The sequence below is a fragment of the Hevea brasiliensis genome, chromosome 8 (genome assembly GCF_030052815.1).
Source record: "Hevea brasiliensis isolate MT/VB/25A 57/8 chromosome 8, ASM3005281v1, whole genome shotgun sequence".
Taxonomy (NCBI): Eukaryota; Viridiplantae; Streptophyta; class Magnoliopsida; order Malpighiales; family Euphorbiaceae; genus Hevea; species Hevea brasiliensis.
Genome location: NC_079500.1, coordinates 23,958,606 through 24,030,694, shown reverse-complemented (window position 1 = coordinate 24,030,694; position 72,089 = coordinate 23,958,606). Strand labels below are relative to the sequence as shown.

General features: G+C 30.4%; 3 protein-coding genes across 3 annotated transcripts; all 3 read left to right on the top strand.

Annotated features, from left to right (window-relative positions):
- The first annotated feature begins 40,149 nt into the window (after positions 1-40,149).
- Positions 40,150-41,889, top strand: LOC110648123 (uncharacterized protein At4g06744). The gene has a single exon (XM_058151495.1). The coding sequence runs from the start codon at positions 40,195-40,197 to the stop codon at positions 41,815-41,817; it is 1,623 nt and encodes a 540-aa protein (XP_058007478.1). The 5' UTR covers positions 40,150-40,194; the 3' UTR covers positions 41,818-41,889.
- A 13,419-nt stretch (positions 41,890-55,308) lies between these two features.
- Positions 55,309-56,870, top strand: LOC110641225 (uncharacterized protein At4g06744-like). The gene has a single exon (XM_021792867.2). It carries the CDS (start codon positions 55,435-55,437, stop codon positions 56,845-56,847), a length of 1,413 nt encoding a protein of 470 aa, XP_021648559.2. The 5' UTR covers positions 55,309-55,434; the 3' UTR covers positions 56,848-56,870.
- A 586-nt stretch (positions 56,871-57,456) lies between these two features.
- On the top strand, positions 57,457-59,144 carry LOC110641223 (uncharacterized protein At4g06744-like). Its single transcript, XM_021792865.2, has one exon. It carries the CDS (start codon positions 57,472-57,474, stop codon positions 58,870-58,872), a length of 1,401 nt encoding a protein of 466 aa, XP_021648557.2. The 5' UTR covers positions 57,457-57,471; the 3' UTR covers positions 58,873-59,144.
- The last annotated feature ends 12,945 nt before the right edge of the window (positions 59,145-72,089 follow it).

Genomic DNA, 72,089 nt, shown 5'->3' with positions numbered 1-72,089 from the left:
AAATCTATAACATAAAAACATTAAATTTATATGTTTAATAAATGTGTATTAGGCCTATGACGGACCCAATCTAAATAAAACAAAAAAATCCTATTGAAATATTATTTGTTAAATTATTTTCATAATTTAAATAAAAAGAACTTCTGAAATTCAAATTTAAAATGTCAAATTAGTAATTTCAAGAAGTATAAAATCATAATTCTTAAATGGTAAATAATCTATTAATTAAATTCCTTATCTTCCAAAAAAAAATATTAAATTCCTTATTTTAATCCTTAAGATATTAGTGAGAAAGTGTTTTGATTCGGAACAATTAATATTTTGATATGTATAATGCAAATGTAGGGTTATCCCTAAATTTTGGTGGGTGTTTCATGTTTGCCCATAAAATTTATTTTGTTAAAAAAAAATCCTTTAATTTTAATTTTATTTCAGAAACCGTCCCTTTCACTTCTAATAACAAATTTATAGGTAAAAAATAAATATATATAAATTACCATTTTACCTCTTTCTCTCTTTCTTCTTTGTCAACCTTACATGAAAATAGACTTTTTTATTATTTACTTATGAACCGATGTCTCTAGCCTTTCATTTAATTTCATTTAATAATTAACAAGTTCAATTAATTTAATAAAATTTAACTATAATGGTAAAAAAAATATAAAAATTAACTATATATAACAAATGGAAATAAATTAATAATAAATAGAAAATTTTAAAAAATTATATTACAAAATTTTGTTCATTTGGTTTTAAAGATGCAGAGACTACTTAGTTAATCTCACATACGATGCAAGTATGAGGCCAAAGGCATCATCAGGATCAATAACATTGATACTTATTTAGTAAGAAGTGGTCAAGAAGTGAAAGAAATAATGATATATCAAATATAATTGGAGGCTTATATATATAATTGTGTTTTTTAAATTATAAAAATTAAAACAAATTATATAGGCCATGACACAAAATTTCCAAACATGTCGTGTTGTACACCACGACAAGGTAAACACACCCCACTAATAGAAATCAATGAGAGAGGTGGCTAGCTAACTAATGAGTACTCATTCAAACTCACCTCTGACTGGCAAGTCAGGGAGGGAGGAAAGTGATCAAATATCAAACTCAACCCCACAAGTGGAGGAGGAACATAGTAAGGGACTGTCATGACAAGTGTGAATCAAAAATAATTTCAAAATCATATTATTCAACATTTCATGCAAAACATTAATCAATTTTTATTTCAAATTTCCATTTACAAAGTAAGCAACACAATATTTCTCAAGGCATTGTTTAGCATAAAATGCTCAAAAAATATATTCAAATAAATTTTCTAATAATAAATCGAAAGTGAAAAGTTATTGTGCACAAACCTGATGTGAGTCACCTCTAGGCCTTGATTCAGTTTGCCATATCCTTATCCAGGTCTTTTTCAGCTGAAACACGTAATTTATAGTGTTTCAGTATCTTATCTCACAATAAATCCAATAATTAATTCATATATACTTAATTCTAGCCCCAATATGCTTAAACTAACGTTCTTAGAAATTTTCATTTTGGGGTTACTATTCACAATACTATTCAAGTCAATTTGTTGACTTTCTTATGCTTAATAGGTATAGAGATTTCAATTTAACCCACATACCACATTTTGATTACCAATTTTGTTGGTTTTAGTTGCTCCTTAGATTTTTAGGTTTTATAGGCACAATTTCAAATTTTTCAGATTTAGTGTCTTGTATTTTACTGTTCCATTTGTCATGTTGCTGTCAGAATTTGGCAAAGTTTTCTTCATAGAAGTTGTTCTTTATTATCTTAACTTTAATTCCCTTTTTAAATCACTATATTTGGGGTTTTGTAGCTCAAGATATGACTATTTGAATGGGGCTGGCCGGATTTGGTATTATCCAAAATTTTGGGCATTTTCTGGATACTGACAGTTTTAGTATACTGACTGCATGTGACTTTTTAGATAGGTTATGGTCAAAATTTGGGTTTGTTTTCTTCATAAAAGTTGTAGGGCTATGTCTTAGCTTTCCATCGGTATAAGATTCAAGTCATTTAGACCTTTCTAAGCCAAGTTATGGTCATTTAAGTGACTACTGTTTATTTAGTCATTTTTGTACAGGGCATTGTGCCCAAATCTGGATTTGGCCTAATTGGTCACTATCCTAATGTCATTTTCTGGGCATAGTTCCTAAATAAAAAATGTGTCATTTTGTGTCTATTTTCATTTCCAATTAACCTCACACCAATTGGGTTGGTAAATTTTTACTTTTAGTCCCTGAAAGAGACCTAGGTCAAGCTGCCAGAATCTGTACACTAACCAATCTGAATTACAATTTGGTTCTATCAATTCACACATACCACAAATATTCTCAATTGACTATTTCTCAACCCAAGTAAGGTCAATTACATTAATTGATCAATTCTCAATTTTTTTTCCAATTTTTCACAGCTCAAGAACCCTAATTACATAAATTTCAAATCTAATGCAATCAAAGTATACATCTAATTCACCTCAAACAACCATTCAATTTTACCAATTTCATGCAATTCCAACTTCCCCTTTGTTTTCTTTGATTTTTAAGTTGATTTCTAGGTGGATTGAACTAAAAGCATAAGTATTAAACACAATTTTTAAATTAATTTGCTTACCTCAAACTTTGAACTTCAATTCTTCAATTTCACTCCTTGTTTCTTCTTTCTTTCTTGCTCAATCACCTTCTCAAGTGAGTTTATCAAGTTCTAATGGAGAAATTTGGGGGCAAGGTAGGGTTTAATGGGGATTTGCAAGCTTGAACTCAAGCTTCAATGGAGTAACAATGGTGGCTAAGAGAGAGAGGAGGGGCAGCCGAACTAGTTGGAGAAGAAGAGTGAATTATTTTTTCAATTTTATGTTTATTTTATGTCTTTTAGTCTTATTTGACTTGGTTAATTATGGTGGGGAAAATAAAGTTATATTTTGACATCATTCATGATGTCATCCAATGATGTAATAAACTTTTTCAATTTTCTTTTTCTTTTGCATTTATTTTTTCATTAGTTCTTTAATTTAATTCTCGATTCCCAAAGATTCGTTTCTCTAATTTTATTGGACAGTTAGGTCAGGAGTCACCTCTAGAGGTGAATTGACCAATTTGCCCCTCGCCGGTTTGATCCGATTTGCAAGTTATTCGATATTTCTTCCGGATCTTTGACCTAATTATTTGACCTGCTTAAAAATTCTTTTATGTGATTTTTCTCTTTTCCACTGTGTTTGTAATAGTTCTAAGGACCGCGGCGTCACATTTTCCCATTCAAAATTTGGGTTGGGACTGACTTTGCAATCACTTCCCGATAAGGTTACCCATCGCTGTGACTCTCGGCTCATTTAACTTTTTATGCTTTGTTTTTCTTATTTTTACTTTTTCATCTGGTAATCACTATTTATTTTCGATCAGGGCGTTTCTATATGCCTTAAATATAGTTCTAGTCCTCTTAATTGTCCCGATCGACACCGGTCATCGGAATAGTATAATTTATCTGGCTATGCAAATAGGGGTGTTACACCTTGATTAAATTAGAGTTAAGAGAATTAACATTATAAATAGGAGAATGGTACAAATTAATAATATTAAATATGAAGTTTTGGATCTAGTGATATATTAAATCATACTATATGGTAATTGGTAACGTTATACGATGATGTTAAATGAGTCATACATGACATTTATTTAAAGGGTATTTGGCTTAGATTAACGAAGCTAGCCTGAAGATGTATGAATGGTTGGTTAGCACCATATGCATTTAGGCTCTTGATTTTGACAGATTGCCCTTAAATTTCTAACTGGATTTGATTTTTGGACTCCCTCTTCCTTTTCATAGTTTTGATTTAAATTCTTGATTTTTTTTTTTTGGTTTTATTAGTTTTTATTAGTTTGCGCATTACTCGTCTATACATTTTTTTTTAAATTGCAATATAATCAAATTAATTTTATAAATATTATTTATAATTTAACTGAACGACTCATAAATTTATGATAATTTTAAATAATAGAATAAAATAAGAAAAATTTATGTATTATTATTTTTTTCTTAATAATTTAATTCTCATGCTACCGTATTTGAATTCTCCCATACATTGCATATGTTTTAATATATTTCTCTCTTTTAAGAAAAATAAAACAAGAGAAAAGGAGTTTTTTTTTTTCATTTTTATTTTCCATTATTTAAAAGAAAAATAGGTAAATTAAATAAACAATAGTAAAAAGAAAAGTTTTTTTAACTCACTTCCATTAAAAGCTTTCTCTTGTCTAATTTCGCCTTATATTGCTTCATCTTTTAACAATAACACCTCTTAAGCCATAATTTTTTTTTTTTTTTAAGGAGAGAGAATTAGGAGAATGGATACTCAAATATAGCTCTGCCATGTAAGTAATATGATTTCAAACGCTAGATTAATTCAGATTACACCTCATAATCTTTAATTAAGATTTTTTCAATAATGTGTTTAAATTTAATAATATTAAAATTATTTTAAAATCATAAATTTGAGTTTGATTAACTTTTTTTTTTGTCATAAAGAATAACAAATTTCAAAATTTAGAAACTTCTTTGATTAATTTCTATTTTTTATTTGTGCATCTGTCACTATCATTATCAGAGATTAAACTTTTTGTTTATAATAGAAAACTAGTTAATAAATTCATTCATCTTAATAAAAAACACGATCATATGAGTAATAGAATATTTTATACCAAATCTAAAAGTTATTTATAAAATTTTGATTTTTTTTATGTAAGTGAGCTTAATTCAAAAATAAAAAATGATAAAAAAAATTAATTAAATTTCTTAAAATATTTGTTATTTTTTAATTAATAATATTTTGTTATTATTTCATTCATCTTCAAATTAAAGTCTCTTTTGCCCTTTCACTTTGTATTCTTATATGTTCAACACCTTTGACAATAGTATATTGTGTGAGTATTAACTTAAATTTTTCATGAACATTAATAAATTTAATATTAAATAATTTCACTACGTCATTCCAGTATAGCAATAAATATTATGGCTAATATTTTTATTCTCTAAAAAATAAAATAAAATTTGATAAAATGAAATTATATAAATAAAGTTTTGAAATTATAAATTAAAAATATTATTACTTATTTCTTAGCTCATTATCAGTCCAAATTATTTTTATTTCAAGAAAATAAAAAAAAATTAAATGTTTTTGTCCTTAATGTTTTTAGGTCTTCAAAATTTATTCATGTTGTTATTTCTAAGGTGGACACAAAGATAATAAACAATTTAATGAAATTATAATAACTAATTATTTAATTTAATAGTAATACAGTAAAAATATGCAAAAATAAATTAAGATGATAGTCATTATTCAAATCAACTTATAGAAAGAGTATAATTACCCTCTAATAGTGTTGATCTTTGAAAATGAACTTTGAGAAACCATGCTATGGAGTATATTGTTGCTTTGAATCTTAATTTTTATGCTCTATTTATTTAAGAATAACAATGAAAATAATGAAAAAGAACTTATTTTTATATGCACATTCATTAAATCCCAATTAAATTAATATTAGAATTGATATTTAAATTTAAATTGAAATAAGATTTACTTTATTTAAATATTACTTTAATAAATTTTATTAATAGTAAAGTTTAACCTTTTTTCTAATAGAAGTTCCAATTGAATTAGAATTATATAACATCATCATCACCGAGTAAAATAAAATACAATGTATTATTATTATTATTATTATTATTATTATTATTATTATTATTATTATTATTATTATTATTATTATTATTATTATTATTATTATTATACTGAAATTTATATATTCAGCTTTGGTATTTCCGTGCAATCAAATCAGCTTTGTCCATGTGTAGAGAAACTAAGTGAAGTTAGTTTAATTATTTAGATAACTCCCACCTCAGAATTATTAATCCAATTAAGGACTTAATAGTAGAATTAACTAAGGTTATTCCTTCAAAAATAAGGAGACAACAATCATGTGTTTACACTAATTGCTTGTTTAATTATGGGTTGAAAGCTACAATTACATTTCTTTAATTTACTGCTTCATAGTTGAGAAAATTAAAAAAGAAAAATACAATGTGATTTCACCCGCTTTTCACTTTAGGGACTGTCATTTATTTTGATAAAGTGGTATCAAAAGTTTTTTAGAGTTATCAAAAAGCAATTTTCGGTTATTTACTGTTAAAATACTGCTAATATGGCTCCAAAATTTGCTGAAAGGGAATAAAAAACACACATGTTAGGAATTAAATGAAGTTACATCATCACCACCGCCTCTTTCATTTCCTCTTTAATAAGTATAGTCAGAGTCCAACTCATGCTAGCTTGTGTTGCTTGAAAATTATTAGCTAGATCCAAGAAATGCTAGTAAATAATTTGCTGATGAGTTGGCAAATTTGGGCTCAAATGTCACCACCTTTATTTTGCTATCTATAGGACCATGTGTTAAACGGATAAATTTTAATAACCGTCCCTGAACTTATTTAGTATAACATTATAGTCCTTCAATTTAAAAATGTAATATAAAATTCCTTCAACTTTCAAATTTTACACAGTAAAATCCCTCTAACTTCTAATTGTCAGTTTTTCAGTTAGACGCTGACCTGAACAGTTCTAGCGTGGAGCTTAATCAATATTTCTCTTTTCTCTCTCAAGTTATGTGTAAATTGAATCATTTTTCTCATTGTAAACAGAATGATTTTTCAGGAGCAGAGAGAATAATTTTACAATTTGAATAAAAGAGGAGAGAGAAATGTTGACTAAGAGCCATGCAGGAGCTGTTTACATTAGTTTTCAACTAAAAAAACAGTAATTGAAAGTTAGAGGGATTTTACTGTGCAAAATTTGAAAGTTTGGGAGGTTTTATGTTACGTTTTAAAGTTTAAGGACTATAATGTTATAACCATATAAGTTTATAGATAGTTATTGAAATTTACCCTGTGTTAAACATTTGTAACATAGGAAAATTTTGAGAGGATAGTTAATGAACTTAGCTCCAACGAGTTAAGTTAAAAAGCTCTTACGAGTTGAGTAAGTGAGAAGTGTTTTTACTATTTTTCAATCAATATAATTATTTGAGTGTTTGTGTGTGAATTAATTAAATTCATTTATTTAGGTAATTATTGCCTTTTAATTGCCAACATCTGGTATCAAAGCCAGTCACAACAAGATGGCTTTGAGTTCAAACTAAAGAGTACAATAAGTCCAACAGGTGCAGGTAATGATTTTCAAGTTCAATGGAAAAAATAATTTTGTGATGTGTAAGCATTTGAAGGAATTATTTTTTAAGAGCAATGGCTATGAGAAATTTTAGAGAAAGGCTTCGTCGAAAAAGAAAAACCATTAGATGAAGAAATACAATAACTGGTTCGTGATCATTCTCTCAATGAAAAAGCCTTGTTCTTGATCTGTCAGTATGTTGAGTTGATAGTCCTTGAAAAAATATTTCATGCCAAAACAACAAAGGAGCCATGGAGGATTTTACTCAAAACCTATTAAGGTGTAGATCCACTTAAACAAATCAGACCTAAAGTTTTGAAAAGACAATATGAGCTAATGGAGTAAGGCAAAGATGAAACTATTCGTGATTATTTTTCATGAGTGCAGAAGCTAATCAACGAAATGAGAGATAATGGTGTGACAGAGAAAAATGTAGTGGAAAAAGTTTTGCAAACACTGACAAATAAATTCAATTATGTGGCAACTGCTATTGAGGAGTCCAAAGATCTTGAGACTATGACTCTAAGTGATCTGCAAGCTTCATTGGAGGCACATTAGAGTGGATGAATGAAAGGCCACAAAACTCAATGGAGTAAGCATTAAAGGCAAGGTGAATTTAAGGAGTGAAAGGAGACTACTTCAAATAGAATAGAGCAGAATCAAAGGGGCCTAAACAATAGAGGTAGAAAAGGTAAAAATTTCATAAGCACTGGTAGACAAGGAGCAAGAGGCAATGAATCTTCTCAGGACAAATCTAATATTCAATGCTATAAATGTAAGGAGCATGGTCACTATTAATTTGATTCCAAGTCGCAAGTCGCATATCCAATGTCATAACTACAAAAAAATATGGCCATTATAGCAGAGAGTGTCATGCTTAAAGATCATAAAATAAAAAATATCATGCCAGAGTTACTGAGAATGATGTTTCAGAAACCTTATTGCTGGCTAGTCATAAAACTAGTAGCAGTAATGATAGCCAGTGGTTCCAAGACTTGGGTTGCAGTAATCACCTAAGTGGCAATAAAGAAGTTTTTACTGAGCTAGATGAGTTCTTTCACTCTTCAATGAAGCTTGGTGATAACTACAAAATTCCAGTATTAGGGAAAGGGAGGATTGCTATCAAAGTCAAGGATGGGTCCTCGAACTATATTTCTGTAGTGTACTATACTCTTAATATTTGTCAAAATCTATTGAGTGTGGGATAGCTAGCAGAAAAGGTTGTAACTTATGTTTCAATAAGCACAGGTGCATTATAAGTGATATAAAGAAAGGTGTGACATTGAAGACAAATATGACAACCAGCTGTCTATTTTCGACACACATCAATTATGATAATTCTTCTTACTATAATTCCATAATTGTTAATGATAATTGGCTATGGCATATGCGTCTTGGACACTTGAATTTTGGAAGCATCAAATTCCTTGCAAATAAGGAGTGGGTTTCAGGCTTGCCAACTATTCAAGTTCCAGACCAGATTTGTCAAACTTGTATTATGAGGAAGAAGCATAGAGATCCATTTCCTACAAGGCAAGCATGGAAAGCTAAAGGACCACTTGAGCTTGTGCATTCAGACTTATGCTATGTGGAGGTTCAATCTAATGGAGGTAACAAATATTTCATTACTTTCATTGATGATTTCAGTAGAAAGGCATGGGTTTATTTCTTAAAGCAAAAGTTTGATGCATGTGAAGTACTCAAGAATTTTATGATATATGTTGAAAAGCAAAGTGGTCATTCTATTAAAACTTTGAGAACTAATAGAGGCACTGAATATATTATTTATAATGATCACCTGAGAAAGCATGGAATTAAGCATCAGTTGATGGCTACGTATACTCCTCAACAAAATGGAGTGGCAGAAAGGAAAAACACAACTATCATGGATATGGTGGGAAGTATGTTACACTATAAGAAGTTGCCTAAAAGTTTCTAAGTAGAGGTCATGGCTTATGTTGTTTACATCCTGAACAAGAGCCCTGTTAAAAGTGTTCGTGATAAAACTCCACAAGAAGCATGGAGCAGACGAAAGCCTAATCTCGGTCATTTGAGGGTGTTTGGTTGCATTGCCTACTCATATGTTCCTGATGAGTTAAGAAAGAAGCTGGATGACAAAGCAGAAAAATGCATCTTCATTGGTTACAGTTTAGAAATAAAGGGATAGAAGCTGTACAATCTAAAGACTTAAAAGGTAATTATCTGTCGAGATGTTACTTTTGATGAAGATGGAGTATGGGATGGTCAGAAGAAGAAAAGAGATCATTACCAATATTATTGTTCATAAACAATGAAGTGGAAACTGTTAATCAGAGTGGTGAGCAGACTTCTCCTCCAGTTCTCGAATGTCATCTCCTTCTACACCTAGACGCTCACAATGTGAACGTCGTCCATCTGCTCATTTATAAGATTATGAAGTTGGTGATGATAAAGATCCTGATGGTGATAATGACGAGACAATGTTGCCAATTATGTTTTCTTTGTAGATTGTGATCTAGTAATGTTCGAGGAAGCAGTTAAAGATGATCATTAGATCAAAGTAATGAATTAAGAAATTCATGCCATTGAAAAGAACAATATATGGGAGTTAACTACACTACCAAATGGAAAGAAGCCAATTGGAGTCAAGTGGGTGTATAAGACAAAGTAAAAGCCCAATGGAGAGGTGGAAAGCTTTAAGGCGAGATTAGTGGCAAAAGGGTACAAACAGAAGCTAGGTATAGATTACTTTGAAGTATTTGCGCATATTGCAAGGTTAGATACTGTACATATGATCATTTCTCTTGCTGCTCAAAACCATTAGAAAATGTACCAAATGGATGTCAAGTCAGCATTCCTAAATGGTGTACTTGAAGAAGAAGTTTATATTGAACAACCACCAGGCTATGAAAAGGAGGGTGAAAAAGATAAAATTTATCTCTTGAAAAAAGCATTGTATGGTTTGAAACAAGCACCAAGGCATGGTATATTGACTCTTATTTTATTGATTATGGTTTTCATAAGTGCCTATTTGAGCATACTTTGTATGTCAAAACCAACAAGGATGGAGATACTGCCATTGTCTGTTTGTATGTGAATGACTTGATCTTCATTGGCAACTATTCAAAGTTACTGTCAAAATTTAGGGAGGCTATGATTGCTCAATTTTAGATGACAGATAAGGGCTTGATGTCTTACTTCTTGGTATTGAGGTGAAGCAAACAAATGGAGGCATATTTCTCTCACAAAGGAAATATGCACAAGATGTTTTGAAGCAGTTCAAGATCGAAGCATGCCAGCCAATTCTAACTCTAGTTAAAGAAAGATTGAAGCTTGTAAAAGATGGTAGTGGTGACTTGGTCGATGCAACAAATTTTAGAAGACTTGTTGGATGCTTGAGGTACCTAATAGCAACCAATCTATGAAATTGGAATTATAAGCAGATTTATGGATTTACCATGGCAATCTCATTGGCAAGCTGCAAAGCGGATTTTAAGATACATTGAAGGTACACTTGATGATGGCATATTTTATTGAAGTGCTAACAGTATAGAGCTTGTTGGTTATACAGACATTAATTGGGCTAGAGATATTGAGAAACTGAGAAGCACTTTAGGATATGTGCTTCAACTTGGTTCAGGAGCATTTTCATGGTCTTCAATGAAACAACAAGTAGCGGCTCTTTCAATAGCAGAAGCAGAGTATATTATGGCAACTAGTTGTGCTACTCAAGCAGTTTGTTTGCAAAGGATGCTTAGTGAATTACAACATCAATAAGATCATCCAACGACAATCTTTTGTGACAACAAGTCAACCATCGCACTAACGAAGAATCTAGTATTTCATGGATGCAGTAAGCACATCGATATTAAGCATCACTACATTCGAGACTTAGTGAAAGGTAAAGAGATCGTGGTTGAATACTGTGCATATGAAAATCAAGTTATAGACATTTTCACTAAATCACTCAAAGCCGATTTGTTCTTAAAATTAAAGAAAATGCTTGGAATGAAAACTTGATTTAAGAGAAGTAATGTTAGGAATTAAATCCTTCATTACTTTTTTATTAAATATAGTTAGAGTCCAACTCATGCTAGCTTATACTGCTAGAAAATTATTACCTAGATCCAAGAAATGCTAGTAAATTATTTATGGTGAATCGGCAAATTTGTGCTCAAATGTCACCACCTTTATTTTGCTATAAATAGGACCATGTGTTCAGCATTTGTAACATAAGAAAATTTTGAGTGGATAGTTAGTGAACTTTGCTCCAACGAGTTAAGTTAAAAAGCTCTTACAAGTTGAGTGGGTGAGAAGTGTTTTTACTGTTTTTCAATTAATAAAATTATTTGAGTATTTGTGTGTGGATTAATTATATCCTTTAGGAAATTGTTGTCTTTTAATTGCCAACATCATGACCACCTGAAAAAATAAAATTAAAATGAAAAAGAAAGATATCGATCGTTCATCATCTTCCTCTTGCGCCCTCCACTCTCAAGCTCCTGTACAGCGTATGCTGACATATAATCATTCTCCATTTAAGTGCCCTTTTGCTTTTGGATCTATTAGTCCTTTTGAAAATGCAAATTCAAAAGAAGATGACAACTTTAAAAGGAGTCAAAGTCAGTTTGACAGACTACCTAGCAAAGCCCGTGTAAAATTAGGCAAAGTTTTAAGTCTTTGAGAGAACCAAGAGCAAATCAGCTAAGGCAATATCAAAATATGTGTTGAAGAACAAAAGTTGAACACTAGCAAGCATACTTCTAACAGCTCAGTTTAACTTTTTGGTCACCCCAAGATTCTCAATTAAGGTAAAACCTTACAAGCTTGTAAGTTTCAATGTATTGTAAAAACTTTTCAGAACTCATGAATAGGAAAATGAAAGAGAATGATCTGAAAGATACACATCTCCTACTTATTCCTCGCTATATCATTGTTCAAAAACAATGGACTTACATGAAAAATATTTCAAGCATCGAAATATCTCTATTCCTTTAGTCACTTCAAATTGAAATACATCCATTGGTAGGATTCAAAATCCACCCTAAAAGAATAGAAAATCTCCTAAACGTAGACAATTAATTCCCTAAAATGCACTTAGACATGCATCCTCAACACTGATACACGCGCCCCAAAAACATAGCTCTAACGCACTCAGATTTAACAGTTTCTACCATGAACCTCTTCATAAGTAATCAAAACCATTAACATCCTGTCCAAAACTTAACAAAACTACCCTAAAAAGCGAAAAAAAGGGTCAAAGTCATTTTGACAATCCAGTTCCAGAAGCATTTAACCTCCAAATTCATCCCCTTTTATATTCATATATTCAACACTCTGCATGACTTTCCATCACTATTCAGGTCTAGCAGCTGTGGCTTTAATTAGTGAGGAGGAAGAAGGATGATAATGAGAGCCGCTGGGGTTTTGATAGGAGTAGAGGGGTTTAGCTGCTGTAGCTTTGATAGGAATAGAAGGTTCTCTTTTTTTTTTTTAATGTTAAATTATAAACAAAATAATTTTATATTTGTTATAAATTATATTTTAATGCCACATCAGCATAGTTAAGTGACATCTAACAGAGGGTCTGATTTGCTAACGGAGCATAACCTCAAGTAGGGTGTGCAAATGGTTCGGTTCGAACAGAACCGATAAAACTAAAAATCAAAAATTAAAAATTTTAAAAATCAAACTAAACCGATTAATAAGAGAAAATCGAATCAAACCAAATCGATAAATATCAATTCGATTTGGTTTTAAACCGACCAAATAGAAATTTATAAATTGAGCATTTGATTTCCAATTGGGTTCGGTTCAATTTTAAACTGATTAAATCTAAATCTTATGGTTCGGTTCGGTTTTCTTTGATTTCCTTGATATATATATTAATAATTTCAGTTTAGTTCGGTTTTTTTTTATTTTTTATGAAAATAACCGAACCAAACCGATTAACCAAAATTATCAAAATTATAAAACAACCGAACCAATTGAGTTTTAAAATCAAATCGATTGAACAGAATTAACTCGATTCGGTTCAATTTTTCATTTAAAACCGAAAACTGCTCTCCCCTAACCTCAGGTATCATTTTATTACGGACTTTAAAATGAAAATAAGTAAAACTAATATATTACGTTTTTGTAATTTTTCTTTCTCAGTTTCACTTACATATGTTTGATTAACAATTAAAAATTAATTTTTATTTTTTTATAAAAAAACTGCATTTATCTATATAATTTTCACTATTTGATTTAAAATTACAAAATAGTTTTCCATTAAAATTTATTAATGTTAATATAAAGCCTTAAGTCTATCCAAATTGTTTGCGCTTTTTATTATATAAATATATTTGTAATACTAAATTTAAAATTTCATTTAATTTTTATTTATAAACAAATTAATTTATTAATTAATATTTTATTAAAATATCTACCAACGCATGAGAAAAAAAATAGTTCATTCAATATTAATTCTATTTCAATTGTAGTTCATTAACATGTTCAATTTTCATGTTTTTCATATTATTATTATTATTATTATTATTATTATTATTATTATTATTATTATTATTATTATTATTATTATTATCTGGCACATTTATTAAATCCAAATTAAATTAGTATCATAATTATAATTAAATTTAAATTAAAATAATTTTTATTTTATTTAAATATTAATTTAATTGAATACAAAATAGAGTAAAAAATAATACTAAAGTTCAATCCTTATTCTAATACAAGTTGTAATTGAAGTTCCAATTAAGATTTCTAATACAAAATCATCTTCACCACGTAATAATAATAATAATAATAATAATAATAATAATAATAATAATAATAATAATAATAATAATAATAATAATAATAATAATAATATAAAAATAATTATAGATAGATTATAATTATAAATAGATAGATATAGATTATAGATAGATTATATTAATTTTAAGATTTATTAGTTAATTAGCATAATACCAACGCATGAGAAAAAAAATAGTTCATTCAATATTAATTCTATTTCAATTGTAGTTCATTAACATGTTCAATTTTCATGTTTTTCATATTATTATTATTATTATTATTATTATTATTATTATTATTATTATTATTATTATTATTATTATTATTATTATTATTATTATTATCTGGCACATTTATTAAATCCAAATTAAATTAGTATCATAATTATAATTAAATTTAAATTAAAATAATTTTTATTTTATTTAAATATTAATTTAATTGAATACAAAATAGAGTAAAAAATAATACTAAAGTTCAATCCTTATTCTAATACAAGTTGTAATTGAAGTTCCAATTAAGATTTCTAATACAAAATCATCTTCACCACGTAATAATAATAATAATAATAATAATAATAATAATAATAATAATAATAATAATAATAATAATAATAATAATAATAATAATAATATAAAAAAAATTATAGATAGATTATAATTATAAATAGATAGATATAGATTATAGATAGATTATATTAATTTTAAGATTTATTAGTTAATTAGCATAATAATTTTTTAAAAGTTACAAATAAGAAAAATTAAATATGTGTATGTATAATGAGTATAAATACCGTGTAACACACATAAAAGAAATACTTTTTAATATAAAAAATAAAAATTTATTTATCAATTTATATTTATTCACAAAATTAATTTTATACGAGACAAGATTATTCACATAATTAATTTTTTTATGCAACCCAATGTGACCTTTTTTTTTTTAAAAAAAAGGAAAACTATTTAACGTTGAAATATTAGATGATAACACCCCCTTTGCAGTTTTACTAAAATTAAAAAATAAATAAATATTGTGAATTAAAAAATATATAAATAAGAGAAATTAATAAATATAAAAATTTTAGTTTTAATTGCTCCTTCTTCAGGCTGTCTCTCCAAAGTCTCTCTCTTCTCTCTCTTCTTCTTCTTCTTCTTCTTCTTCTTCTTGTGAGTTCTTTGGGTTAGTTGCTAGTGAGTATTTTCATTAGTAGTTATCCTTTATCCTTTTTCTTTATTGAGTTTTTCTTATTTTTTTTATGTCTTTTTTGCGTTTTTCCCATAATCTCCATATTTGCATCCTTTTAGAACAAATTTATATTTATTCTCATAACTATTATTATTGATAAATTTTTAGTTTTTATCACCTCCTTCGTGTGAATTTATTGTCTCTTCCTTTGTGAGAATTTAGTATTTCATCCATTGTTATGATTTGTTATTTACTCTGTGAAAATTTATTTTTTCTTTCTATTTCATGGAGTTTTTAGGTATATGGTTTTGTTATTTATATAGAAGTACAATAATAGAAAATACAGATTTTCTCTCTAAGAGAGAATTAAAGTTTGATAATTTTTATATTAGGCTTCGTATAAAGACTCTAAGTCAAACTATGGTAAATCGCTACCGAGTATAACATACTTCCTACAGAATAACCAACTCAAATATTTTCTCAACATGATAAGGTTATTTAAATTAAAATAATTACTATTATATTTTATATAAGTGATTTAAATTAAATTTTTTTTACATAAAATTATACTAATATAGAATAAAATTTTGTACTTCAAATTTATATTCTATTTCCATTTAATGAAAATTCTTTTTAAAAAATAAATCTAAAATTATTTAAATGCATTGAATATTAAGAAACACAAGACTGATAAATCTTGATAAAATATCATATCAGATGGAATGTTTTAAATTTTATTTCCAACCCAGCTCCGCGAGTTAAGGAGCAAATGGCCAATCAAGTTAAAAATCATCTCCCCTCCTCTTTGCTGCGATGTCGCTAGTTTGTCATTTCATAAGAATTAATTTTGGGCCATAAAGTTTGCAGAGGGTGATTTGAACGAAACAAGCATTTGTCAAATCTTGTAGAAGAGGTTAGTATTTGAAAGCAGCGTTTGCACATGGCTGTATTTGACAATCGCTTGGACGACTTAAGCCCACAAATAAAATTTGGGAAAGAAAAATCTTGATATACAAATTTTAATTATTAATTTTGAAATTTTAAATTTTATTTAGTCAATACTCATATTTGGAAAGCACTTAATCTGTCAAATTCAATTATTTTGTGTGTAATTAGTTACTTTTTAATTATTTCAAATGATGAAGTTGAAGTAAATTATGTATTTTTTATAAAGAAAAGAAAAAGACAATGAGGTCAGATATGTTAAATAACAATAGTGAGTTGATAGAATGGAACACTCTCCTTTTGTCGATTGTTACTCTTTTAAAGTAATAAACTTCATAAAATAAATTTAGCCCATAGGTATATTAGTTTTGCAGAAAATAATTAATATGTAGAAATTTAAAAAAAAATTATATATAAATTATTTATTGTAAAATAAATAAAATTGTAATAAGATTGTCAAAGTTTAAAAAATAAAAAAAAATATCATTTTCTTTAAAAATGATTTAGTTTTCTCTTTATTTAGGAAAATATTTACTGTTGAATCATTTTCGTGAATGCCTTAAATGTTATAAAATGCGAAAAATATTTTTCGTGAAACGAACACAGCCCAAATGTCTAAAAAATTCAAATCTTAGTATGTTTTTCTAGTTTTAGCTAATTTTTTTTTAATTTTATCAATTTTATCTTCAAACTCTCACATTAAGTTCAATTTTAACAATTAGCATAATTGGATGACTTAATTAAAAAAAATAATTTAAATATTTTCCTACATTATCAATATTAGCCAAACTTTTTAATTATTTTTATCATCAATTTTATCAATTATTCTCAAATTGATAAAAATATCATTTTATTAAATCAAATAAAATTTTATTTTAATTATTATTTATACTTATTTTATATTTAAATTGTTGGGTTTTTTTCATTTGTTAAGCATTAAATTCGAGATAAAATGGCGAGAAATTTTGAAACTTAATATAATGATATTTGATGTATTGATTAATTATTAAATATCTTTCTATTAATATGAAGTCCACTAAAATTGATGAAAATATTAAAAATTATTGAACATATTAATAAAATTAAAAGGATGGGCTAACATTAATAATGAGCAAAAGATTTGAATTATTTGATGAATTCAACTATGAATCCTTAATAAGAATAAAATTAATATATATATACACACACTAATAAATTCTAATCTAAATAAAACTATAATTATATAGATGTTATAAAATAAAAAGTATAATTAATATAATAAGAACTAAAATATAAAAGAAAATTTAAGAGATAATAACTTTTAGAAAGAAAACAACATTAACTCCTTGCATCTCATGTTGAGACAGTAGATGTAGAATAGGCTTTGAGACGTGATTAATTATTATCTATAAGGTATTAATTGTCCTTACTAGATTGCTGCAAGATTATGGCAATTTATCTCCAGCATATAACAAAACCTGAAATTTGCATACAGCAACTCCTGAGGATTTCCCTTAGGAACTCTTTATACGAACTAAATCTAGAGAGACTAGAAGAGAATAATAATAATAATAATAATAATAATAATAATAAAAATAGTAGTATATTTGAATTGCAAACTCATCCATAGTTATAGAGAATGAAAAGTCATGACACTTTTTCTAGACAGACACATCTGTCCATTTCCAACAGATACAACTGTTTATTTTAAATCGACACATCTTCTAACATATGTGACTATATTCGTTTATTAATAGACACATCTGTTATGACACATCTCTCAATAGTCGTAAATATTTGTATGTAATAGATATGTCTGTTTATTAGCAGACACATCTACTTGTTAACAAGCACATCTATTTGTAATTTATTTACGAAAATTAAAATAAAATATTATTTTATTTTACATACATATGTGCCCATTATCATCATAAAATAATATATATTTATTTAAATATATATAATTATATATATATTTCATTCTTTCCGCTTCTTCTCTTTCTTGTATTTTAACAATGTGGGAATTCTTCTCTCTCTACTATCTAACATATAAGCTATTTATAACAATTCCTCACTTAGCTTGTATCGTTAGATCCCATTGTTTTATTCGTAATGAAAAGTATTTTTCAATTTAAACTTTTTCTTAATGTAAGTATTTTAAAGTTCTAAAAAAATCATGGTGGCCTTAGTTTAAACTTAGATTCTTATTACATAGAACCAGAAAATACTATACACATGAACCAATTAGTTCGAATTAAAAGTTCACCAAAATTTTAGCATGAATATGACCTTGTGCTATCTCCTGTTTTTATGAACATTTACAAAAAATTTATTCTCACTTTTTTGTTGAAGTGGCGTCACTTCCTATATTCATATAGGTGAAATTTCATTTGTAATAATATTAAACTTGATTAAGAGTGTAAATACTTATCCTCATTCCATTAACTTAGTACATTAAGTACTCAATTATAACATTTACTAATGACTTATTGTTATCCTTTAAACTTTATTATGTAATAATAATATAAAGTAGAGTTCCCTTCACTAGTAAATTTAGTAGAATATTCTTAATCCTAATCCAGTATATGTACTTGTGATCATAACTCTCAAGAGCCCTTTTGTTAAAGGATCTGCTAGATTATTTTAAGATTTAACATAAACAATGGTAATAACACCATCAGATACTAATTGTCTCACATTTTCATATCTATCACATCTTAATATTTGGTGATAAGTTTCTCAACCATTCTGCTTCTTTACTGACAATCACCAAAGCTATAAACTCGGATTCCATCATAGAATGAGTTATACAATTTGTTTCTTTGATGCCCAAGAAATAGTACCTCCACCTAAGTTGAACACCCAACCGAAGGTTGACTTACTATCCTTAGCACTAGTTATCTAATTGGCATTTGTATAACCCTAGGATCTCCACCATATTTATTTCACTAGTCTACCATATAATCATATGTTTATAACATGAATTACATAGATAATTTATAGTCTAGATATGTACCTTATTTGTAGAAACATATTGCTCCACAACTTGTTTAAAATGAGAACCTCTAAAAATTAAGAATCAAGCCAAATGCATACTCATTTGTCCTTTTGTCACTCCTTACAAATGATTTGTAAGACTCTTATATTTACTACTCAAAGTGTGCCAATCTTTTAGCCAACAAATTCATCTTTTTATGCATGTAACTACTAAGAAGAATTGCATCTCTTCATTCAGCTGTATCTTTTGGCCAATGGACACAACTCTTTTTATGGATACAACTCTTTATATGGTTTTAGCACAATCAAAAATTTATCATAGAATAATCTATAATTTATAGTTCCTTTTAAATATCCAAAAACCCTTGAAATTTCTTTTCAAGACTCAATACTAGGGTTGCTAGTATATCTTGATAATTTACATATTGCAAAATCAATATCAGGTGTAGTGCAATGCATAGCATACATTAAGCTTACCAATAGCACTAGCATACTCAATTTGAACAATTATTCTACTAAAATTTTTAGTCAATTTATAATAAATATCATATGGAGTATTTGCTTCCCTCAATATAATGAGATGGACAAAGAGTAAAACCCCCACTATGTATCTGCTGTGTAGTTTAAGCATATCCCTCTAGGATAATAGCCAAAATAGAATTCTGATGGCAATTTTAGAATTCTCACAAGAATGAATTAAAGAATAATAATGTTGATTGTAAGTAGAAATGAAGAAAAGAGATAAAAGATAAAAGTTAATAGATTTTTATTCCAAACTATTATTTATGACTAATTATTAGATACACCAGAAGCACTAAAAAATAGTGCTCATAAGTGTCTAATTTACATAACAAAATGAAAGTCTAATTACAAAATACAAAATTTCCTGATGAAGCCTAGTGGTCCTACCACAATACACTGCTCTGGTGAGGTGACACTGGACACAACTGCAGATCTAGACTCTGACAGTAATCTCAGTCTATGCTCTACTGGACTCACACTCTTGGTCTCCAGTACTTACGCATGGCAAAAAGCGACGCGCTAAGCATACAGCTTAGTGGTGCTAATATAATGTAAAAATAAACTAAAATAATTAAATATACAGAATTTATGATACTAATGCATGTAGATTGAAATTGTGGTAATTTTTCATAATATTCATAATTTAGTGATTTCATGTTCATTATTTAATTAAAAAAATTTAAAACTTATTTTAGTTTCCCAAGTAACCTATACAAATTGACTGGACTGGATAAACAGGTAACTAGCACTGGGTACTAAGTACATCAGGCCATCACACCATCGGTCACATAGTATCAACCAGGTGTGCAATAGAATGGCTAACAAGCCATAATAACCATTGGGCAATAAGCCAAGTATATCAAGAGTATCAAAATGGCTAAAAGCCATAACATCACAAAATGGCACTAAAAGCCATAAATCATGGAATGGCAGGAAGCCATGGGCAGTACTACAATCAGAACCCTATTGACATGCCAAACTATCTAAATCAATCATTCTAGGCATACTAGGGCATGTTGACAAAGTTAAGTATTTGGTTCTCTGCATTTGAAGTTGTGGTGGTTACTATTTACATTACTATTTATGCAAAAATATTGACTTTTTCATAATTAATAGGTATACCATTTTTAAACACATGGTCATACCACATTTTGGGTCACAATTTTGTTGGCATTGGTTGCCAATTGTAATTCAAAGCTTATTAGAAGAAATTTCAAATTTTCAGATTTGGTCACTTATGTTTACTATTCCATTGGACCATTCTACAGTTAGAATTTGGCTAAACTTTCTTCATCAAAGTTGTTCCTTAATGTGTCTACTTTAATTTTCCTTTTAGAATCACTCCATTTGGAGTTTTGTAGCTCAAGTTATGGCATTTTTACCATAACTGGCCGGATTTGTCACACCTTACCCCTCTGTAAGGCATAACATGATCCCGTAGAATACCTAATGAATTACCGAACTTCACCTACTGATAACTCATTAAGTACCCTACAAAGGATTTTAAATCAATTTTCTTACTTTTGTTAAGTGGTGAGCATTGTCTAATAGGCATTTAAAACATTTAGTTAAAATTAAAACTAGTTAATATTTTTGGATCACCTCAATCGGAGTTTTGTAGCTCAAGTTATGGCCAAAATAAGTTTACTATTCACGTGTACTGTTTATACTGGTATTTTGGGTTCTGGCATATTTTGATCCAACTTTGGTCAGTAATTTGATTAAGTTAAGTTCATAATTTGGTCTAACTTTCTTCATATGAAATGTTCTACTATGTCTTAGGTTTCCATCGATTCAAGAATTGCCTAAATCGGAGTTTTGTAGAGAGAGTTATAACCCTTCAAACATTACTGCTCAATTGAAAATCTGCAGAGCTGCAGGTTTGCTAACTTAACTTTGCTCAATAATTTGAATGGGTTAATGGCATAATTTGGGGTGGTGTTCTTCATGAAAGTTTTAGATCTATGTCTCATCTAATTACTGGTAAAATTTCAGGTCAATTTGACCTGTCTAGCTCGAATTATGACTAAATGAACAGTTACTGTTCATTTGGTCAGTTTTGGTGCAGGGCAGCCTGCTCTCATTTCGATTTGGTCAATTGTTTCACCTTGGTCAATTGTTTCACCAAGTTTTTGTCGGTTTTTGGCCATGGTTCCTCAATGAAAATTGTGCTCTTTTATGTCTATTTTCATCTCCAATTGGTGGCATATCAATTGGACTTGTAAAATTTGAGTTTTGGTCCTTCAAAGTGGGTTTGGTCATGCTGCCAGCAGCATGACCATTGACCTACGAATTTGGTTTAATTTCCTACCATTCCCACACAATCCATTTGGTCATAATTGACCATTATTTCACTTCACAATAGACCAAAGTCATCATTTAAGCATTTCTCCAAAATTTGGTTCACAAACCCTAACCACACTAAATTGTTTCATTTAATCACATTTAAGCATACCAACATCACATCTACCTTCATATAAGCTTGCCTACACTTATAATCTAATCAAATTCATACACTACCATATCAAACCCTAGCTGATCAAAATCCAGGTTTAGTCCTCCTACAATTAATTTCATTTCATTTTAAGTTAAGATCTAAGTTACATACAACAAGAACACAAATATTAAACATAATTTTCAATTTTAAATTCACTAACCTTAAACTTTGAATTTCAATCTTCAATCCCACTCCTCTTTCTTTCTTTCTTTCTTGCTCAATCCTCTTCTCAAGTGAGGTTATCAAGTTTTTATGGAATAATTATGGAAGAAATTGGGGTTTAGTAGGGATTTAAAAGCTTGAACTCAAGCTTTAATGGGGTTTAGAAATGGAGAGGGAGAGTGAGAGTGGTGGACGTCCACTTAGGGAAGAAGGACTTTGTTTCTTTTTTTTTTTTTCCTTTTCCTTTATCTAATTTAATTTATGGAAGACCACAAAAAAAATCCCAATTAAATAATTCAATTTATTAATTTAGTTATGGCATCATCCATGATGTCATAACTTTTGACTTTTTCATTTTCATCTCTTTTTCTTTTTTTTTTTTAGTTCTTTAATTTAATTCTCGATTCTGAAATTATCTTTTCTCCGATTTTATTGGACAGTTAGGTCAAGAGTCAGCTCTCGGGGTCAATTGACCAAATCGCCCCTCACCGGTTCATCCCGATTTGCAAATAATCCAATATTTCTTCCGGCTCCCTGACCTAATTATTTGACTGGCTTAACAGTTCTTTTTCGTGATTTTCTCTTTTCCACTGTGTTCATAAGGGTCCTAAGGACTGCAGCGTCACTTTTTACGGTTCGAAATTTGAGTTTAAAATGACTTTGCAGTCGTTCCCGAGGAGGTCACCCATCGCTGTGACTCTCGGCTCGTTTAACTTCTTATGTTCTGTTTTTCTTATTTATACTTAACTAATTGAACCTTAGTAATTATTTGTGTTTATGGTTTCTCTAGTTGTCTTAAGTATGGTTCTAATCTCCTTAATCGTCCGGACCGACACCGGTCACCAGAACAGTGAAATATACCAGGCTATACAAATAGGAGTGTTACAGGATTGGTCATTGTCTAGATTTTTGGACAAATTTTGGTTCTGCCAGATTTGGTGAGCTAAATTTGGTTAGCATTTTCACTGGGTTATGGTTAGAATTTGGATTTCTGTTCTTCATAAAAGTTGTTCTAGTATACCTAAGCTTTCCATGGGTTTAAAAATCAGGTTATTTGGATCACTCTACACAAATTTATGGCCATTTGAACAAATACTATTCATTTGTTCATTTTTCCAGGTCCAGATTTTAGTTACCCGGATTTAGGCAAATTTTAGGTCACTCTAAATTGGTTTTTTTGGCAGGGTCTCCTCAAGAGAAATGTGGCATTATGTCTCTAATTTCACCTTCAATTGGCCTTACACCAATTGAAGCTACACAAGTCAACTTATTGCTGCCCAAACTCACTGGACTCAAGTCCAGAATTTCTAGCACATAGGGTAGTTTAACCATTTCATCATTCAATGCCACAATTCACTCTAAATTAAGGTCAATTCACCTCAAATGGTCACTAATTGACCATTAAAACACCAATTCATCCACAATTTGGAAAAACCCTAATTTTGCCTCAAACCTTAACTCCCAAAGTTTTAATTTTCTCGCACATACACAAATTGAGGTTCTATGTATCACTCCTATATTCAGTGGTGCATTCTACTGTTCCAGTGACCGGTGTCTGTCTAGACAGTTAGAATGCTTGAAATTATACTTAAATGTTAGTAAAGAGAAATAAGATAATGAAATACAATAGAGGAAAATACAAGAAAAACAAAGAAAAAATAAGAGCAATGAAATGTCATTAAGTTAAACGAGCCAAAAGCCCTAGTGATGGGTGACCGCACTTATAGAAAAGTGGGCCCTCCCTATAATATAGAGAGTGGATCCCATATGATTGTGAGAAATGATACAAGTGCATCGAGTGTACCTAATAATTTCTCATTATTTATAAAGCATTTGCACCTTTTCGAACATATACAATATTTTATTTTGTGTCTATTAGAATAATTACATCTGTTTATTTATATCTTTTAGAACATATACAACAATTCACTTTGTATTTCTTAGAATAATTACATTTGTTCACTTACATCTTTTAGAATAGATACAACCGTTTATTTCTATCTTTTAGAATAATTACGTTTGTTTATTTATGCCTCTTAGAACAGATACAACCATTCACTTTGTATCTCTTAGAATACTTACACCTATTCACTTATGCCTCTTAGAATAAACACAATTGTTCTCTTTATATTCCTTAGAACAATTACATCTATTCAGTTATACCTCTTAGAACTGATACATCCGTTCACTTTGTATCTCTTAGAACAATTACTTTTGTTCACTTATACCTAGTAAAACAGATATAACTATTGGTAATAAACAGTTCGTTTTGATGCCTTTTAATGAACAGACATAACTCTTTTAATATGGGATAGCTTTTCCTATCACTAACTATTTCTAACAATATCTCTCACTTTGTTAGTGATAGATACAATTAATATGAATTAAGATTTATGCATACAAAAGGTATCTTTTGGATTATAGCCATAAATCTTATCAACTTCTTTAACACATTCACCGTGATCTTAGCACCATATTATAGCCTTGTATTTATTCCAATTATAAGTGTGTCATCAACATAAAGATAAATTATTATACAAAAAAACTTCTTCAATGTGCAAGTGTTTTTTAAATCTATTTAAGAGAAAAGTCTTATGTGGTATGCAATAATTTCTTCCTATAAACATTCAAACTAGGAGTAAGTTTTGCTATTATCCCTTCTACTTGCTATAATTCAGGAACTACCACTTTCAAATCCTTAAGCTTTGAAATAAGGATATGTAACTCATGAACTTTATCTATAACAGGCACATTATCAACCATTTAGAATTTAAAAATTTTCATGATGAGAAATTTATTCACACTTTGTTTTTTCTACATTGTATTTCAACTCTAGCGAATTCCAAATTTCCCTTGGAGACTTGACAAAGGTAAACAGATCACACAGTCTATCTGACAAGTTATTGAAAATATGACATCTGCACAATAATTTATCTTTTTCACTTCTTTCCCAATCTACTTTCACTATTTCAGCAAATATAATTTGTTTTTTAAAAACGATCCAGTTTCATCATACAAATTGTCACGACCCAACCTATGGGCCGGACCGGCACTAGGACCTGGGCCAGCCTAAAGCCCCCGAGGCCCGTAGTAAGCCTAACTGTTCATTAACCCAACTCTAAGGCCCATTTGGGCCCAATTTCAAGAAATCAACCGGACAGAGTCCGGCCATAAAGTGGACCTTTCAATGGGGAGTTTTTGACTCATCCGACCTGTAAACAAAATATATCATCAATTGGGGAGCTCAGCTCACCCTCCACATACTCATATCGGCATAAAAATAAATGGGAGCTCAGCTCCCTCATCCAATCCATCAAACATGCATATAATTTTACAGGTCCACATGACAATTTATATTACAGACCCGAATCATTTAAATATTTCTTACACATGCGGAAATTCTAGGAGTAAATAAAATTACAAAACTATTGATAAACAACCTGCGAAGGAGAAAAGCAGGTTAACCACAATAAAATCCTCCTGTAGCCTGAAAAAATATTGAACAGGAGTGAGCGTTTGACTCAGAGAGTAAAATATCAATTTTAACCATAATCTCTATAACTATCTAAAACTAATGCACCCTGTAGAGTGAAATGCAACATCAACATCATTTTCACATCATAACATCAAAAAGGTAATTTGGAGCACTCACGCACCCTGTAGCATTAATCATAACATATGGGAGCTGATCCCCATCTGACTCTCTTAAATCCAACCCGTGTGCAAGAACTCAAGCCGGACTTTCGCTTAATAAACCAAATCGAGGGTCCCAGCGAAGAACTCAAGCCGTGACTACCCCTCGAAGGATCGGGTCCCAGCGAAGAACTCAAGCCGTGACTACCCGTCCTATCCATAGTCCACACCACATCACACGCACGCCAACGCACGCACACTGCTCCAAATTACCACAACAACATCATGGCACTTTAACAGTTATCAATGCATCATAAATCGTGCCTAGAGTTTAACTACATAAATATATGCATATAAGTGATGCATGGGCATGCTGAACATATAATAATATCGAAATTACAATTAAAATTAATATTTTACTCACAGACTTGACGATGGTCACTGAGGCGGCTGGGCGGAGGAAGAAGGTCATCGGCTCACATGACAATTTTATTACAATCATTTAATAAATTTGACTCAATACAAACAAAGAAAAAGACCAATACGTCCTAAGTCGTGCCGAAAATCCGGCAGAGTCTCCCCTATACCTAGGACCTACCCAACCTGCAAAATGGCTCAAAACACACTTTTATATTTACAATCCGTATATCCACAGCTCAATCATATCACACAGCCCCTCCTGGGCCCATCAAATCAATCATCCATCACAGTATGTAATATTTCAATTTAGTCCTTATAATTGATCATTTTTGCAAAAACTGCTCAAATAAGCTCTAAAAATTATAAAACTCTGCCCCGCGGTCCTTAGAAATATTACTAAGCTATTGCAAAAAGAATCGTAATTTTCTAAGCTACCACGAATATTTTATGGATTTAAGCACTAGAAAATTACGAAAAAGCAAGGTTCGGGTTTACCTTTGCCGATTCCGACTTCGGGAACGCGCTCGGGATGCATGACAATGGTGGGGTAGCCAAAACCTCGATCCAATTCGAAGACTTTTCCGGTAGCTGGTCTGTCTGGCCGGAAATTCACAGATCCGGACAACTGTCGAATTTCCGCGAATTGAGGATACCTACACGAAGCCCAATAATAATATATAAAAAAATCAGGGGTGTTACATTCTTCCCCCCTTACAGAAAATTCGTCCTCGAATTTTACACAAGGCAGAATAAAGTACATGATTACACATTGAACAGATAAGGGTACTTGCTACGCATGTCCCGTTCTGACTCCCAGGTGCACTCTTCCACTGACTGACTCCTCCACAAAACCTTAACCATAGGGATCTGTTTTGATCTCAGCTGTCTCACTTGGTAGTCCACTATGGCTACAGGCTGCTCCTCAAATGTCAAGTTCTCTTTTAGCTCTATCACATCCGGCTGCAGTACATGAGAAGGATCGGGAATGTATTTCCTGAGCATGGAGATGTGAAACACGGGATGAACGTGAGAAAGGTTGGGTGGTAGCTCCAACCGGTAGGCAACTGCTCCAACTCTATCAGTAACCTCAAAAGGTCCAATATACCGAGGTGCCAACTTGCCCTTCTTTCCAAATCTTATGACTCCCTTCATTGGAGAAACCTTCAGGAATACATAGTCGCCTACTACAAACTCCATATCCCTCCGTCTGGGGTCTGCATAACTCTTACGCCTCTTGAAAAAGTTTTCAATCGTTCCCTGATTAAAAGAACTATCTCTGAAGTGTACTGCACTAGGTCTACATCATGCACCTTCGCTTCTCCCATTTCTGTCCAACACAGAGGAGACCTACACTTTCTTCCATATAATGCCTCATAGGGCGCCATCCCTATGCTGGAGTGGTAACTGTTGTTGTAGGAAAACTCCACCAAAGCTAGCTGCTCATCCCATTGACCTCCAAAATCCAAGACACTCATGCGAAGCATGTCTTCCAGTGTTTGGATTGTCCTTTCGGACTGTCCGTCTGTCTGAGGGTGGAAAGCCGTACTGAAGTTCAACTGTGTGCCAAGTGCCTCCTGCAACTTTCTCCAAAACCGAGAAGTGAACTGGGGCCCTCTCGATATTATGAAAGCCGAACTCCATGCAATCGACTATTTCTCGAATGTAGAGCGTCTTGTGCCATAAAATATGTAGTCTTCACAGGCAAGAAGTGAGCTGATTTGGTTAGGCGGTCTACAATTACCCATATCGAATCATATCCTCGCGTGGTACGAGGCAACCCAGTCACAAAATCCATAGAAATCATTTCCCACTTTCATTCTGGGATAGGGAGCTCTTGCAACTTCACGACGGTCTCAGTGTTCAAACTTCACCTTCTGACAAGTCAAGCACTTGGACACAAAGTCTGCTATGTCTCTCTTCATGCCATTCCACCAATAACTATCTTTCACATCATGGTACATCTTGGTGGAACCTGGGTGGACATTGTACAGTGTATAGTGTGCCTCTCGCATGATTTCATCTCTGAGATTGTCCACATCGGGCACATACATCCTAGAACCTTGCACTAGGGCACCATCATTGGCAAATCCAAACTCACCACCTTCACCTTGCTGTACTCTTTCTATGATCTTCATTAATTGTTGGTCTCTGTATTGGGAAACTCTAACTCTATCTCGCAAGTCTGGCCTCACTGAAAAATGAGCCAACAAGACCCCCTCATCTGAAAGATCTAGGATTAAACCTTGATCCATTAACTCATGTACTTCCTGAATCAACGGTCTCTTCTCTGCTGAAATGTGCACCAAAGCGCTGTAAGATTTTCTGCTTAAAGCATCTGCTACTACATTGGCCTTCCCAGGGTGGTACTGGATGGTGCAATCATAGTTTTCCAGAAGCTCCATCCATCTCCTCTGTCTCAAGTTTAAATCCCTCTGTTGGAAGATGTACTTCAAACTCTTATTGTCGGTGTATATCTCGCACACTTCACCATACAAGTAGTGTCTCCAGATTTTTAGTGCAAAGACTACAGCCGCCATTTCCAAATCATGGGTGGGATAGTTCTGCTCATGCCTCTTCAGCTGCCTTGAAGCATAAGCCACTACTTTTCCATTCTGCATCAAAACACACCCTAGGCCAACTCTAAAGGTGTCACAGTACACGGTGTATCCTTCACCACTCACAGGTAGTGTCAACACAGGGGCAGTGGTTAGACACTCCTTAAGCTTCTGGAAACTCACCTCACAGTCGTCTGTCCAAATGAATGGAACATTCTTCCTGGTCAACTTAGTTAGGGGAGCCGCTATCCTGGAGAAATCTTGTACAAAACGCCTATAGTAGCCAGCTAAACCCAGAAAACTTCGCACCTCAGTGACTGTTGTAGGCCTAAGCCAATCAGTTACAGCTTCAACTTTCTTGGGATCCACTTGAATACCGTCTCTAGAAACCACGTGTCCCAAGAATGAGATGCTTTCTAGCCAAAATTCACATTTCGAAAATTTGGCGTATAGCTGGTGCTCCCTCAAAGTCTGCAACACCATCCTCAAGTGCCACACGTGTTCTTCCTCGGTCCGAGAGTACACCAAAATGTCATCTATGAATACGATGACAAAACGGTCCAAAAATGGCTTGAACACCCTGTTCATTAAGTCCATGAAGGCTGCTGGTGCATTAGTGAGTCCAAAAGACATCACTAGGAACTCATAATGACCATATCTTGTCCTGAAAGCCGTTTTGGACACGTCCTCATTCCTGATTCTCAATTGATGGTAGCCTGACCGCAGGTCTATCTTGGAAAAGAATCTAGCTCCTTGGAGCTGATCAAACAAATCATCGATCCGAGGAAGTGGATACTTGTTCTTCACAGTCACCTTGTTCAGCTGTCTGTAGTCGATACACAACCTCAATGACCCATCCTTCTTTCTCACAAATAGAACAGGAGCGCCCCAAGGTGAAGTGCTCGGGCGTATGAAACCCTTGTCCAAAAGCTCCTGTAGTTGCTCCTTCAGCTCTTTCAATTCTGCTGGTGCCATCCTGTAAGGTGGCATCGATATGGGGCTTGTACCCGGAATAACATCAATGCAGAACTCTATTCCCCTTTCTGGTGGCAACCCTGGAAGCTCTTCAGGGAAGACATCCATGAATTCTCTGACAACAGGAACATTTTCCATGCTGACATCTTCTACAGATGTATCTCTCACCAATGCCAAATACCCTTGGCATCCATGCCTCAACATTTTTCTAGCACTGATTGCTGACACCAAATTATACGAAGCCACGCTCCTGTCACCATCAAAGCTAAACTCTTCCACACCAGGTATGTGGAAATACACCTTTTTGTTCCTGCAGTCTAAGGTGGCAAAATGAGTTGCCAACCAATCCATCCCCAGGATTACATCGAAATCCATTACTGGTAGAGGAACTAAGTCTGCTGGGAGGATCTTTCCATCCACTACCACTGGGCTACCCGGAAATACCATGTCTACATCTATGTTGTCACTAAGTGGAGTAGCTACTGACAAAGGGCACTCTAAAGTTGTAGGGTTTCTACCCAACCTCATGGCAAACACAGGGGAGACAAATGAGTGCGTAGCACCCGGATCTATCAAAACACGAGCCTCATAAGAAGACTGTAAGAATACTGCGACAACCGTGCATTTGAAGCTTGAGCATCCCGGTGGGTCAGGTGAAAACCCGAGCTTGACCCCTACCCGAGTGGCGTAACCACGACATCGACTTCTACCTCCTGATCTGCCTCCAAATCCTCGTCCCCCTTGTCCTCGGCCCTGTTGGCCACTGAACTGACTGCCTGCCATGTTGGAAGCGCCCGGATACAACTGTCGAGGAACATTCACAACAGAACCCTGTGACCCCATCTGTGGCTCGCTGAACATGGGGCATTCTCTAGCAAAGTGACCCGGTTGGCCACACCTGAAGCATACTCCTGATCCCATCAAACAAGGTCTGAATGTCCTCTTCCACACTGTGCACAAGGTGCCAAGGAGGATCTGAGCTGCACTAACCGCCAGACTTTAATCGTGACCACTGCTGGATCCATACCCTGGTCTAAATCCTCGTGGTTTGTGTCTAAAACCACTTTTCTTGTTCCTACTCTTTCCTCTGTAATTACTCTGGCCACCACTATCCGGAGTACCCATGGAAGGAACACCTGAGGAACCCTCTGCTCTGTTTTTCTTTGCTCTTCCGCTGTCATCTACAGCATAACTGATCTCAATCTGTCTAGCTCGGTCAACCACTACATCAAAAGACTGATCAGACATCATGGCCAGGTTTGCATATCTCCTGTCAAGCCCCTTTAGGAATCTTTTCACCTTCATAGTCTCTCAGAGATACTCTGTAGGGGCATATCTGCTCAATTCCAGAAATTCTGTGGCATATTCATCTACAGACCTGCCATTCTGTCTTAAGGCCTCAAAGGCCCACTGTTTCTGATCTCTGAAACTTTCTGGCACAAACCGGTTGATAAAAAGTTCCACAAACTGAGCCCATGTCAAACCCTCCATCCGGGGTAACACGTAGTCATTCATCCATTGCCTAGGCATGGGCCCCATGACGTGCTGCATACACTCTATCAATCTTCTATCACCAATCAGACTGCTCGCCGTCAGAATCCAAAAACCGATATGCATCGTCGACACATCATAGGTACCGTGCACCAACTTCTTGAAATTTATGATCTGCTTGTAAGATTCCTCTCTTGGTGCGGTGATGCTCTGCTGTGGAGGGTGGACCATATCCGCGCCATCATGTCGATGGTTCTCTGCACCAGCCTAGACTAGCCGCCATGGGGTCCATAGGACCTGTGCCATGAAAGACTGTTTCGAATCGTGGGTAGTCGCTCTTCTACTTGAGCGGCTCTAGGCCTCCTACCCCGCCTCCTGGCAGCGCCTCATCTGGCCGACACCTCGTCAGGCACATCCGCTCGTGCAGTGGCAGCTCTCACGCTTCTACGCATTTTCACGAAATTCAAGAAGATTAGCCCACAAAATTCAAAATCGCACATTACACAGCTCTATATACTCATATTTAAACATAACATATGGAGCAGAAACTAGAAGCAAAGATGACGATGCAAGACGAATCTGGACCCTATATTTCCGCATGTGACTCCTAGTAGACTCTTCCCAACACTTTAGACAACATTCCTAAGAACTGGAGCCTAAGCTCTGATACCACATTTGTCACGACCCAACCTATGGGCCGGACCGGCACTAGGACTTGGGCCAGCCTAAAGCCCCCGAGGCCCGTAGTAAGCCTAACTGTTCATTAACCCAACTCTAAGGCCCATTTGGGCCCAATTTCAAGAATTCAAACTGACAGAGTCCGGCCATAAAGTGGACCTTTCAACGGTGAGATTTTGACTCATCCGACTGTAAACAAAATATATCATCAATTGGGAGCTCACTCACCCTCCACATACTCATATCGGCATAAAATAAATGGGAGCTCGGCTCCTCATCCAATCCATCACACATGCATATAATTTTACAGGTCCACATGACAATTTATATTACAGACCCGAATTATTTAAATATTTCTTACACATGCGGAAATTCTAGGAGTAAATAAAATTACAAAACTATTGATAAACAACCTGCGAAGGAGAAAAGCAGGTTAACCACAATAAAATCCTCCTGTAGCTTTGAAAAATATTGAACAGAGTGAGCGTTCGACTCGAGAGAGTAAAATATCAATTTTAACCATAATCTCTATAACTATCTAAAACTAATGCACCGTCAGAGAGTGAAATGCAACATCAACATCATTTTCACATCATAACATCAAAAGGTAATTTGGAGCACTCACGCACCCTGTAGCATCAATCATAACATATGGGAGCTGATCCCCTATACAGCTCTCTTAAATCCAACCTGGTGCCAGCGAAGAACTCAAGCCGGACTTTAGCTTAATAAACAAAATCGAGGGTCCTGAAGAACTCAAGCCGTGACTACCCCTCGAAGGATCGGGTCCCATGAAGAACTCAAGCCGTGACTACCCGTCCTATCCATAGTCCACACCACATCACACGCACGCCAACGCACGCTGCGCTCCAAATTACCACAACAACATCATGGCACTTTAACAGTTATCAATGCATCATAAATCGTGCCTAGAGTTTAACTACATAAATATATGCATATAAGTGATGCATGGGCATGCTGAACATATAATAATATCGAAATTACAATTAAAATTAATATTTTACTCACAGACTTGACGATGGTCACTGAGGCGGCTGGGCGGAGGAAGAAGGTCATCTCACACCGACAATTTTATTACAATCATTTAATAAATTTGACTCAATACAAACAAAGAAAAAGACCAATACGTCCTAAGTCGTGCCGAAAATCCGGCAGAGTCTCCCCTATACCTAGGACCTACCCAACCTGCAAAATGGCTCAAAACACACTTTTATATTTACAATCCGTATATCCACAGCTCAATCATATCACACAGCCCCTCCTGGGCCCATCAAATCAATCATCCATCACAGTATGTACTATTTCAATTTAGTCCTTATAATTGATCATTTTTGCAAAAACTGCTCAAATAAGCTCTAAAAATTATAAAACTCTGCCCCGCGGTCCTTAGAAATATTACTAAGCTATTGCAAAAAGAATCGTAATTTTCTAAGCTACCACGAATATTTTATGGATTTAAGCACTAGAAAATTACGAAAAAGCAAGGTTCGGGTTTACCTTTGCCGATTCCGACTTCGGGAATGCACTCGGGATGCATGACAATGGTGGGGTAGCCAAAACCTCGATCCAATTCGAAGACTTTTCCGGTAGCTGGTCTGTCTGGCCGGAAATTCACAGATCCGGACAACTGTCGAATTTCCGTGAATTGAGGATACCTACACGAAGCCCAATAATAATATATAAAAAAAAATCAGGGGTGTTACACAAATAGCCTTGGACTCCATTGCGATTAATACCCTAAAATTGTTGAGACAGTGGGCATAGAATAGGCTTTGAGGCATAATGAATCACTATCTTTAAGGTATTAATTATCGCCACTAGATTCCTGTAGGGTTATGGTAATATACCTCCAGGATACAATAAAGTCTGAAATCTGCAAACAAGAACTCCTGAAGATTTCCCTTAAGAATTTACACGAACCGAATATAGAAAGGGTAGAAGAGAACAAGAAGAAGAAGAAGGAATAAAAGAAGAAAAAATAAAAGTAGTAGTATATTTGAATTGAAAACTCAAGTAATAGTATATTTGAATTGAAAACTCATCCATATTTATATAGAATAAAAAGTCATAGTGCCTTTTCTAGACAGACAAATATCTCTATTTCAAACAGACGTGACTGTTTATTTTAAGTTGGCACATCTTCTAACATATGTAACTATATTCGTTTATTAACAAATACATCTGTTATGACATATCTCCTAACAGTCATAACTATTTGTGTATAATAGATATATCTGTTTATTAACAGATACATTTATTCGTTAACAAGTATATCTATTCGTAATTTATTTATGAAAATTAAAATAAAATAATTATTTATTTCACGCACATACGTGTCAATTGCCATCATAGTTTAATATATATTTATTTAAATATATATAATTCTATATATATTTTAATTTTTTCACTTCCTCCCTTTATTATATTTTAACAATGTAAAAATTCTTTCTCTCTTTACTATCTATCATACAAGCTATTTATAACATCTCATGTGCTTTGTTTTGAGCCTCTATTTATAGGCTATTTATCTTAAATATAAGTTACAAAATATAAATTTTTTGGGAGATAAAAGTTGTGTAATTAATTAATTGAGCATTATGGACATCCATTTATTATTTTATTTATAACAATATAATATTAAAAAATTCTCATATCTTCACATATGTTGCAAAAAATGATATATCAAAATTATAATTTATTTAAAAAAAGATATATAATTATAAATTATTAAATTTCATTTAGCTAAAAAATTTTAATAAATTTAATATTTTTTTTTTATTTTTAGCCATTATCCAAAGAATTCTATTATATGTTATTCCTACTTTGCCTGGAAATATTTTAAAATTAAATTATTTAGTAAAAAGTTGCTAAAAAAATAATCCTATTACTTTATTATAATTTAAAAGTAATTTAAGTTTTTATAACAAAACTACTGCTACTATTATTAGTTGCTAAAATAATAATCCTATTGCTTTATTATAATTTAAAAGTAATTTAAGTTTTTATAACAAAACTACCACTATTATTACTACTACTATTATTATTATTATATATTTTTTCGTCTATCTATCTATACTACTACTAGTATTATTATTAGCTATTTATTTGTCTATCTATCTATAATATCTATATTTATAATCTATCTATAATTTATATAAAAATAGAAAGAAGAGGAATAATAGAATGAAAAAAAAAATGATTATTTTGTATTATAATAATAAAAGACAAAATTTAATTGGTTATTAAAAATCAATATATTTTAAATAAAAGAAAATCACAAATTAAAAAAAAATCCACATATGGTATTAGAAACTTAAAACAATTTTCATATATTATTAATTATATCATATAAAAAATTAATAAAAAATTATATATAAAAATTCAAATCAAGAGTATATATCATGGGTAAAACAACGCACGTCAAGAAAAAGCTAATTTAATAAAAACTCCTATAAAGTTGTGCTCTGCAAATTTATAAATCTCGTATTTGAAGATTGTGTTTAGAATTTTTTTAAGGAAGGTTTCTCACAATTTTTTTTCTCTCAAATCACCACTTTCTTTTTGCCTCACGTACCGATAAAATCATTGAAGCTCTTACCAAGTGTTGGGAAAAAAAGGACTAATAAATAAGAACAACATCCTTTGGTACAATCAATTTCGATTGAGATTTGAATTGAAAATCTCACAATCTTGCAGATTACTATAATGCCAATAAGTTTAAAATTTATTAATCTAAATAAAAAAAAACTTTTATTGAATAGAAAAAAATTATCTGTATAATTTCAATGACACATAAACACTAATTCAAATTATTATTTATATAAAATAAAATAAAATTTTATATAAATCTTAACGACTAATAAAAATTATGATCACTATTTTAAAAAATATAACTCTAAAATTCTACTAGTGTTATATGCCTAAACAGTATAGGGATATCAATTCAATATAGCTTTAACACTTATTACAAACCAAATATTATGCTTTAAATTGAATTAAATTTTGGTTTTGAATTCTAATATAAAGTTATATCAAATGGGTGCATATATGTATTGTCCGGTAGCAGTCAAATATAGACAAAAATGCTTGGTATAAATATTATTTCTATTTTTAATGTATTTATATCTATGTAATATACAAATGTGCAAAGGGAGGAACATTAGCTTTGACTAAATTGCCCTTAATTATTTATAGTATTTATAATTTTTTTATTATTTAATTTAATTTTAGAATTTGTATAAATTTTAAATTCTTAGGACTTAAAATTTAATTATTTATATAATTTTAGACTTTATATAAATAAAAAAATTCTTAGTTCTACTTATATTTAAAATCTACTTAATTAAATTTTTACTATAATATAAATTTAAATAAAATTTTATAAAAATACCTTCATGATTTATATTATTTATAAAAATAAAAAGATATTTTATTTATATGAATCACTTTTTTAATGAATCTTAATCAATTTTATCTATATTTTATAATTATGTATGTAAATTTATTTTAATGCAATTATATTCGAATTTAAGTAGAAGGACAAGAAAAGAAATTATTTTTTAGCAAAACCTATGAATTCTTCTATTAATATTTTTGAAGTTTTCTTTTAATTTAATTTCTTATAAATTTATTAAAAATATTTCATATAAAACAAATTTATATTTTTCTTAACTATTATAATAATATATAAATTAGTTCTAATTGAATATATATATATATGCAATAACGAAAAAAAAATTATATTCATTAATTTATAAAAAATATTTAATTAGTATGTAATATACATTAAAATTATATGAATATAAAATTTTTAAATAATACATAATTACATACAAAGCATAAAAAAGCAAATTATATATATGATTAAAAATATTTAAATAGATAAACATATATTATACAGAATATGTTAAATTTGAATTTAATTATAAAATTAATATAATTAATAGGATGATTATAATTTATAATACTATTTTTTTATTTTAAAAAGTTTCAAAATAATGTCAATACATATAAAAAAATATAATATTTTTTTAATACTATAATATTATCCTAACTTAGTAAATAGTGAATATGTATAAAAATAATTAGAAATCACTCTCAATATAAATTTGTTATTCCAATTTAATAAATTTATATTTGCATATAAACACGAATTGATAATTTTATTAAAAAAAGCCATAATTTTTATATGAATACAAACATTACATCATTAAATAGAATTTTTATTTATTTTGATTCAATAACTTCTTTTATTGAAATTTAACGTTTACTTTTAAAAAAATAATTATAAAAAATTTAATTTAAAAATACATTATAAATTAATTTAACAAAATACTTTACAATAAAATGAATAATTATCTATAATTTTTTACTATAATCATTTAAATTAAAAATAATAATATATTAACATTAGTGTTTTTTTTATTCCATTAGCATTAATTTTTTATTTTTTATACAAAAAGAACATTTTAGTTATTAATTTATTATTTATAAATAATTTATTAGTATTAATATATTTTTCTATATTACTTTTAAAGTTTTCTCCATATCATCAAAAAAATGTGAAATTATGTAAAATATTATATATCAAATAAAAATTAATAATAGTAATATTTATTGATATGGGTGTGCATAAGTAATTTTGTCAAACAAAATTAAAATATCCAATTGAAAATAACTAGAAATTAAAAAAAAATCAACATTATATGAAATTATAGCAAATTAAATTTATTTTATTGTTATGTATATAAACTCTTCAATAGTATTAAAAAAAGTTTAAATTTTTCACGTTAATTATATATATTTTATAAAATTATAAAAAAATAAAAATTAATTAGTTATGATAAACTCAACACTTATGAACTAACAAAATAATAAATAATTAAATTTATATATTTATAAAACACTTACAATTATAAGACTATATTATAATAATAATTTTTTCATTATAAATTTCACCTTTATAATTTCCTATTTCTATTAATATACTTTAACTTTTATTAATTTAATCTTTATAATTTCCTATTTCTATTAATATACTTTAATTTTCATTAATTTAATCTAAAAATGATAAATGTATATATAAAATATATATCACGGAAAAAGAAAAATTATTATATTATCATAATAATAATTAATATATTATAATAATATTATATTATATAAAAATTAATAAAAAATAATATATAAAAGTATTAAATTATAGATACATAAAACGTACAATGCACATTTAAAAAAAATTAATGTTTTATAAATATATGTGCTAATAATAAGATTATTTAATTAGTCATACCTATATATCCACATCAAAAATGTAAATATTGTCTACATGTAATATTTGATGTTCTTAATTTAAATATTAGAGTAATGACTGAATTCATTTAAATTTTAAGGTAAATCATAATTTAATTTTTAAAATTTGATCAAATCTATAACTTAATCCTACAATTTTAAGAAATAATATTGACATTTCAATAATTTAATAAATTAGTTTTTGACATTAAAATTAAAATTAATTTCATTAGTAAGCCTAAAGTAATTATTATTTTTTAATATCCGAAATCCCCCACTTAGCCATTTCATGATCTTTATTAGAATCCCTAGTAGGGACCTAATTAATGCAGAAGAGACCCATACAACATAGCCTTCATTCTCAGGGAACATGGTGCCCATCTTAGCCGTAATTAATGCCTCATAGGCCAATTGTATCAAAAAAAAAAAAAAAAAAAAAACTTTAAAGTCCAATCGAAACTCTCATTCAACAACTCAAAATTAAATTTGTGATTTATCGCGTTGCAAGAGGAGATAGAGTCCAGATCTGTCTTCAACATCTTGCCGGGAAATCATGGACAATACAAAAGGCAAATAATGAAACTCCTAACGAGAAGGCAAGTAGAAGCAAAATCGATGCCACCATCAACACTACAATACACACCACTGATCCTTTATCTAACTTGCCTGAAGCCCTTGTGCTACACATATCACCATGATCGGCTTTCTCTGCTTCTCTCCACTTTTCTTCCCAAGAAAACCCATTATATTTAGAGCAATGTACTCAACTTTGTAAAAAAAAAAAATTTAAATCTATATAATATATAATATTATTTTTAATAAGTTTAACAAATTTTCATTAAAATTAATATAAAATATAAAATTAGTACCAATTTTATATTTTGAATTAATATATATAAAAAAGAGTTAAGTAACTATATTTTTTTTCTAAAAAAAAGTTTTTAATTTATTTTTAAAATTTTGTTTTTTATATTTTAAACAATACATAAAAATTTGAGATATAGATAAAAATATTTTATGTTTAAAAGAATTATAATTAAACTAAAAAATTTTTTTGAAAGTGATAATATTATAAAAATTTATTGAATATATAATAAAAATAACAAAAATTAAATATTTCTCATTATTTATAATATAATAAATAATAAAAAAATTATTTAAAAGGGGCCCACTATTAAAATAAAATAATTTTTTCAGAAAATTTTAGAATGGTTAAAGTCCATGGTCCCAAGTAGCCCGCGTTCGGCCCTGTAAGAATCCTATTTGTTGATAAAAAGCAACCGACACTGCCCGCACTTAAGACCTGGGTCCGCTCATCGTTGTGCGCATTTAATGTGCAATTATTGTTAATCAATTTTTTTCCTTTTCAATTTATCGCAAATAAGATGCACAGAAGTCACTCACATTTTCAATAAAAAAGGCATTATATACATTATGTAGTCATGCACGTATATGATATCAATATATAAATTCCACTTGAATGTCACTATACATATAATTTCTCTTAAATTCACGAAGGCTACCACAGTACAAGATTTTTTCTCAGCTGTAAGGCAAAATTGAACATTTAATAAGTGTAGGACAATTATCTGTGAGCTACCAAAGGTGTAGATATTCTATGGTCTCTCGCGGAAATTAAAGCAGAACAAGAACGAAGGTTTATGGTTAGTGGGCATCTTAAAAAATAGTACACTCTTATATATAAATTTTCATATTGTTGTATTTGTGAAAATAAGACTCATACGTAGCACGTAATAATTCCTTAGTGCGTTTTGACTTGCTACAGTTAGTCTTTGGATCTCTTTCTATAAATGTTTTTGTTTTCCTGTAGTCTTTCAAGGTCTCTGCTTTACAGGAAAAAAACTGGTAGTTTGTGGGAGATGAGTGGGAATTCTTGCTGTCCTTTGTTTCTACTTTTCATAATCACTTTTCATTCTTGCTTGATTTATGAGGTTGCTTGTGAACATGATCCGCTGATTAGATCACAAAGGGAAGCACTGGAGATAATCAATGGTGGCGGTGGCTATACTCCTGCTCCTCCTCCTGAAAATGAGGGTTGGCAGCCTCCTCCACCCCCTCCAGAACCCATTTGTCCTCCACTGCCACCTCCTCCTCCTCCACCCCCTCCAAAACCCGTTTGTTCCCCACAGCCACCCCCTCCAAAACCCGTTTGTCCCCCACCACCCCCACCACCACCACCACCTCCTCCTCCTCCTCCTCCTCCTCCAAAACCCGTTTGTCCACCACCACCACCACCACCCCCACCCCCACCCCCACCACCACCTCCTCCTCCTCCGGCCTTATCCCCAAATATCATAAGGGATTATAAAACAATTAAGGAATTCAGGAACAAAATTATTAACGATCCCAAGGGCATTACAAGATCATGGAACAGGGCGGACAGAAATGTCTGTAGATATACTGGATTTGCATGTGATTTCAGGCCTGATACTGGTGTGCAAGCTGTGGCAGCAGCAGATTTCAACGATTACAACTTTGGTGGCCCTGACCTTCAGATCAAAGAGTTCCTTGATAAATTAGTGGACTTAGCTATCTTCCATGCAAACTCCAACAATTTCACCGGGCTTGTGCCGACTGATATAGGAGTTGAAAAAATCAATTTCTTTTACGAGCTCGATCTAAGCAACAACAAGTACACGGGTGGATTCCCCATGTCAGTTCTTGGTGCCAAAAACTTGACCTTCTTAGACATCAGGTTCAACTCATTTTCCGGGCCAGTTCCAAGACGAGTGTTCAATCTAGACCTGGACGTGCTTTTCCTCAACAACAACCAATTCACTCAACAGCTTCCTGATAATATTGGCTCTACCCCAGCCTTATATCTCACTTTCGCTAACAACCACTTCACTGGGCCTATTCCAAGGAGCATTGGCAGAGCTAAAAATCTACGTGAGGTGCTTTTATTGAACAACCAGTTCAGTGGGTGCTTGCCATACGAGATTGGATTCTTGAAAACAACCACTGTGTTTGATGCAAGCTGCAACAAGCTGACTGGCCCGATACCGCTCTCATTTGCCTGCTTGACAAAGATACAGATCCTGAACTTGGCTAAGAATGAGTTTTATGGACCGGTGCCGGAAATGGTGTGCAAGCTCCCAAATCTGCAAAACTTGTCATTGTCCGGCAACTATTTCACTCAGGTCGGACCTGAGTGCAGGAAGTTGTTTCGGTTGAAGAGACTTGATGTTAGAAAGAACTGCATTTTAGACCTTCCAAATCAGAGAACAGCAGAAGAGTGTAAAGAATTCTTCTCCAAGCACAGGCAATGTCCTAATGAGAAGTCACTCTTCATTATTCCTTGCAGTAAGAACCATCGCAACACAGCAGCCAAGTTTGATCAGCAATCAACAGTTGCAGCTCCACCACCTAGATCATATGATGCTCTTTCACCACAAAATAAGTTGCGATTTTAATTTCAGGATTTGCTTCTCGATGGGCATTGTGTCTACGTTATTATGTATACAAATATAGACTTAATTCCCTTACTGTTGATGATTTGTATAATAATGAATAATTAATCCATGTGAGTTTTCTCAAAAAAAAAAAAAAAAAAAAAAAAAAAAAAAATCCTAGTAAACTCTGCCTTCAAGCAAAAGTGGTTTATTTGTTTAAATTCTCCTTTCCAGTTTTCTAGGCAGGAAGGAATTCCATTTCCCCAGCCATCATTATTACAACTTTTTTTTACCAACTACATACTCCATTATAATATTATTAATTAAATCAGCATACGCACGTTTTATTTAAAAAATTATTCTATTATACCATGGTACTATAATATAAATAAAAAAAGCACAAGTAAAAAAATATAATTCTAAAATAATTAATATTAATCTAATAATGCCTCTTTTTCAATGAGAAAGTTTAAACATAATCATATTGATAGATATAAATCACATTTTAATTTTTTATTTATTTATTAATATATCAAATTTTTTATGAAAATTTGTAATATATATTGACAAGATTATTGTCCATTATTGTTTTCAAACATGCACTGCTAATTCAATTTAAAGGTAATTGAATTTATAACCGAAAATAAAAAATTTTTAGAATTATTAATTAAAAATTGAATTAAACCGAATTGATAGCAATTTCATAAAGAAAAAAAAAAAGATTCAATATGAAGAAAAGACACAGTTCAAAAGAAAAAGATTATTGTTCATTGCTTCTATGAAGATAAAAAGATATCGGCTTACAATAGAGAAAAAATATAGAATTTAAGAGAAATAAATTATTGTTTGAGACTCTTACTCATTTAATTGAAGATATTTTTTATTATGTATAATGCAGTTAAAATAATAAATATATTAGATTATATTTAGAGAATAATGAGAGAGACTAATTAATGTATTTAAAAAGAACTCTATTGGATATAATTTGATTGATGAATAGTATAATTTAAATTTGTAACTTTATTATTTTATTGAATATAATAAAAATGGCATGTCCATAAATATAATCTTATATTGATATTTTGTATTTTTTTTAATAATTTATATATTTTCGTAATGCATAATAATTTTAAAGTGAAATTAAATTTGTTCTTGTCTTTTCTAATGGGAAAAAAAATATGAGAACCATTTATCTACCAAAATGCCTTCTAGTATTAATAATTGTATTTGTATTGATTAGAATGACCATAGTTGACCCAAAGGCTACTGGCACCAAAGACTCAAAAAGGTAGAGAAATTATTAAATGTATATATATATATATATATATATATATATATATATATATATATATATATATATATATATATAAAGGATGATAAAGCCAAAACTAGAGGTCTTTAAAATAAAATTTTATTATATTTTTATTAAATGTTAGGGAAATTAATATTTAATTTTTATATTTTAATAAAATTAATTAATTAATCAGTAAATATATTTTAAAAACATATTATTTAATATTTTTATTTTTTACTCTCTCATATTATTTTAAAGAAATTTTTTTAACTTAATTATTCAATTCTTATAATTTGAATAATATAACTATTTAGTGAGATGATTTTAAATCTATAAACTATTTAATTCTGATTTATAATGATTTTTTTTTTACTAACTTAACTAATAGAAAAGCTACAGAAAGGATAAAACAAGGGTCTAAATAATATTTTTTTTAGAATTAAAGAAAATAATCAATTAATTAATTTTATAAAAATATAAAAACTAAATAATAATTTTCCAAGACATTATACCACAAGTGTTATAAATTTGATAAAAAAAAAAACCTTGCTCAATATTCTAAGGCCAAAATACATGGAGATAATGCACCATTTCATAAAAGATCATTTTTAAAATGGTGATATAAAATTTGTATTTATGGCTTAGAATTAACAATTAGCGATTAATTATTGAAATAAATATATATAATATAATTTTTAAAATAAATTACCCTTTTTTAAATTAACCAAAAATTTAATTATAAAAATAATTTTAAAGATTTATAGTATAATATAATGAGCAAAGTTTTACGATATAGGAAATTATAAATTTAAAAATTTTAAAATTTTAAAATTTTAAAAAGATGTAAAATAAATTTTGCATAATTTTTTTTTTTTTGCTATGAAATAAGATTTTAGTAATTGAAATTCAAAACCGTTTGAATAAAAGTTGATGTTTAATATGATTAGCTATTTTTTATATAAAAAAAATAAAAGTAAAGTTAAAAAGAGATTTACTACGTGGTAATTTTTTTCAGCATTATTATTAAATTATATAAAAATTTTCAAATTTTAAAATAAATTGATTAATAGATTATTTTCTATTATTTTTAAATTAATTGACAAATATAAAAAAAGACAAAAAAAAAAACATATATCCCACGTGATAGTTTTAAAGTATTATTATTAAAATTTTTATATTTTGAATATAATTTCTTTAAGAAAATTTAAATTTTACAAATAAATTTTAATGAATAATCATTTAAATAAATAGTATTAATATGATTTTTAAAAATAATTCACCCTTTTAAATTAACCAAAATTTTGATTAAAAATTAATAATTTTTAGAAATTTAGATAATATAATCAACAAAGTTTTATAATAAATGAAATTGTAAATTTAAGAATTTTAAAATTCTAAAAAAAATGTTGTAAAACAAATTTCACATAACTACTAATTTTTTTATGAGATAAGTATTAATAGTTGAAATTTGAAAATATTTAGATAAAAAGTCAATATTTAATATGATAAGGTGTTTTTATATATAAAAATATAAAAATTAAGTTAAAAAGTGGATATGCCTCATGACAAATATTTTAAGTATTCTTATTAAATTAGGTGACACATTCTTGTAAAGCAAATTTTTAGATTTAGCTATATATACTAGTGGTTTCGTCCTTGCATTGCGTAGATTATTTATTATTTTATTTTTAATAATATAATTTATTATATATTTTTTTATTTTTATTGTGACAATCAATTTATAAAATTTTGTTAATGACAAAACTTTTAATTAAATAAATTTGTTAATTAATTAATTTTAATTAATTGTTTTATTATTTTTTAAATCTATTGACATAGTCATATACAAATAAAAAAGAAAAATAAAGTAAAAAAGAAATATACATATGCCATGTGACAATTTTTGAAATGCCATTATTAAAATTCTTAGACATTAAATACAAGAAATATTTTTAAAAATATTATAAAAAAACTTTTTAAAATAATTTTTAAATTTTATAAATATTTTTTATTGAATAATCGCGCGCACACATATATATTCACCTTTTTCAAATCTAATTGAAAATTTAATTAACAATATGAATGATTTTTGGAGATACATAATATAATGAATAAAGTTTTATAATGTTTGAAATTGTAAATTTTAAGAATTTTAAAATTATTAAAAAATGTAGTAAAAAAAATTTTAGATAATAATTTTTCATGAGATAAGGTTTTAGTAGTTGAAATTTAAAAATATTTAAAAAAAAGTTAATATTTAATATGATAAGCTAATTATTTATGTACAAAGCACAAAAATAAAGATAAAAAAAAGGTTATGCCTATACATTATGTTTTAATATTTAAATTATTACATTATAAAATATTTTAAATTTTATATTTCGTTAATAATGATAATATACGTAATTATTAAATTCAAAACAATAAAAATCAAAATATAGTTTAAAATGAAACTAAGATTTGTCTTATAAAATAACTGTTGTCTTTTCTAATTGGGAAAAAAATACAGGACCTTATAATTTTTCTTTTTTTTTTGCCAAAAGGTAGATATTTATTAGTTTTAAAAAACATATGCTAAAGCCCAATTGCAAGAGGCTAACAAATAAACCTTTACACCCTGATTGGATAGAAGAAAAATGGAGAGGAAAGAAAATAAATAAGGAAAAATAAATTGTTATTTTCCTTTCCCTTGTTTGGAAATGAAGGGAAAATAAAGGGGGGAAGGAAAAAATAACTTTTATTTTCTTTTTGTTATTTTCTTTCTAATTTGGAGAGAAAGTAACAAAAGTGTTCCTTTATACATCAAATTTACCAAATTACCCTTTTAAAAGTTGTTTTTTTGAAAAATACATGGGATAAAATTGTAAATTTATCCTATTTTTCTTTCCTCGCTTTATTTTCCTCCCTTTCAATCCAAACAATAGCAAGAAAAATAACAAAAGGAAAATATTATTTATTTTTCACTCTTTATTTTCCTTCCCCCTAAAAACTTCCCAAACAGATCATTAGTGGTGAAAGCGCCTGCATGCAGAGCAGCAATTTATTTGACAAAGATTAAAGGTCGTTCGAGGGTCATAATTGAAGGAGATGCATTACCAATTATTTAATCAATAAACGGGGTTGTTGTGTATAGCGAGATTCAGGGTATAATTTAAGACATTATTCATGTAGCAAGGGTTATTCAACGAGTTTCTTTTGTGTATACTAGCCATAATTGTAATAAAGCAGCTCGTTCGCTAGCTCAAAAGACTATCCAGGAGGCTTCTTTTGGATGCAATCCCATAAAGCCGATTTTGTATGTTATTTATGATATGCCATGCTAAGTGGTTTCTTCAATTAATTCATGTACCTTTTGGCACAAAAAATAATTAATAACTAGAACTATTGAAACAAGCATTAGAATTGAAACCCAAGCCATTGAAAAAGCCTACCCAAAGATTTAATAAAGGCTCCCAAAACCCAGTTTTTAAAGATCCAGCCCAACACCAACTATAGTTGGGATTGACACCAACGATAGAGACTTAGCTTGATGCGTTGCCATTGCCTCAGCAAATCGTCGCGGAGGATTTTGAGTGCCAAAAGAAGAACCGAACCATACAAGGCTGAAGTCAGGCAAGGAGACCTAGAAGGAAGCATCCTTAGAGGTAGATCAAATTAGGTTAGAATCCAACAACCAATAGAGTAGAGATCCATGGGTAAACTTAAGCGAACAAACAAGAGCCAGAGATCGCTGAACCCAGGGAAACCAATCCCCATCGTTAGAGCTTAAAGGGCACCAATAACACGGATTAGCAAGTGTCTCATTCGCGCTCTACCCTCTCAACCACCAACAAGAGGAACAAAATAGACACTCCTTCGATTCTTCTAACACACATGCAAGGCTAAGCCTCCAACACTTCAAACCACACATGCAGGGCGACAATAGCTTGTTTCGCTTAAAAGCCTATAAAGTTCATAAAACACCAAGAGTAGAAACACAACAAGGTCCCAAAGCAGTCTGAAGAAAACCTCCACATACAAATCTACGACTCAACCAAAAAACAAACCCAAAATTATTTATAAGCAAACCCAACTGTGAGGAGGGCAACCCACAAGTCGGGCTTGGATAGAGGGGTCTCCTGTGCTTGGAGGGGCAAAGCAGACCAACAGAGTGGCAGTACAAGTAGGGGTGGCCTCTTGAACCGCCACTTCAGGTTCAATGAAATTATAAACTTGAACCAAATCACTATAGAACAGTTTGGAAGATGATTCCTGAACCGCTGATTCCGGTTCGAGCCCTAATTTAAAATGATTTGAAAGGCGGTTTAAAAAAACGGTTCAAGATGGTTTGAAAGATGGTTTGGGAGCGGTTTAGAAGCAGTTTAAGAGAGACTTAGGTGAAAAAATTAGAGGAAAATTTTATTGAATTAAAATTGAAGTTATATTTGTAAAAATATTTTAATTTTTCTTAAAAATCTTTCAGTCAAAATAAAACAAAAAAAAGAATGAGAATAACTTATTTTTAAGAAAAATTTAATAAGTAAAAATTTGAACTTATTAAAAAACTAGAGATGAAATTAATTTTTTTTAAAGAAATTAGAAAAATGTGCATAAACTTAATTTTGCCTATGTATCCCTTTAGGATTTAGAGGAATCAAAATTTTCAGTTATATTGCTTGTCCTTTTTTAAAAAATTATATGATAATTGATAATTTAAAAAAATATAAAAGAGAAAAAAAAAATAAAATGGAGGGTATTGGAAATTTTATTGAGGATATAAAATAATAACAGAGTAATTGCGATAGTATTAAAAATTTCAGTGAACATATAAAATAATAAAGTTAGAGAATTGTGAGAGTACTAGGAATTAAAATGAGTGTAGAAAATAATTATTTAAAAAATTTGAGAGAAATTGAAAGAATATTAAGAATTAAAGGGAGTGCAGAGAATAATTGTATAGATAATTAATGATATATATAAATGAATTAGGAATGGAATGAGATATTTATTGAATTCTTTTATATTTAAATCGCCAGTTTGGTCTAGTTCGGAACCGTCGGTTTAATCTAGTTAGAAACCTCTGGTTCATGATTCTTGAAAAAATGAATCTGAACCAAACTGCAGAAGGACTGTTTCGGTCTAGTTTAAAGCCAATTTTGATTTTGACTGGTTTCGGTCCTGTTTTAACCAAACCGATTTTCGGTTCAGTTTCGATTCAAAACAGGACTGTGGTCACCCCTAAGTACAAGGGCTTTGGAACCCTATAATGTAACGGTTTGAATGATCATAGTTGACCCAAAGTCTACTGGTACCAAAAAAGAGGGCGAGACTTTTTAAGTATTGAGAGAAGCCTCAAAATGGCGGAGAATTTATAAAATGTAGATATAAATTTTTTTATTAAATAAATGTGACGCCCCTTACCCGTCTACAGTGTAGCAGAGTAAAGCGTGCCATATTCAGTGCCGGAGCACTCTATCTTATCTTATCCTGTCCATTGTTAATTTTAAACTTCATAGAAATATGTGGTAAATTTTTTTTTATCACAAATTATTTTTGTGAAAACCAGGACAGAACGTCCTTTGTTTTATTAGCATCTGGCGGATTCTAATATTTACCTGTCAACATAATCATATTCCATTTATATTTTTCCATGTCATGTTATGTCATCAAACATTAATGTAATTTACTCATAATCATTCATATAAAAGTTTATACACAATAACTTACAATTTCATTTACAATCTCAAAATGAAATTACATGATGTTTATGTATAATAAACCAAAATACAAAATCTAATATATGGGCCCTACCAACAAAATATAAACTACTGAGGTGACTAGCAGATACTGGCAAATCTAGTCAAATCTCTGTCAGGGCACTACTGCTACGGCTGTGTCTGGTCTCCAGTACCTACATGATGAAAAATCAACGCTCTAAGCGAATTGCTTAGTGGTGCATAACTTTAAAGAAAAGTAACTGAATAATTAAAAATAATAATTTCTAGGCAAATTTCATAAATTCTAAGTCATTTATAAATTTCTATTTAATTTATAAATTTTCTGCACTTTGGAAACAATTAGATTTAACAGTATCTTATCTATTTATTTATTTCATTTTCAGTCTTTTTAAAATCATATCAGTGCCTAAGTAACCTATAATAGACTAGATACAAGGGAGTATACTAGTTAGACATCCATATGTCTACCCTGTATACAACTGTCATATCAAGCACAAGGCCAGCGGGCAGGCTTTTAAAGCCAGAAATGAAATTAGGCACAATGGCCAATGGACAGGTATATAGCCTAGAGAACAATCATATCAGACATATTTTATCGATCAATGATTATTCATGTAGGCAGTACTGTTATCTATAGTCTCTAATTGGTATACCAATCGATCCAAACTATATACATAAGCCTAGATTTACTTTGGGCAATTAAGCATTATCAATTTTTTATTAGAAATTTCATGTCAAGTTGTAGTGGGAAAGTGGGTCTCACATACCTATTTCATGTAATTTAGTGTTTAGTAACATATTAGGGTTAAAACCCTGCCTTAAAATAATTTGTCTTGTGAACCTTTCTTTAGGTTCAATTTTAATGTCTTAATTTTACCTATCAATTTGATCACTTTGTGGCCACTGTTTAGCCATACTTCCTTCATGGAAGTTGTTCCTCTATGTCTTGTCTTTATTTTCCCTTTTTGAATCATGTCATTTGGATTTCTAGAACTAAAGTTATAGTCAAATAACCATAATTGGTTCATTTCCTAATTCTAGATCCTTAGCTAGGCAGATTTTGGAGTTACAATTTACTAATTTAATTGAACATGTTACAGCCACTTTTAGGCTTAGTGTTCTTCATAGAGATTGTTGCCTTATGTCTTATGGTCACTCAAATTTTTGGATTGCAATTTTTCAAGTTTTTTAGAATTAATTATAGCAAAATCACAGGCCTGGACTCATGTACCATGTGCCAACAAGATTCCAGTTCAGGTTAGTGACTTTGACTCAACCTTTAGGGTTCTTACATTCATAATTTGAGGAAAGTGTCTAAAACAAAGTTGGAGTCCTATTTCTTAGGTTTCTAGAACAATATGGATCATCCCAATTGGAGTTTTCTAGTGGGAGATATGATTTAATGATTGTGCTGGGGTCAAGTGGTCACTTAGCCAATTTCTAGAATTTGCATACTAAATTAACCTAGACAATTGACCTAGTTTCCTTAATTTCTGGGTTTTGGTGAAGATACCAATATTATAGATTGATGTCTTGTGGAAATGTTTCCACTGATTTCATTGCATTTGGATTTTTGTAGATCAAGTTATGACCTTTTGCCAAAACTGGTCAATTAAGCCTATATCTAGCAATTTCTGGGCAATATGGTTCTAGACAGTTTTGTAACTTAATTTAGGCCATCAATTAGGTTTGGTTAAAGACATTTCTGGGCTCTGTGTCCCCCATGAAAGTTGTAGTCCTATATCTAAGCTTTCTAATGGTATAAAATTCAGGTCATTTGGACCTGTCTAGTGGGAGTTATGGCCAAATGAATGTGTACTGTTCATTTGATTATTTTTCTGGGTTCATTATATGATCGGCCGGATTGGGATAGAATTTAGGTCATTTTGTGGACAAAATTTGGGTATGGTTTCTTCATAAAAAATGGAGCATTTTGGGTCTAATTTCACCTCCAATTGGCCTCATACCAATTGGAGAAACACAATTTCAGTCATGGCTCAAAACATACACTGGATCACATAGTCTCAAACCTGTAAAGAAATGTACACTTCCAAATTTCATTTCCTCCAACTCCCAAACTACAAATTTACATTCATGGCACTTTTAAACATCATCAACTCATCTCAACAAAGTCAAATTCCAGAAATTACACAAAGTCTCTAATAGTTAGGTCAAAACCCTAACTCAAATTATCAAGGTGAATCATACACATGCAATCAAAATTCTAACACATACAACTTAATCTACTTATCCATCAACATCACTAATCACCATATACATGCATGAATTTATCAAACTCCCATATTTTCCAAGGTTACCGAAATGAAGGTTCTTAAGTTTCTTATCATTTGCTTTCAATTTCATATTATACTCAGTCATTTCAACCTCAATTCAAGACTTAACTAAGGAAGGAAGAGAAAATATGCACTAACCTTGTTCAAGAATTTTCCCAAGCTTGTAAAACTTCAAGATTTCTCTTTTCCTTTGCTGCCTAGAGCTTCCTTAAGGTGTGGGGATGAATTTTTGTGAAGTAGACTTAGAGTTTTATGTTAAGAATGGAAGGGATTTTAAGCTTGAAAGAGAGAAATCCATGGAGGAAGAAAGGGAATGGGTTCGGCCATGAGAGAGAGTTAAGGAAGAAGATGAAGTTTTGAGTGGTTGAGTTTGTCACCTTATGCCTATTTATACCCTACTAAAAATTAATTTATTAATTTCAATAATTAAAGTTTTAATATTTTTAATAATTCCCTTTAATTACCTTAATTACTTTACATATAGTTTCATATTTTTATGGGACTTTCAAAATTTTAATGTCACTCATTTTAATGGACATTTAGGTCAAAAGTTGATTCTAGGTGCCAAATGACCAAAATGTCCCTCTTTGGGTTATAGTCAAACTTTTTCTCTAATACCGACTAAATTCCTGATCAGATGATTTCTTTAATTTTATACTGTCTATTTCATTTTTATTTTCATCTGTACCGATTAACTAAATTTTTTTTTACATTTTTTAATATCATCTGTACCTCAGTAAACCTTTAATTAAGTCCCAAAAATTATTTTCTAGGGTTTCTCGCGAGTCTGGGGTCGACAACTATCTACGTAGTGACTTCTCAGTACGGTTACCCATCGCCGTGGTTCCGGCTTCTTTAACATAGTTATATTTCATTTCTTTTATTTTCCCTTAATTTTTCTTAGTCTTTATTTCATCAATTTATGTCTCCTCACTCTAGTTTAAGTGTAGTTCCAGACATTCTGATTGTTTAAACATACATTAGTCGTCAGAACAGTGGAACGTACGGACTACCTACAGTGAGGGCGTTACAATGAATATATGTAAATATATAAAGGATCGATAAAACTACAACTAAAAGTCTTAATTAAACTAAAAATTTAATCACATTTTTATTAGATATTAGAGAAAATTATTATTTATTTTTTATATTTTAGTAAAATTAATTATTTAGTTTATATATTTTAAAAAATATACTATTTAATTCTTTAATTTTTTTAGTTCATTAACTATTTAGTTTTTCCCGTTATTTTAAAACAAAACCTTTTTTTCCAACTCAACTATTTAATTTTTGTAATTAAATAATGTAATTATTTAATCCCACAATTTTAAATCTATAAATTATTCAGTTTTTGTCTTTTTTTTTTTTTCATATTCTAAGACTAAATACATCGAGATAATGCACCGTATAAAAAGATCATTTTTAAAATGGTGATATAAAACTTCTATTTACGGCTTAGAATTAACAATTAGTGAATATTTGTTTAAATAAATATATATTAACATAATTTATAAAAATAATTCACCCTTTCTTAAATTAACAACAAATTTAATTAAAAATGATTAATTTTTAATTTATAATATAATGTAATGACAGTTTTTTTAATATATGAACTTATAAATTTAAGAATTTTAAAATTTTTAGAAGATGTGTAAAAAAAATAAAATTAAAGTAAAAATAAATAAATAAATATATATATATATGTTATGTTTTAATGTATAATTATTATATTATAAAATATTTTAAATTTTATTAATAATGATAATATATGTAGTTATTAAATTCAAAACAATAAAATCAAAATATATTTTAAAATGAAATTAAGATTTGCTTTATAAAATAACTATTGTCTTTTTTAATGGGGAAAAAATATGGGACCATATATTTACCAAAAAGCCTTCTATTATTAATAAGAAAAATTATTATTTAATTCTTATATTTTAAGGAAACTAATTATTTGATCTATATATTTTAAAAAATATATTATTTAGTCTTTATATTTTATTCCGATTAAGTTATTTAGTCTATTCATCAAATTGTTCATTAGTCAACGCAATCAAACTGCTATTTAGTTTTTCTATTTTAAAGAAATTAATTATTTGATTCATATAATTTGAAAAACACTACTATTTAATCCGTCTATTTTAGTAAAACTAAGGTCTTTATATTTTGAAAAATATAATATTTTGAAAAAAAAAATTCTTGGATAAAATTGAAAATTTTGCTGTGTGGAGACTATCTAAATTTGCATTTTTTAATTATTCAAATATTTTTATTTAGTACCTTGGATTTTATTTTTGTATTTTCATGTTTCTAAATTATTTAGAGATTTAAGATAACTAATTAACTTTTTTTGTGAAGGCAATCTATACCAATTTTTTTTTATCAAAATACAAAAAGCAAAAAGAGAATGAGAGAAAGAAGAGTGTGGATGGGGAGAAAAATAAAACATGCAAGAGAGAAATAAGAGAGAGAATATTAGGTTAGTTTTGGGATAAAAAAATATTTATGAGACTAAATAATTAATAAAATTAAAATACATGAACTAATTAATGTGTTTTTTAAAATATAAGACTAATTAATTAGTTTCACAAAAATAAAGAGATTAAAAAATAATTTAACTAACATTAATTAATAAAAATAACGAGAAATTAAATAATTTAATAAAAATAAAATATATGAACTAAATAATATATTTTTTTAAAATATAAGAAATAAATAATTAATTTTATTAAAATAAAAAAATTAAATAATATTTTTTTAATTAATAATTGTATTTGTATTTATTATGCAGCTGTTGGTGGGATCGGTGCTGAGATCTTCGTTCAAGTCTTGGTGATATCTTTTAACTAAGTTTATGCTTTCTTGTTGTGTTTAATCTTGCTTTTGCTCGATTTTGTAAGCGATTGCTAAATCCTACTAGCTTTAGTTCAGTTCACCATTTTTGGGTGGCAACGTCCATTGTGGGAGATGCTTGGTCGGGTTGCTGCGCTTGGGTCAACTGACCCGTCACCTTGCTACGTTTTGTTTGGGTTATGGCCTTTGAGTCTTGTATTGGGCTTAGGTGGTGGGCGTTCTAATGCATTCTGGAATGCCTTGTCAAGCGTTTGGGTCTTGTGCTTCTCCCACTGTGTAGTGGCTCATTGTGCAATGAAAGTTTAACGTTACAAGAAAAAAAAACCTGCTTGCACCCAAAAAAGGGGCGAGACTTCTTTTTAGGATGGAGAGATAAAAGGGAAAATTATTATTTAGTTTTTATATTTTAATTAATTATTTATTTAATTTTTATATTTAAAAAATATATTACTTAAGTTTTATATTTTATTTTTATTAAATTATTTAATTTTTTTAGATTTTTTTATTAGTCAAATGAATTTTAGTATTAGTTAAATTATTATGTAGTCTTTTTATTTTTATTAAATAAATTAGTTGATATATATATTTTAAAAATGCACTAGTTAATCCCTTTAATTTAGTTTTGTTAACTCTTTAATCTATTTTATAATATTTTTAAATCCAAATTACTCTAATTCACTCTCTCTTATTTCTCTTTTATCCTTTTTTATTTGTCTCTTTTCATATTTCTTCCTATATGTATCAACATTTTTATTCCCTTCATTCTCTTTTTATTTTTCATCTTTTAATAAAAAATGATATAGAAGGTTAATCAATTCCCATTTCCAAATAATCAAGAAATTTATTTTTTAATAAAGAAAACATAAAAATGATACATAGAAAATTAAATAAAAATATTTGAAACAATTAAAACAAATGTTAGTTCAGATTTGGTCTCCATATAAATTTTCATTTTTATTTAGAAATATATTTTTTAAAATATTATTTTTCAAAATATAAGAATTAATTAATAAATTTTATTAAAATATAAAAATTAAATATTTATTTTTTAAAAAATATAAAGACTAACTAATTAATTTTATTGAAATAGAAATATTAAATAATAGTTTGATGGATATTGACTAATAAAAAATTAAAAAAAAAGCTAAATAATCTAATAAAAGTGAAAATCTAGGGATTAAAATATATTTTTTAAAATATAAAAATTAAATAATTAATTTTATTTTTTTAATTATAAAATAAAACATATAAATTTTTTTTTGTAAAATATATATGAAAATATATAAAGGAAGGATAAAGCGACAACCAGAGGCTACCCGGTCAATTTACGCCAGAACTGTGGTCTGTGGGCATCATCTATACGCTTGCGATTGTTGACTTGCCAGAGCTAATCTATAGAGGCTTTCTATAAAATGTTTCCTTTTCTTATAGCCTTTCAAAGTCTTCGCTCTACCGGTAGAAAAGTAAGGTGTGAGAGATGAGAAGGAATTCTTGCTATATTTTGTTTCTATTTTTCACATTCACTTTTCATTTTTGTTTGATTTTTGAGGTAGCTGGTGAACGTGATCCGCTGATTGGATCACAAAGGGAATCGTTGGAGACAATCATTGGCGGCGGTGGCTATACTGCTGCTCCTCCTCCTGAAATTGAGGATTGCCCAGCGCCTCCACCCCCCCCAGAACCCGTCTGTCCCCCACCACGGCAACATCCACTACCCCCATCACCTCCTCCTCCACGTCCACCCGAACCACCAAAGCTACCACCAAATATATTAAGGGATTATGATACAATTCAGAAATTCAGCAAGAAAATTACTATCGATCCCAAGGGCATAACAAGATCATGGAATAGGGCGGACAAAAATGTCTGTAGATTTGTTGGATTTCAATGTGATTACAGGCCTGACACTGGTGTGCTATCTGTGGCGGCAGCAAACTTCAACGGTTGCAACTTTAGTGGCCCTAACTTTCAGTTAAAAGATTTACTCGATCAGTTGGTGGACTTGTCTATCTTCCACGCAAATTCTAACAATTTCGCTGGCATTTTGCCGAATGAAATGGAATTTCAAAGCATCAAATTCTTATTCGAGCTCGATCTAAGCAACAACAAGTACACGGGTGGATTCCCTATGTCAGTTCTTGGTGCCACCAGCTTAACCTTCTTAGACATCAGGTTCAACTCATTTTCCGGGCCAATTCCAAGAGAACTGTTCAATCTAGACCTAGACGTGCTTTTCCTCAACAACAATCAATTCACTCAACAGCTTCCTGATAATATTGGCTCTACCCCAGCCTTATATCTCACATTCGCTAACAACCACTTCACTAGGCCTATTCCAAGCAGCATAGGCAGAGCTAAAAATCTATTAGAGGTGCTTTTCTTGAACAACAACTTGACAGGGTGCTTGCCATACAAGATTGGTTTCTTGAATGAGTCCACCGTGTTCGATGTAAGCTGCAACAAGCTGACTGGCCCAATACCACACTCATTTGCCTGCTTGACAAAGATAGAGATCCTGAACTTGGCCACGAATGAGTTTTACGGGCCAGTGCCGGAGATGGTGTGCAAGCTCCCAAATCTGCAAAACTTGTCATTGTACGGCAACTATTTCACTCTGGTCGGACCTGAGTGCAGGAAGTTGATTCAGTTGAAGAGGCTTGACGTTGGAAAGAACTGCATTTTAAATCTTCCAAATCAGAGAACAGCAGAACAGTGTAGAGAATTCTTCTCCAAGCACAGGAAATGTCCTAATGAGAAGTCACTCTCAATTATTCCTTGCAGTAAGAACTATCGCAGCACAGCTGCAAAGTTTGATCAGCAATCAACAGTTTCAGCTCCACCACCTAAATCATATGATGCTCTTTCACCACAAAATAAGTTGCGATTTTAATGTTAATGGAGACCCATTTATTACTTGTCTTCTCGATGGGCATTGTGGCTTTGTGTACAAATATAGCTTTTTTTTTTTTCGGGGTAGGGTGATCGAGGACTCAAGCCAAAGTAATATGCATTCAACGCACCAAATCAGGCTAAATTCCCTAATGATTTGTGTAATAATGAGTAACAAATCATGGAATTTCCAAACTTGTTCAGATTTCAGAACTTAGGTTTCTTGGTTATCATTGGGACTGCTAGGTTTGAAAATCAAAACTTATTAAACACTCAATTATAAGATTATTAATTTTTGGATAACTTATATTATTAATTAATATATAAATAAAAATAAATTTAATATAGTAATTAAAAAACTATACTATTGTACCATAATATATTTTAAGTTAAATTGTAAAATATTTTTTAATATTTACTTTTTTTTTTTTTAAGAAAAGAACAGTTATATAACGCGTAGTGTGTTACCACACTGCTTTGGAGATATTTTATGGTATCTCTCTTGGAAATGGAAGCATCAATCACGCCCCAATGTTGAAAAAGGTTTCTTGGCTAGTGGGAATCATCAATACGCTCGTGAATCTTGACTTACCACAACTATCCTTTGGAGTCTTTTATCTATAAAATGTTGCCCTTTTCTTGGTATAGTCTTGCAAGGTCTCTGCTCTACAGGGAGAAAAGGAGTGAGAGAGAGATGGGTAGCAAATCTTGCTTCTCTTTCTTTTTACTTTTCGCAATCTTTTTTCATTCATGTTTGATTTATGAGGTAGCTGGTGATCATCATCCATTGATTGGATCGCAAAGGGAAGCACTGGAGATAACCATTGGCGGTGGTCCCGCTCCTCCAGCTGAAAATGAGAATTGCCTACCTCCTCCTCCTCCTCCTTCTTGTTTGCCGCCAAATATCTTAAGGGATTATGATACAATTCAGAATTTCAGTAAAGCAATTACGTGCGACCCCAACGGCATAACAAGATCATGGAACAGGGCAGACAGAAATGTCTGTAGATTTGATGGCTTTACTTGTGCTGAAAGGCCAGACACTCGTGTGCTATCTGTGGTAGCAGCAAACTTCAACGGTTACAACTTTGGTGGCCCTAACTTACAGGTAAAAGATTTACTCGATCAGTTGGTGGACTTGTCTATCTGCCACGCAAATTCCAACAATTTCGCTGGCAATTTGCCGAATGAAAGGGAATTGCAAAACATCAAATTCTTATTCGAGCTCGATCTAAGCAACAACAAGTACACGGGTGGATTCCCCATGTCAGTTATTGGTGCCACCAGATTAACCTTCTTAGACATCAGGTTCAACTCATTTTCCGGGCCAATTCCAAGAGAACTGTTCAATCTAGACCTGGACGTGCTTTTCCTCAACAACAACCAATTCACTCAGCAGCTTCCTGATAATATTGGCTCTACCCCAGCCGTATATCTCACTTTAGCTAACAACTATTTCAGTGGGCCTATTCCAAGCAGCATTGGCAGTGCCAAAAATCTACAAGAGGTACTTTTCTTGAACAACAACTTCACAGGGTGCTTGCCATACGAGATTGGTTTCTTGAATAATTCCACTTTGTTTGATGTGAGCTGCAACAAGCTGACGGGCCCAATACCACACTCATTTGCCTGCTTGGCAAAGATACAGATCCTGAACTTGGCCACGAATGAGTTTTACGGGCCAGTGCCGGAGATGGTGTGCAAACTACCATATCTGCAAAACTTGTCCTTGTCAGGGAACTATTTCACTCAGGTTGGACCTGAATGCAGGAAGTTGATTCAGTTGAAGAGGCTTGATGTTAGCAACAACTGCATTTTAGACCTTCCAAATCAGAAATCAGCACAAATGTGTAGAGAATTCTTCTCCATGCACAAGCAATGTCCTAATGAGAAGTCACTCAATATTGTTCCTTGTTTGAAGGACTACCGCAAAGCATCGACCATGTTTGATCAAAAATCAACTTTTGCAGCTACACCACCTAGATCATATGATGCTCTGTCACCGCAAAATAATTTCCGATTTTAATATTTTTAAAGATACCCATTTAGGAATGTTTTCTTGATGGGCATATATTGTCGCTATGTAATATGTTCTCGGATGTGGGCTAATTTTCTTTTTAATTTTTAGTTTTTTTTTTGGTTGATTTAGCTTGATAATTTGTAATGAATGATCCTTCTAAGTCAACTATGCATTCAGTCAAATGTATTGTTCTGGTTTAGATGATATTTCCCCTTCCTTTGCTTAGTGTCTCTTTTTCCCACAATATATGTACTTAACGGATATATTTTAATTGTTTATTATGATAAGTTCCACATAGAATTATTATAATTAATAGTCATAATCAAATATATATATATATATATATATATATATATATATATATATATATATATTATAGCAATTCTATCCTAAAATTTTCTGAACAGAAATTTCTCCCATTTTGAGGTCAACCATCATCACTTGAGTATAGATAATAAGTAGAAATAAAAGGGCTGTTCACTAGTGAAAAATTGGGACAATTTAATTTCATTGAATTTTTTTTTTAAATTTAACTAATATTTGTAAACTGTTTTAAATTGTTTTCCTTTATAATAAAATTATGTTTCCAAATAAATATAATGACTTTTTAATAACTAAAATTAAACTATAACTTTTTATATTTAGAAAAAATTATTTATAATGATAAAAAAATAATTATATTATTATAAAATAAATGAATAATAAATATTAAAAATTTTTAAAATAAAATAAAATTTTAAATATATTTTACAATAATTTATTTTTTTAATTATAAAAGACAAATAATTTTTATTTTTAAATTAAAAAATTATTTTTTATTATTTACTAGCGAACACATTGTCTAAAATAAATAACAATTGTAGTTTACTTAAAAAAGAAAATAAAAAATAAAAAATTATTTTCCACAAATAAATCAGTCTAAGGACCGGAATATGGTTCTAAATTTTGTTATTATCTCATTAATTCAATATAATTTCCAAATATACCATTTTTTTTAAACGAGAAAATAAATTCTCCATTGATGAGCATGAAAACAAGGTCTGAAACCTAAATTCAAAGGAAAAAAAGCTACAAAACTTTTAATCCAACCTTATATACAATCCTCGTACCCAGCTACATCAAAGCCCTATGACCATATGGGTTAGTACCCAAATCCACATTTTCATCCACCATAGTAGAAGCGAATCCACTACCTCAACAAAAAAACGTCGACAACCCAGGAGAGAGCTGCATAACACAAAGCTTAAAGCACACATGCAAACTGAACAGCAGTAAGGGGAGAAACAATCACCCCCTCCCCATTAGTCGATCTGTCCAGAGTTACGCGCGTTCTCACCAAAGGGATCAGCAACAGGAAAGTTTTGCAGCAATGCAAAGACACCCAAGTATAAGAATCAGTGCTGGAATGGATTGGTAATAACTAATCATAAACTTATGCATCTCATTCTTATATAGCCGTAACGGAGTCGGAGTCGGAGTAGAGTCCGCAACCAACCGATGCCACCACTGCTGATGAAGCCAGTCGAAGGGAATAACTCCCTAAACCATAGATTAAAACGGTTGTGCAGCCTGCCTCAAAACCCTCACGATTAAGCCCAAAAGCTAGTAGATCAATAAAACTAAACCCAAATCAAAACTATACAACACCAAAAGAGGATAGGGAAGCCGCCCGTCAGGAAAGTGGAAGAAACCATCCCCTGTCTCAAGGAACGGGTAAAATATAAGTGAAAATCACCTGTTCTTTTAATTAAAATCTGAATAATATTTTTAAAATTTAAATTTATTTTAAATTTAATTAAAATTTATTTTTAATTACTTAAATTTATTAATCTGCGTAAAAATTATTTTTATTAATAATTTATATTTTAAAATTTTAATAATTTCATAAAATATTTAAATTTTATTTTATTTAAAATAAAATATATAAAAATTTATAAATATTATTATAAAAAAATATATTTTATATTTAACAAATTATTTATATAAATAAGTTTGAATGATAAATATTTAATATGTAAAATTTAAATTATTTTTAAATATTATTTTTTAAATTTAAACATAATTCAAATTCAATTATATATTACTCAAATAGAATTTGACCGAATCGGGTACTTACAAAACCCGACTTGTAAGTATACCTACCCTACCCTACCCTTTGAGCAAGAGATGATGACTGACAAGACCAAAAACTATAAAAACGTGAAATATCTTTCAAAGTTAATCGTTAGATATTATTTTTATAAATTTTAATATTTAAAAAGGGTCTGTTATTAATTTAGATTTTAAAGTTAATATTTAACTTTAAAGAAAATATAAATACTAATAAAGTAAAAAGTTCTCAACATTTTCATAATAAATTTCATTTTTATGTTTTAAAATTGATCATTTTGGTTTTTATAATTTAATAATAAATGCAAAATATTTTTTCCTTAATTAAGAATTTCTCTTTATATTTTAGTCTCTAACATTAATTTAATTACGTTTCAATATTTAAATTATTACACCATAAAATATTTTAATTTTAAAATTTTATATTTTTATTAATATTGATAATATATGTAATATTATAGCCAAAATAATAAAAATAAAATATATTTTAAAATAAAGTTAAGAATTGTTTTATAAAGCAACTATTGCCTTTTTCTAAGTGGCAAAAATGTGGGGGGCCATTTATGTTACCAAAAGCCTTCTCTTAATAATTGTATTTGTAATTGATTAGATTAATGGCCATAGTTGACCCCAAATCCACTAGCACCACATTTGGAAGGAGGAAGAGAAGAGTAAAAAAGGTGGAGAATTATAAATTTTAAATATATAAATTTTTTTATTAATGTTATTAATAAATTTTATATAACTAAAAAAATACACTTTCTTCATTACTTTTACATATTATCTAATATTTTATATGATAATTCAGAAAGTAATTGAATCACTTATATTATAATAAGATACTTCTTAATTTGACTAATTAAAAAAAAAAGGTGTTAAGATGAGTTTAGAAAATTATATAAATGTTTAATTAAGATAAGAATAAAATTGAAAAAAAAAATATTAATCTTTTAAAAAAGATAAATAATTATATATAAAATAATTTTTAAAATTTTAGGTATTAATTAAAAAATTTTACTTTAAAGGAGATAATTTAAGCAATAAAAGAGATTCGTTTAGTATTAAAAATTTTAACCCTAACATAAATGTGATAAAATACTTTTAAATATATATACATATGAAATATATAATATTTCCTACCGATTATGTAATAAGTTTATCTATATATTCATTTTTTGCTTAAAAGAAAAGTTTTAGAAAAATATTTTATTATTTTTAAGTATTGAATTCATTTTTTAATTATTTTTTATTTTTAATATTTTAATTAATATATTATAAAAATAATTTTTAAAAAATAATTCTAATAATAATGTGAAACTGGCCATCCCCTCAAATTTCGGCGTTAAACCACCGAAAATATAGGGAAATGTCTGTGTAAAGGAAAAAAAGGATAATGTCATACAGATCTTGTGCCCAATTCACGCGGCCTCGTATATGGACATGCAGCTCTCAGCTGGAAGCAACCCACCAAGCTTGTGCTTGCCTGATTTGACGTGGCCTAGAATCTTTCCTCATGGAGGTTAAAACGGTCTTTTCAAATTATATTCTTAGCTTCATTAAAAAATAATATTGATTTTACATCATCTTTTATTGAAAATTAAATATATAAATAAACATTTAAACATTTAATGACACTCTTAATTTATATTATTTACTTTTTATTTTTTATGATATTTCACCCCTTTTTCTTTTATTAAATAATTTTTATTTACACTAACATTATTGAAATGCTATATATTTACATAATTCATTAATTGAAGAAATTTATATTTTACATATAATAAATAAACTTAAGGTATTTAATATACTAAAATAAACATTAGAATAACCTTTTTTAGTAAGAATATATGAAACAATTTATATCTTTTCAATTCAAAGCAATAATTTATTTTAAATTATATAGAGACAAAATTGCCCTCAAAAAAAAAAAGAACCCTGAACTTTTTGAATATTCATTAACAGTCCTTTTCCGCGCTCAAGCTCAACCCTCTTCAATTTTCATTGTGGATGGTGACGGATTAGATATTTTTGATATGGTATAATGGAAACTCATAACATGTTTAAATAAATAAATAATTAAATATAATATATATATATATATATATATATATATAAATTTTATAATAATATTATAAAATTATATATATATATATTATAATTTAAATAAATAAAATTTAAATATTTTATAAAATTATTATTTTAAATATTAATTATTTATAACAAAATATATTTATATAAATTATTAATTAAAAAATATAAAATTAAACGAATTTAAATATTTATATAATAATAATAATAATTAGATTTAAAATAAATTAAAAAAATTTGATAAAATTTAATTGAATTTGAGAGGTATTCAACGATTTCTTGCTCACAAACATGTACACCATCTTCATTTAAAGCCATTCAAATACTAACCTTAACAAGAAGACGTAAAATTAACTCATGCTCAAAATTATTACAACAGAGTAGATAAAAAACCCACTAATCATCTCTCTATTTTCCTTTTTCATTTTATGGGATTATTGATTGGGAAAAAAAAAATAAAGATGAAATGGGCTTTTCTTTCTCTCATAAGTAGAAATTAAGGTTGCCTTTGGTTCAAAATGCTATAGTTTTCGAGAGATATATTTTTCGAAAATCATATTTTCTGTGAATTTATTTCGTAGGAAGCATAATATAAACATATTTGATATATAAATTAATTTTTCAGAATATAAATTTGCTTTTAAATTATAAAAAAAAATCTCACAATATAAATTAAAGTATAATAAATTACAGAATAAATTGATAAATTATATTGCATTTAACATTGGAAGTGTAACTTACTAAGTCTCTCTATATCGTCCCAAATTTTTAAATAGTTATTTTATGTATAAATTTTGATATTTTAATATATTAAATATTATAATATTTTAATTTGAATTTTCTGAATTTTTAAAATTGAGTTTTTATTTTTCAAGGTAATTAATTTCAATGATTTTTAAAAATTAATTTAAAGACCATGTGGCAAGTTTGAGAATATTTTGGACTTTTATAAATTTTTCTGAGTTTTCTGTAATTTTTTATGAAATTTTCGCACCCAAGGCAAAACAAAAATCAAATTTTGGATGTCCTGAATCGAACTGGCCGAATCAAACTAATCCGAATCGGACCAATCCCTTTTCTTTTCTTCCCTTCTTCCCGCGCTGCACAACCTCTCTTCTTCTTTTCTCTCTCCTCCCTTCTCCCCACTGCCACCCACCACCTCCCTCGCCTTCCTCCCTTGTTGGCGCACCTCCAACACCCCTTCCCTATCGCCGACAACCCCTCTCCAGTGAGAAAACGCGTCTCAAACTCCCCTCACGCGTGGGCGACCCTTCAACTTCCTTTGTCGATTTTGGCCACCAATTGGACAGGGTTCTGTTTCCTTTTTGTTCTATACCTCACAAGCTTCCCATAGACACCAATTTCATTAATTTTCATCAAGCAGTTTGTGCGAATCAAGCCTGAAAAGTTTTAGCCCTTTTTGACTTTTAGGTTAGATTGATCCCAAACCGTAAATTCTACCAAAATTTCAAGACCACCAGCGTATCCTACACGTCAAAAGCTTTGCAACGACACCAATTTGAAATTTTTTCGACACTAAAATTTTGGTGAGTCCCATGAATTTGTCAATGATTTTTTGTGTCTTTATTGAGTCTTTTAAATTAAATAAAAATTATATTATAGCTTCTGGTGTTGTGGGTTTCACGTAGATGTTTTTCATTTCTAAGAAATTTTACCGGCAACCAGGACTGCAATTTTAGACCAGACACATGGGCTGCCAAACCCACTTAGGAAGTGGGTCAATATTACAGTGCTTTCCACCATTTTAGATGCCTCAAAAGCGTTCTAGGTGTTAGAATTAGTGTAGGTAAACCTGAACTCCAAATTTTCTTTTTTTACATAATGCTGAGTTTAGAATAAAATCTATAAAATATTCGTGAGTAGCCCAAAATTTATAATTTCAGTTTTAATAGTAGAATGGCATTGTTAAAGACTACAGAGAATGATTATAGAAGTTTTGGGGTTAATTTGAATAGTTTTTGCAAAATGTTAGTTTTAAACTAAATAGTTAAACTATGTAGTTATGTGAGAATTAACTGGTTTAATAGGCCCAGAAGGGGCTATAACACCCCCTCACCCGTCTACAGTGTAGCCGAGCAAGGCGTGTCACACAGAGTGCTAGAACACCTGATCTTATCTTATTTCATTTCAGTTTTTTTTTTTGATATATTTATTCAAAAATGGTTTAGGCACTAACGCTATTTATTAAAGTCTGACTAATGTGGTAAATACCATATGGTCTCAATAATCATAATCACAGTCTTATTCATAATCACACTCTGCTCTTATATCGAAATACTCAATTTCATCAATGTACCTAATTTGCAACTAATTGCATAAAATCACAGTCTACATGTTATACAGTTTAATTAAATCACAGAATTATTCAATACAATTTCTTAATTTGAATTACAACATAAGAAATAATTAAAATATACAAAATACATTATATACTTAATGTGAGCCCTATCTACATGCATTGCTGAGGAGGTGACAACCTTGAACTCTTCTGACACTTCTACAGATCTGGACTCCAAAAATCTCAGTCAACTGTCTACTGGTTTTACCTTCAGTACCTGCGCGAGGAAACAATTCCATCGCGCTAAGCATTTCTGCTTAGTGGTGCAATAATACAACAATGAAATAATATATACAAATAAAAAAAGAAATAAATCATAATTCGGATACTCATGAATCAATTTAATTTGGTACGGTATTTTTAATATAAACTATCTTATATACTAGTTTGTTCCTCTTTGGAAGTACTAAGTTTATAACCTTTCAGTAATATTATCCAGTATATAAATTATTCTAATTGTATTATATTTTAAGTCTCTACGATTCTGCAAATTATATTTTTGTTATGTTTCTATTGCTAATCTCTTTTACTCATTTCATTCAATACTTAACTTAATTGTACTGAAATTTTATTATATTTAACTTAACTTAACTGCCTGAATTGAATAATGTTTTAATTGACTGCCCGTGTAGCCTATACAACTGACCAGATTGAATAAATGGTTAAAATAGCACTGGGTACCTAGTACCTCGGGCCGTCACACCATCGGTCACAAAGTACCTCCCGATGTGCAAACAGTGTGGCTAAGAAGCCATATAATAAATCAGGCAATAAGCCAAGTATAACAACATAATCCGTATAGCCATAGGTTATTAAAATCCGTATAGCCATAGGCTATTAAAATCACAGTGTGACATAATAAGCCATAAAATACAGTGTGGCGTGAAGCCATTTACAGTACAACTGTCAGTACCCTATTGGCATGTCAACCTATCCAAATTAGTCAACTAGGCAAGACTAGGGCATTTACAAGCTTAAATATTTAATTCTTTATTTTTAGGGTTTATAGGTCATTATGCCTTTCACTGATCAACAAAAATGTTGACCTTTTTATGCATCATGGATAGGTTGATTCTAGTATCAATATGTCACAATTTGCATCTCAATATGTTGCTAATATAGTACATTTTACAATTCTCACAAGTTGGCATTTATTGCCAATTTTATTTCTAAGACTTATTGCATGATAATGTCAATTTTTCAGTTTTGGTATGCTAGATTGATCTAGCTAAATGTTCTGTTTCCCTTGATTTTTAGTTTCTGGTCAAAGAAGCAAATTTATAGGTCTATATCTTATTGAATTTTTGCCACTGATTTCATGTCATTCTGAGTTGTATAGACCAAGATATAGTCAATTTACTAAAGCTGGACAAATTGCATTTTTAATGTAAAGTTAGGTCATTTTTAGGTCAAACTCAATTCTGGCAGATTTGGTACCCTAACTTGGGCAAGCAAATTGACTTGGTTTTGGTCATTTCTGGGCTTTGGTGTCTTCATAAGAGTTGTAGCTCTATATCTAAGCTTTCCATTGATATAAATTTCAGGTCATTTGGACTTGTTTACAGTGAGTTATGGCCAAATGAGTGACTACTGCTCATATGGTCAAATTATGGGTTGCAATAGTTCTGGACAGTTTTGATACCTCAACTTATGCAAGCGATTTGACTTAGTAAATGATAATTCTGGATTCTGTGATCTTCACTAAAGTTGTAGCCCTATGTCTAAGCTTTCCATTGATATAAAATTCAGGTCTTTTGGACCTGTCTACATGGAGTTATAACCAATTACGTGATTACTGTTCATATGATCAGATTTTAGATTTGCAAGGTTGCAATTCCGGATTAGGTCAATTTTCTGGTCACTTTTCGGACAGAATTTTGATAAGTTTCCAACATGAAAGTTGGCACATTTTATGCCTAGTTTCACCTTCAATTGGCCTTATACCAATTGGGGTCACACATTTAGGGTTATAGGCTCAAATGTATACTGCCCTTAACACATTCCTCAAACACAAATCAAGTACACATTCAACTTGCTCTACTTTAGTTTCCCATACCTAATTCTGAATTTGTACCATACCATATTCATTCATCACTTCACATTATAGTCAATTTGGGTAGAATACAAACATCCTCAATGTATGATTACAATCCTAATTCATAAAGTCCCAAAATCAACATAAAATACATAAATATACCTATCAATTACATGGAATTTCATCTAAAATTTTACCATACACTTCCATCAATCACCAATACCATAATTTACCAATTTAATTCATGAAATCACACACTCTTCTTAGTTCATAAAGGCTGCCAAAGATCACCACTTCCCTTCAAACCCCAAATCACATGCTCAATCACCACTTATACATGAAATTAGTTCACTAACATAACAAATTACTTTAATTAACACTAATTCTCATTAAATACCATCAAATTCATGTAAGAACAATTCACTTACCTTCCCTTTCCATAGCTGCCGAATTTTCTCACATCCAATACTCAATTAATTTCTTAAATTCCTTAACCCAATTACTTACCATAACATCAATTCCAACTTTACCTAAGCAAAAGGAAGAAATTGAACACTTGCACTTGAAATCAATTTACTAAACCATCTAATTATCACAATCAATGTCATTACCCATCTATTACATATCAACATAAATTAAAACCCCTTAATTTCCATGGCTGCCAAATTCATGCTTCATCAAATACTCATCTTTTTCTTCAAATTTCTCAATAATTACACTCATCATAACCTTAAATCAAAGATTAATAAAGGAAGGAAGGGAAATTAGCACTAACCTTTATTTGGAGCTTGATCAAACTTCACCAAAACTCTTCTTTCTTGCTCCCTATCTCTTTCCCATGTTGTGTAGACAAACTTTAGTGAAGGAAGATTGAAAGATGGAGGCTTGAATCAAGAGAGAGAGAGCTTGGTTAGGATGTCCATGGAGGTTTTCTTTAGTGAGATGAATTCGGCAAGTTGGGAGAAATTGGGGAAGAAGATGGTGAATGGCACTTTGTTGTCTTAATGTGGACTTATATATGTCCACTTAGTGCCCCACTCACCCTTAGTTTAATTAGTTAATTAATCAAGTTTCAATATTTCTATTTAGCACCCCAAATTCTTTCCTAATTACATTTTATACTTAATTTCATTTTTCATGGCATTATTAAAATTTAATACCCCTTATTTTTCATGGATATTTAGGTCAAAAGTCAACTCTAGGTGTCAATTGACTAAAATGCCCCTCTTCGGGTTGTATTTTGGATTTTTCGACACTACCGATTAATTTCTTGTACCGCCGATTTCTTTAATTTTTGTTTTCATTTACACTGACTTACTAAATTTTTCTTTGACATTTTCAATGTTAATTAAACCTCAGTGGACCTTTAATTAGGTCCTGAAAATGTTCCTCAGGGTTCCCCGTGGTCCAGGGCTAGTCAACGGTCCTCGCCGTAACTTTCCAGTGTGGTCACTCATCGCTACGATTCTGGCACGTTTAACCTAATTGCACTTCATCTCTTTTATCTTCTCGTAGATTTTCTTGTATTTTCTTACCTTGTATCCCATCATTTTATGTCTCCTCACTATCACCAAAGTGTAATTCCAGACATTCTGACAGTTCGGGCAAACATCAGCCGCCGAAATAGTGGGACATACGGACTACGTAAAGTGAGGATGTTACAGGGGCATTGTGTTGTTGATGTATTGTGGGCCTGAGGCCTTTTGCATTGAGGAGTGTTTGTTAAGTTATTTTGCAGGTTAGGTAGGTCTTAGGTACAAGGAAAACTTAGTCGGATTTTCAGCATAAACTTAGGGTGTCTTAAACACTTTAGTTCTTTGATTGGAGTTATTATTAATAAATTTCTTGTATATAAATGTTTAAGTGATCCGAGTCAACCTTCCTCATCTTCTCAGCCACCCCAGTGACATTTGGATAATCTGTGAGTTGATATTGATTTTATTTGTAATTTTAATATTATTAATTCATATTTAAGGTATGTTCATGTATTCACTTATATGTATAGATATAATTAGTTAAATGCTAGGCATGCTCCTTTGTTGCATATGTTATTAAATTTATTTGTGGATGCCGCTTTAAGATAACTTAGACCTGTGTGTGTGTATTGGCGTGAGCATGGTGTGGATATGGATATAGGTACAAAGGGTAATTGCGGCTGAAGCTTAACTCACTGGGACTTGATCTTTATAAATGGGATAAGTAGGGGTGAGCATGGTTTTGAGTTAATCTTGCAAGCCCCCGCATATGGATTATTAAGCGAGTCTGGCTTGAGTAGACCTCGCTGGCAGATATTAGATTAAGAGAGTTGTATAGGAGATCAGCTCCTATATATGTATTGAGGTGATACATGGGTGTGTGTGTGCTCCAAATTATCTTTTGTGCGAATATTGGTTGAACTATATGAAAGTGTTGCATTTCATGCATAGGAACGCATTAGACTTAGTTAGTTATAGAAATTATATTTAAGATCAAATTCTTACTCTTTGAGTCGAACGCTCACCCCTGTTCAACTATTTTTCCTAAGGTAATAGGTAGATTTATTTGAGAGTAACTTACTTTCTTTCACCGCAGGTTTAAGTAGAAATTATTTTGATTGACCTTATTTGTCTTTTATTAAAATTTAGAACTCCGCATGGATCAATAACTGCATTTTTATTTGGTTTATAATAATTTAGTTCTAAAGTTGTAAAATTAATTATGTCAGATTGCTTGGATGTATGAAATGTTATTATTGTTGCTAGAAGGAGATGAGCTCCCAAATGTTGATATTTGTAGTTTAAGGATTGCGAGAGTAAGCTGAGCTCCCCATATTATTGATTTTATTTACTTGCAGGTTGAGTTAATGCTCTCCATTGGATAGTCCAATTTATAGCCGGACTTTGTTCATTTGTTTTCTTGAAATTGGGCTACTTATTGGGCTTTATGGTCGAGTTAGAGATAATTAGGCTTATTACAGGCTTCAGGAGCCTTATGCTGACCCAAGTCCTAATGGTGGTCCGGCCCAGAAATCGAGTCATGACACTCTCATAGGTAAATTACTTTACTTGCATAAAGAAAGTATAATAGTCTACTTTCTGAGAAGTTAGTTTATAATGCAAATCAAATAAGAGAGTTTTACTATACATTTTGAGAAAATTCTATATCTTTAATCTATTTATCCAACCAAATAAGAAAGATGTGAGGTTTTCTTTTTTTTTTTTTGGATGAGAATCAATTAAAATAAGAATAGAAGTGAAAATAAAATTAGTGTTGGAAACTTGGATTTGGTCACTCATAATGGGTCAACCCGAATCCATGTAGTTATTTATTATAATAATAATAATTTAAGAAAGGGAAGAAGACACAGCTCCCCTTTTCTTGTAGAGTTTCTGATAATAATTATGTGAGGCAGTTATATTGGATGTAAAGACACAATCTTGGGCAAAAGGTGGCGGTGTATATGCACATAAAAAAACCAAAAGTTAGCCAAGCAAACTTACTTCTTTGTAAATTGCATGCAAAAAGTTGTCTTCATATTATGGTATGCTAACTCTCTCTCAAATTTTTTAGACAGAGAAAATTCTCTCAGTTCTGATTTTTCTTATCTAGTTACTAGGAGTTCAGTTTTAGCCCTTTGTGGCTCTCTCCCGCCATTTCCAGGTAGGGGTGCTTCCTTTTTTGGTTAGGGTCTGCTCTCCCCACCATTGATTGGGGTGTAAATATTATTTTGGTTTTTGTGGCTTTGCATGCAGGTGGAGAGGCAAACTATAAGAGTGATCTTTTGGAAGACTTGCATTATGTATGTGCTGTGTAGGTAAGCCAAAGAAGCATTTAGCTTGGGTTTCCCTGTCATCCATTTGTCTTGAGGATCTAGGTTCATCCTTATGAGGTTCTCGGGGATAAATACTGCTGGGGACATTATTAATGCTGCAATAGTGCCTATTCCCTTCACGGACTAGTTGCCAAGAGCTCTACTTCTCCCCTTTCCTGTAGAGTTTTTGAAAACCTTTGACTGTGTCTTAGCTGCATAGAGATCATTGGGTAGTGCCTAGTTGCAGAAGTACCCTTTGGTTGTGCTTATGTCTTACTAGATTGCTTTTACTAGGTGGACAAGCTCTTCTTGTATGCTCTAGTTTCAACGTTTTCATTCAAAGCATCAAATATGAGGATTAGTAGTGCTGGCGGCTGTGTCAACTTCTTTCCTTTTGGTATCGGATCCTACGGGTTGACCCATCTGACATAAGACTCTTTTTTTTTTTTATAAGAATTTTTTTATATAAAATTAAAGGGGAAAAACCACCAAATAAAAATCTCCAAGAAAACGAGATAACGATAAGGTGATGAAAAAACCTCTCGGAGAGGAATACAACCTAAGAAGTAAGTTCTAAAAACAAACAAACAAAAACTAGAAAAACAATTAGAAGGATCAAAGAAAAAAAAAAAAACTAAAAGTTCAAATTTCAATTAGAGTATAGGATTTTTTAATTTGAGTTTTTGGCCTAGCTTTCGTGAGGGCTTAGTTTGGGTAATGGATTTATTGGGTTTTCGTTTTGTTGGCCTTGGTTTTTTGAGCCCTATATGTTTGGAGTTAGATCCATGTGTAAAAACTTTTTTTTTAATGAAACATCTATCTTTCATTAATAAATAAATAAA

Bases quoted from the DNA above. Each gene is read 5' to 3' on its own strand.
- LOC110648123 (XM_058151495.1), top strand. From the start codon at position 40,195: ATGTTTTTGTTTTCCTGTAGTCTTTCAAGGTCTCTGCTTTACAGGAAA.
- LOC110641225 (XM_021792867.2), top strand. From the start codon at position 55,435: ATGAGAAGGAATTCTTGCTATATTTTGTTTCTATTTTTCACATTCACT.
- LOC110641223 (XM_021792865.2), top strand. From the start codon at position 57,472: ATGTTGCCCTTTTCTTGGTATAGTCTTGCAAGGTCTCTGCTCTACAGG.